This window comes from Capra hircus, chromosome 7 (assembly GCF_001704415.2).
Source record: "Capra hircus breed San Clemente chromosome 7, ASM170441v1, whole genome shotgun sequence".
NCBI classification, from domain to species: Eukaryota; Metazoa; Chordata; class Mammalia; order Artiodactyla; family Bovidae; genus Capra; species Capra hircus.
Window position 1 is genome coordinate 48,062,601 of NC_030814.1, and position 70,099 is coordinate 48,132,699.

General features: G+C 50.5%; 2 protein-coding genes across 5 annotated transcripts; one reads left to right on the plus strand and one right to left on the minus strand.

Annotated features, from left to right (window-relative positions):
• On the plus strand, nt 4,414–49,188 carry TNIP1 (TNFAIP3 interacting protein 1). 4 transcript variants are annotated; one of them, XM_018050136.1, is made up of 18 exons: nt 4,414–4,583; nt 20,138–20,309; nt 21,511–21,645; nt 23,054–23,139; nt 24,719–24,799; nt 27,758–27,949; nt 31,319–31,413; nt 32,916–33,036; nt 36,815–36,904; nt 38,544–38,609; nt 38,771–38,902; nt 41,183–41,311; nt 43,674–43,802; nt 45,071–45,196; nt 45,693–45,758; nt 46,409–46,600; nt 47,392–47,482; nt 48,691–49,188. In XM_018050136.1, exons 2-18 carry the CDS (start codon nt 20,174–20,176, stop codon nt 48,723–48,725), a joined length of 1,902 nt encoding a protein of 633 aa, XP_017905625.1. In that variant the 5' UTR covers nt 4,414–4,583; nt 20,138–20,173; the 3' UTR covers nt 48,726–49,188. The 4 variants fall into 4 exon arrangements, with proteins under 4 accessions (XP_017905625.1, XP_017905628.1, XP_017905626.1 ...); XM_018050139.1 differs by having other exon boundaries at nt 47,396–47,482; XM_018050137.1 differs by having other exon boundaries at nt 20,142–20,309.
• GPX3 (glutathione peroxidase 3) lies at nt 49,734–57,922 on the minus strand. Its single transcript, XM_005683183.3, has 5 exons — nt 57,754–57,922; nt 53,059–53,212; nt 51,736–51,853; nt 51,196–51,295; nt 49,734–50,773 (listed from the first exon to the last, which is right to left on the minus strand). Exons 1-5 carry the CDS (start codon nt 57,838–57,840, stop codon nt 50,552–50,554), a joined length of 681 nt encoding a protein of 226 aa, XP_005683240.2. The 5' UTR covers nt 57,841–57,922; the 3' UTR covers nt 49,734–50,551.

Below are 70,099 nucleotides of genomic sequence, written 5' to 3' on the forward strand. Positions count from 1 at the left end.
GTGCCCAGAAAACATAGAGTAAGAGGCAGGCCCAGGGATGCAGTGGAAACAGTTGGAACGAAAAAGAGAAAAGAAAAATAGGAAAGACACTGGAGGAACAGTCAGGAGAAAAGCCTTCTAAGGCGTGATGTTTCCGAGAAACTTTTGTGCGGTCTATGGCAAGTTCTTCCACAGCTCTGGGCTCTGAGGTCCTCCCTGGAAGGAGAGGGACGATCCCTGCCCGCCCTGTGGACTGGGTCATGATTCTCATCGTCGCCTCTCACTGATGTCATGCGCAGTGGTGTTCCATGCTTTCTACTCCTGCACTGTTTTAACCTTCCAGTTATTGATGAGGACCCTGGGGGAGAGTCCTCACTAGGTGTAAGCGCCAGGTCTGTCTGAGCCCAGCACCCACCTTCTCACCCTTGCGTGACATGCCTCTTGAAAGTGGGGCAAACTGTGACTATGAAATAGTTTAACTCATCTTAAAGTGCTGAATGTATGTGAAAAGTTATGGCTTTCTTAGCACCGTTGTATCCATCCTCTCATGTGGTTGTTTGGGAAATAAATAGAATTAAAAACACCTTTTCAGGCTGAGGGTGGGAAGCAGGGGCCATAGCCTCTGCTCACTGATTTAGTCTTTACTCCCAAATATGATCACCTCCTATGACTACAGCTGACACCAAGCGCTTGGCGTGCATTTCTCCCTTACCGATGAAATCTCCCTCTCATATGCACACGCCCAACACCAAAAAGCACCTAGAGTCTATCACAGGGTTTTCCATTCCTGAGATTGTCCCCAGGCTATGGAGACGTGGGACTGGATCTAAGGAGGTACCCGGACCCAGGACTGATCTTTCCTTAGTTCATTGGTTGCTCATCACTGCTATCCAAGGCTCTGACTCACTAATTAACCTACAGGAGTGAGGCAGGTGCTGTTTGCTTTAGAAGCTCTGTTCCCATCACTGAAGTGTGGAAATAGCGTTGCTCTGGCAGCAGGCGACTTAAGTACTATTCCAAACTTGCTGTCAGACTTCTGACAAGTCCCTGGCCCATGCTGGCCCTCAAGCAGTGGTTTCATCCCTATAGAAAAGGGCCCTTTCTCAGGACCCTTTAAGGACTGGAATGTTGAGTTTTGTGCCCTGCAAGCTGGCAAGACTCTACAGCTTAATGCTCAAGAGTGTTAAGAGTTTCAGAGCCAGGATCTTCATGTTCCCGTGACTTGCGGCAGTGGAAGCCACCTAACACCTCAGAACCCCAGTTTCATCTGTGAAGTGGGGGTTATAATGGTTCTGACCTCAGAGGCTGGTTGGGAGATACATTATGTGAAAGTGCAGACCTAGCACACAGCAAATATTCCATTGATGTTACTGCCTCATGTCTTTAATACGCAGCCTTCACCCCTCTTTAGGCACTTGATTTAGAGCTTAACCACTCACAGGTTGATAGTTTTTGATGTATTTTATTTCTCTCAAATGTGGATTTAGGTGTGACTTTGGAGCAGCCTTGGTGGAGGTGATAGAAAGGGGCTGGTGGTAGAAAGGAGACTGGGTCACTGCATGCCTTGAAACAAAACAAAATGAAACCACACACAGGCCTTTTGATTCTCCTCCCAGGTGGGACTTTGCATAGGTGCCTGTCCTCACTCTGGAAGAGCAAGAGGTTCCCAGTGGCCTGAGTCACTTGGTTCTCAGTGTCAGACTCAGCTTCCCAGTTTGGCAAGTTCCTTTCAGGTCTGGAGGGAGCAGAGAGTGCTAATCTAGGGGGCCTGTCTCCCACCCCACTGAGCCCCCAGAGTTGAGGGTCCCATAGAGTTTGTGAATAGTGGGATGGAACCTAGGGAGGCCGCATTCCTGGGTTTAACACTAAAGTTCTACTCAATGCATGTGATTCACATCTATAAACCACTATCTTTCCTTGAATGCCTACTGTGTGCCAAGCTCTTGGCTTGACTTACATGATCTCATTTATCATGATCACCTAAGGGGTAGGTAATCATATCTCCACTTTTTAGAGAGGAACAGAGGCTTAGAGAGGCCACCCAGGAAATCAGTGTTTGAGTGGTTAGAAGCCCATTAGTTAGGTCCATAGCCTGTGATCATCATGAGTGTTGAGTTTCTGTAAGAAAAATTAGGGCACATAATGCAGTGGAAAGAGTATATATGACTTGGAGCCAAGGTCCTGGGTTCCAACCCTGGTTACATCACTCAATGTGATGGCCTTAAGTAAATCCTTACTACATCAGTCCCCAGCCTCTTTGCCATGAAGAACAGGATTCGTGGAAAACAGTTTTTTCATGGCCTGGGGTGGAAGGGATGGTTTTGGGAGGATTCAAGAGTGTTACATTTATTTCTATTATTATTACATCAGCTCCACCTCAGATCATTAGGCAATAGATTCTGAAGGTTTGGGACCCCTGCGTTTATTACATTGAAGACTCAGTTTACTGATCTGCCAAATAGGGGATTGTGATCAATAATCCTATGGCCTTTAACATGGTGGAATGTTTGAAAGTCAAACAGACTGTAAAGGATGAAAGGGGTGAGTGTAGTCATCACTTCGAAGAGATGACTCTTCTCACACATTGTAAATGTTAAGAAAAATTATCCAAAAGTAGGGGATCGGGCAAAAAGATGACTGTGTAACCTTTTTATGCCATTCTAGAGCACTGTCTAACAAGCCCACCTCTAGGAGTCATCCTGTACTTTGTGGAATGAAACAATTCACCTAATTCTCTAAGGTCAGACATTTAGAAAAACAGCTGAAGTAGTTTGGAAACAAGACGTAAATAATTGGAGACTCTTCATTTTTTAAAATAAATTTCAGTGTTCATGAGAAGACTTGGGTTGGGCATTTTAGGAAAAGGCAAATTGGGAATTACAGACAAGAGCAGAACAAAAGCTAGACTGGGGGATCCTAATGGGTGAGGGGATGCCTGAGAGCTGCAGCATGAATCAGTCCAAGGTTGTAATCTCCCGGTGCCCTTCCGAATTGGTTTCACTCAAGGGTGCTTTGTTTGGTGTTCACATCCCTCTCTCCCTCCCTCTCTTCAATTTATTTTTGCAATTAAGATGAACTAGAATTAACGTTGTTTTGAGAATTTGATAACCCCTTTGAAGTAACTAAAAGCATCATAGGATGTCACAAAGCCTGAGAGTACTTGGGTAGGGGGGGTGTGTGTGTGTTTTCACGTACAGTCACAGTTAATTTACAGGGCTTTCCTGTAAAATGAGGGCCTATATGGAATAGGTCCTCAGATCCTTTCCAAGGATGAGGGCCTGTCAATCACTAAATTTTCCATAGTTCCAGTGAAATGAATCTTTTAGAATAAGTTTTTCATAAAGCTATATTACCTCAATTTAAAGAGCTGTTCTTTATTCCTGTTATAAAGCTGTTCTTTATCCAAGCTATTCTTTATTACAAGGCCTTTCCACTTTTTTTTAAAATTTAATTTTACTTAAAAAAATTTTTTTTTGGCCAGTCAGTGTGTGAGATCTCAATTCCCCTACCAGGGATGGAACCTGTGCCCCCTGCAATAGAAGCTCTGAGTCTTAACCATTGGACTGCCAGGGAAGTCCAGGCCCTTCCACTTTTTGAAATTAAAATTTACCCTCTTTTAAATAAAATGATGGGCTTAAAAAAACAAGTGTTCCCAACCTTTACCATGTTACTGCTCCTGCCAGGTCTGGGGACTCTCACAACCTGTTTGCATGATCTGACCCAGGTATAGGTAGATGGTAGGAGGTGGGCTCCGGATTTGCCCACTTGGGTTTGAATTTTGGTTCAGCCACTTACTGAGGTCTTCTAATCTCCCCGTCCCTTGTATCTTAATTTATGGTTAAAAATAAAAGTGGAGGCTGGGGATAGAAAACCATCTCACTAGCGTGGATGAGCAAATTAAATAAAGCTTACCAAGTCTGGAGCAGTAAGGGCGCAAAAAACGTCAACTGTGACAATAAGATTCAAGGGTACTTTCAGCTCAGAATTTCCATGAGCTCTGTAAGTCTTGGGATCGCCCTGGACCGAAATCTAGGACCTGGAGCTCTAGCTTTGGCTCAGCTACAAATGCTTACTACCTTTTGGCAAATCCCCTCCCCGCGCTCTGGGCCGCGTGCCCCTCGGCCCAAGGAAGGGGTGGGTGGTCTCTGCGGCTCATCTCTGCTCTGAAATTCCGGCTTTCGGGGTAGCCCCTTTCTGGCGGCCCGGAGTTTCCGCAGCTGGGAGTGCCGCGAGGGGTGGCCCGGAGGCTACCTAGGGGCCGGCCTGCAGGACGGGACTCTCGCGGCCAATCTGCAGACTCTCTCCGGCCCCCTGACCTCCGGTGGCTGCTGTTTACTTCGCTGCGTCCCACCCCGGCGGCTGCTGGCCAGCCCAGACGGCGCCGCGTGATTGGGCAAGCGGCCTGTCAATCGCCGGGGACTTTCCCAGGGGTGGGGCGGCCCGGCCCCCAGCACTTCCTAGTCCCTGGCCAGGTCCCCCAGCCAGGAGCTGGGATCCTGCTGAGTGCTGTGAGGCCAGAGCCTGGCGCGGGCCTCTACCCTGTCCCTGGACTCGGGACTGGACGCAGAGAACGGGGCGCTGTCCCTCAGGGCCCCCACCCTCAGGTAAGCCGGTTGGGCGGAGAGGGAATGGAACGGAAGGGAGCCCGAGACTGGGCCGTTCCGAGTCCCGGCAGTGACCGGGCGTGGCGCGGGGAGGTCAGGCCCGGCCTGGTGGTCTGGCTTCTTGGCTCAAGGGCTAGCCTCGAGGCACGCGGCGCCTCCGAGGGTGGCGAGGTCCGGCTGAGTGGGGAATCCCTGACCCGCGCGGAGGGTGGTGGGCGCGCGTGCGCACTGAGTGGGCGAGCGAGTCTGGGACGAGCGTGCAGTCGATGTGCAAGGCGTGCAGACCGGCGGGGTGTGTGTGTGTGTGTGTGTGTGTGCGGGCGTGGATCTGTTTACAGTATGGGAGACCGGTTTTGGAGGCAGTGTGCACACGTAATGAAGAGGAAAATAGCTTATTGGGCGCTTTCCAAGTGCTGATCTTAACTGGTTACATGTTTTAAACTCATTTGTCATTGTCACCCTCAAAATGAATTTGATTATTATTATCCGTATTTTACAGTTTAGGAAACTGAGGCATTTGGAGATTGGGGTCATACAGTTAGAGAGTTGCACAATTAGGATTTGAACTCGGCGCGTTTGATTCCAGATTTCGTTGTGAACTTACTGTTTCTGTTGAAAATATTTTGCCCTCTGTTGGAGGCAACATTTGGGTGCATTTGCAGGGCAGCTGTAGTGAGTTTGGGGGAGGGATTTTTGGGTGTGGAGTTTCTACGTGTGTGAGTTTTCCACTGTAGAATATTTATCTGCAGGAGAGTGCGAGTTTGTGTGTACATGAAAGTGATTGTATTATACATTCATTAATTGTATGGGAATTTTGTGGGTGGGAATTTTGTGCGACTGGGTGAGACCGTTTTGGTTGGGGGGGGACTTTTGTGGGTGATGCAGAAGAATCAGCAATGTTTATCCCCACCCCTTTGCAGAATGACAGTACAGAGAAATCTGTGGATTCCTAATGCATCACTTTTATTTCACAGTATTGTCAAAATGTAATTTAATCAGCTCTTACTCATTTTCCAAACAATGTGGTATGGTAGAGGGGAATTCAGCACCTGATGAGAGATCCGGAAAGAGAACTGTCTCTCTCTTTTTTTTTCATTCCTGACAATGGATACTGCATTAGGAGGCTGGAATATTTATTAGCACAGGCTTATAGCAATCCTATGATGTATTAATATCCTTGTTTTACAGCAGAGAGAACTGAGGTAGTGAAAAACCAATAATGGTAATAGTTACAGCTTACGTTTATCAGCACTTATCACATGCCAGGCACAGTCCTTTATGTTTAGTATCTCCTTTAAACTTTCAACAACCCTAGGAGAGAGTCACTATTAGTAGCCTCAATTTTCAGATGAGGAAACGGAGTACCAAAAAGGTTAAGACTTGCCCAAGACTGGTAAGCCTTGAATCCTGAGCACTATTTCCTTTCCACTATCCTGGCTGTGTCCTGGAAAAATAATGTGATCAGGGTCTGGCACTTCACGGAAGCACCTGATCATGTCCCTCTGGAGACAGCAGCCCTGAGTGTCCTGTGTTCTACATACGTAGGTGAATCTGTTTTCCCCCACCTGTGGGCATCTGTGGGTATGGCATGGCACTCCTGCTGAGGGTTGCTGCCTGCCCCTATTCCCACACCAGGGCCTTTGGGGCCCCAGGAAGCCGTGGGGTCTGACTCATACCCTTACCCCCAAGTCCTGCCTGTGACTTGGGCCCGGATGTCCTGGGTTGGGTTGGCCGACCTGATTTGAACACCTCAGAATTGTAAGAGGTTGGCTATTGGCCTCCCTCTCTGGGTACTCCTGGGTACTGTTTTACTCTCACACTCACTGTGATTTAACCACAGCAGCCTGCTTTTTTCTCCGTGTTCAATATGGCAAGTTTATTCTTGCTTGAGGCCCTTGTGGATATTGCTTCTGCCTGGAACACCTTTCCCCAGCTCTTTCCACGCTGGTTCATCCTTATCTGTCAAGTCTCAGATCAAATGTCACCTCCTCAGAGGGGCCTTCCCTGACCTTTCTATGCAAAGTAACTCATTTTTTCACTTTCTGTCATATTACTATTGTATGTATTTTTAATACATTCATCATGCCTTGAAATGACCGTGCTTATTTGCAGATGAGAAAGTGTGTGTAGAGACACTGTGTATGTCTGGGAAACAGGAATTTTTAGTGTTTGCTTGTTTGTTGTCTTTCTCTTTTCCTGGAGTGGAAGCGTGAGAGCCACGACCTCTTTAGTCTTCACATGTGCATTCCTGTTATAGTCGGGGTAAGACTGCTGGGTTTGTTCAAACGATGAGTAGAGTAGAAGAAACTAGAATAATGGTGCATTTCACAGATAAGGAAACTGACACCTAGAGATGGGAACGCCCTTGTCCCAGAGAATTAGTGGCAGAGTTGGGGTGAGAGCCAGAAGTTGCGTCCCACGACATTATTTTCCCTCCTGATAGTCAGCAAACAGGTCCTGACAGTCCTCTGGCGTGGTGCTGTGTGGAGTGGCATGGTGCTCATGGTTCTCCGTCCTCCAGGAGCATGTGGTAGACTGGGCAGAAATGTGCCCTGAGTGCTAGCTGGAAGGCATAGTGTGCCAGCAGTTGCCTGGCACTGAGTCTCAGTGGGGTGTGATGCAATTTTGGGGGTGCCAGGTGGTCAGGGGGCTTCTGTAGGGAAGTGACTTCAAGGCCAGGCCCAGCCAAGATGAGGAGGTACAGAGCTAGGCCTGAGCTCCTTCTGGAACTTAGGAAACTGGGCAGAGGATTTGGGGTAAGGCTCTCCTGGGTTGGGGGAGCTGACCAGCTGGGCTAGGAAAAACCCTAAAGTCTTGACTGCCAGGCAGAGAAGTGTCAGTTTTTCCCTGCTCCGTCGGCAGCACTGGGAAGTGATCAGAGCAGCTGGTTGGTAAACCTGAGCATGCATCAGAATCCCCTGGGTGGCTTGTTAGACAGACTGCAGGGCTGCGTCCCCAGAGCAGCTCAGCCAGCTGGTGGCAGCGGTGCTGGGGCCGCCAGACCAGCTGCTCTTTGAGAACCTGTGGTGTGGCGTGCCTGATTTAGAGTTAGCACACCTGGACGGGGGCTGCGCCTGCTTCCTCATCTGTAAGATTCTGTGACGTAAGCGCTGCCTCCAGAGGGGCGCCATGAAGGAGACAGTGCCTGTCAAGCACTCAGTGCAGGGCTGGCATGGGGCTGCTGTGGTGTAAGTGACCCGTCGCTGCCAGCTGCTGAACACCATTCAGTCTTATTAACGATGCCGATCTTGAGGATGTTGAAGGGATTTCAGGAGGAGATGATGAGGAAGGTCAGATGTTCCAGGCTTCGGCATAACTTGCCCTTCTTCCTCTGCCACCTCTGGACCATTCTGTGTCCTCTGTGAATGGATGGTCCACTGTGGTATCTCAGACGCCCTTCCATCCCTGTTTGGAACAGTGGAAGTATATACGTGGGAGGGCCACAGAGGACATCTGACCCAAATTTCCTCAGCAGCACCCAGCACCCCACAGGTGATGAGCCAGCCTCCCCTGGACCCCAGCACAGCATCAGGGAGCGCTCTGTGGGCAGCCCTCCCAGTGCTGTTACAGGTGGCTCGCTGTGGTGGGCCCACCTCCTCTCTTGCCCCCTTGTTTACCCCTCTGCTCATGGCTCACTTGACCCCTTGGAGGGAGAGAGAGGGAGGAGTAGGAGGTATGGTAAAAAGAGTGGACAGCTGGCCAGCGGAGGATCTGGGTTTCCTCGCCTCTCTGTCTCCACCGTCCCCTGCAGCCGTGGGCGAGTCTCCCTCCCTTGGCCGGCTTTGGTGTCCCAGCTGGAGAATGCGGGTATTGCACTGACAGGTGTCTCAGGGCCGTAGCCCAGTGACTGGGCTGCCTTCTCTGCCCGGAGGTCTCTGAGTCTGCTGCTGGGCCAGGCCTTTCTGTGCTCCACCTCCTGGCTTCTTGCTGCTGGCCCCCGGCCTGCCCCTCCTTTATCCTGCTCCTCTTTGGAGAGTGTCAGCAGCTCCGTGAAGTTGCCAGAAGGAAGGCAGAGCCACCACGGCCTGGCTGCTGGCAGGAAGTTTTTATCTGTGCCCCCCCTGTGACCAGCCCAGGACAGTCAGTCACTCCTCTGATAGGAACGGATGACTGGGCTGAGGAGCGGTGGCTCTTTGTCCAAGGGCTGTCCCCAGGCAGGGCTGAACTCTTGTCTCCCCAGGGACCTCACCCCGAGGCTGTTCCTTGTGTCCTTGAGCACCTGCTGGTGGACAGGCCGGTGGCCCAGGCAAGGGTGTGTGTGGGGGCGATGGGGGTAGTGGGGGAGGGCTGGGGATGCTATGGGAGTCATGTCACCAAGGCGTCCTACTCAGCGGTCAGAGCTGGTATTTTTAGGGCTGGCGTGGGGGTGTCCCATGAGTCAGGGGCGCTTGGTTTGGTCTCCACCCACAGTGGAGGAGGCTTACACCACTCTCGGCTGGCCAGCAGACCATGATCTTGGTCAGCTTCATCTCTGTGGTCTGAGGAACCCTGGTCTTGCCACAGCCCCACTTCTGCCTCTGGGGTGTAGCCCCCCCAATCCCAGTCTCTGGGAAGAGGAACAGGGGTCTGAAGATGGCAGGATTAACTTTTAGAAAATGCAAAGGAATGTTTCAGACGCAGAGAGTAACATGCAGACACGGGAGAGCCACCATTCAGCTTAAGAAATAACATATTCTGTTCATTTGAAATTTCTCCCTGATCATCTCCTTCCCCACTCTTCCAGAAGTAACAAGGGTTCTAAATTTAGAGTTTATTCTCTTGTATTTCTCTACAGTTTTATGGATATTATAAATATATACATCCCTAAACAATATTTAATATTGTTTTATATGTTTTAAGATGTTACTTAAATGTTTCCAGCTGTGTTCTTCTGCAGCTTGCTTGTTTTGCTTTTTATTATGTTTGAGAGATTCATTTCTGTTTGGATCTCTAGCTCTGGCCTATTTGTTTTTCACAACTGTATAGTATTAATAGGGGCTTCGCTAGCACCTCAGTGGTGCAGAATCTGCCTGTCAGACAGGAGATGTGGATTTGATCCCTGGGTTGGGAAGATAGCCAGGAGAGGGAAATGGCGCCCCACTCCATCATTCTCGCCTGAACAGTCTCATGGACAGAGGAGCCTCGAAGACTAGAGTCCATGGGGTCACAAAGAGTCAGACACGACTTAGTGCCTGAAGAGCATAGTACTAACATTCGCTGGTATGAAATGGCCCCAGTGTCTTTATTCATTTTCTTCTTCGTTAGCTTACTTCCAGTCTTCACTGTTGAAACAGGGCATCTGTGGCTTTTATCTGGTTGGTGGTCCCTGGTAGCTGTTCTCTTCCCAGCCACTGCGGCCCCTGTTGGGTTAGTACTTCAAGGTCTACAGGGAGTTCTGTGGATCTGTCCTCGCAGCATTTCCTTGGGGAGAGGAAACCAGGAAAGTGAGGCCTGCTCAGGGTCACTTGGTGAGGGAGTGGAACCAGGATCTGAGCCCTAGTTTCCCAGAAACCCTCTTTTCACCGTATTTGGTATGAGGGGAATTCTCAAAAGTTGTCATCTTCCCCCATGGAGAAAAGTTACAGGGTTGGAGAAAGCCTTTGTTGGGCATTTTGGGCACAAGTACACAGGAAGACAGTTGAGTCTCCCTTCCCTTTAGGCCCAGGGTTGGCCTAGTGCCCTTTGACCCTATAGCTGATAGGCGAGGGGCTCCTCCTGGGTCAACAGTGCCAGCTGCTGGGTTGGGGGGTGGGTGGGGAAGCCAGGCTTCTAGGCATGGCGGTAGGTGCACCAGTGGATCCCAGGAGCTGTGAGGAGGCGAAGGCTCGCAGGCTGGAGTTGCTTGGGCTGCCTTCTCAGCCCTTCTTAGGGGGCTGTTGGCAGTGGTGAGTACAGGCTGGGGACTGATGATCAAGAGGGGGGCATTCTGCTTGGTCCTTGAGAACTGGGCCACCTTGAGCCCAGCTCTGCACCCGTCTGGACTCGGCTTCCTCTCCAGCAAAGCAAGTATAAGGCCCCGTGTGAGGGCCCACGGGTAGTGGATGGGAAGCTTCACCTTTGTTCCCACACCAAAGTCTGGTGCTTTTCTTCCACCTTTGTTGCCTCCGACCCAGCCTTGACCTTCCTGAAGGTAGATCCTTTCTGGAAGGTTCCAGGTTGAAACAATCTACAGTTACCAACTCTCCATTTGCCAAATTCCTTGACTAGAAAACTCGACCCTGGACTTTACCTCTTGATTTTTTTTTTTAAAACATTTTGTTTGCTGCTTTTTAAGTCTTTATATGATAACTAGTCATCTACATTTTTTTCTCTATTAATTTCACTTTGGTCAAATATTTCCCAGAATGAAATTAGAGTACAGGAATTTCCTGCATATATGTAAATTATTTATCATGAAACAATATACATCACAGACTGTTAGAATTGAGAAAGACCATAGAAATATTGATTTTACTAATGAATAAGTTCTTTGGTTCAGGTGATGAAGTCCCTTCTGATTTGTGAACTAGTCCCTATAACCTGTCTGTGCATAGGAGGCAGATTCATAATAAGGAGGCTCTCATCCCTGCCCTCTGCCAACCAGCCTCATTTGGTGCCAGAACAATAGCCCTTCCTTATTGTTCTGACTTTGTCAAGCAACTTAAAAACAAAGTGAACTCTCCCTTCAGAAGAGTTACAAAATAACATGTGCTCATTGGAGAAAAAAAACTCCAAAAACTCAAGGGATGCTAAAGGTATAAAGTAGAAAATGAAAGTTGTCTTTTTTCCTCCATCTTATCTTCTACCTGTTTTTTAAAATCAATTTTAAAAATAGAACAGGCTAGATTTCTCTTGTAAAGTTAAAAAATCTAAGTTTTAAAATAAAGGTTTCCTTTGATTCCAACCCCCTGGCCCAAGTCCTTCTCTAGAGCTGACTACTAGCCGCGATTTGGTGTGTATCTTTCCAGACCTTTTCTTATGCATATGTAAGATTTTATAGTATATGTATTTGTTTATGCACACTTACAGGGCTTCCCTTGGTGGCTGAAATGGTGAAGCTCTCTGGCTGCAATGCAGAAGACATGATTTTGATCTCTGGGTCGGGAAGATCCCCTGGAGAAGGGAATAGCTACACGCCCACTCCATTATTCTTGCCTGGGAAATCCCATAGACAGAGGAGCCTGGTGGGCTACAGTCCATGGGTTTGCAAAGAGTCAGACACAACTGAGCAACTAACACTAACACACACACACACACATACATGCATACACTCACACACATAGTTGTGTGTGTATGAATGTGAGTAACAGGATAAATAATATCTCATTATACATCAATGCTTTGCTTTTTTCCTTAACAGTATTTTATGGGCACCTTTCTGTCATTGCAAAGCAGTCTGCCCATTCTTTTCGATGTCCATGTACTATTCCATTGAATGAATGCACCGCAGTTTATTAAACTGCCCCCTCTTGATGAACATTCAGGACATTTTTGCTATTGGAAGCCATGTGTCAGTGTGCATCTTTGTCCAGTCTCTGTACAGTGAGACAGAGATTTCTAGCTTCTTAAATAGGTGGTCACTGAATGACTTACCTCTGGCCCTTTAAATAATTGAAACTTCCTCAAGCATACTTTTTTATAAGATAACTTTCATCTCAGCCATACAAACCTGATTTTTTTAAAATTACTTTTTATTGAAGTATAGTTGCTTTACCGAACCTGATTGTTGACATAATTGAGAAAAGACATTCTTTACCGTGGGTGACCCAGGTATAAGAAAAGCAAATGTCCACACAGCTACATCAGTAGAAACATAACACCTAAAAGGTGGGGATGAAAGTTCCTCTGTTTGGTCAGGCAAGCCACATCTGGAGTGTTGTCCATTTTCAAGGTCAGGTACAGATAGGGTGGGAGTGGAGGGGACGGGGTGGGGAGGGGTCCAGAAGCCTGTCCCTGTGAACAGTGCAGGGAACAAGGGCTAGTCTGCTTCTTGAGTGCTGCAGGTTCCGAATCTGCTCAGGGCTGAGATGGAGAAGAGGGGCATCTTGTTCCTTATTCTCAGGGACCCCAGAGGGCAGAGCAGGGGCAGTGGAACCAGAGCTGGGAGTAGCTTCACTGCAGTTAGTGCTGGCTGCCCGGGGGTGCTCCTTGGGGAGGAAGTTGGTCTGGGTCACTAAAGATGGTCAACCAGAGTCCCCTGGCTCCCCTGGGGACTGGATAAGCATGGGTCTGAATCTCCCCTGAGCTTCCTTTCAACCTGAGACTCTGAGCCCTGGTGACTACTGGCAGTCCAGGGCAGACTGACACCTGACCTCATGCAAGGTGAGTGACACATAGAGGCAGCAGCTGGGAACCTGGAGCGTTTCAGGCAGTGGAACAGGACTGGTGTCCTCCCCCTGAGCTTCAGCCTGTGCCTCTCCGCCAGCGCAGGCCAGTGGAAAGGGCACTGGTGTGGAGTCTGATAGAATGAGGCTGGGTTCTTCGTTCTGCCACCAACCAGCTGTGTTTCCTCAGGCAAGTGACTTGACTTGTCTGAGTCTGCCTCCTCGTCTGAAAAATAAGAGATGATGCCATCCAGCCAAGAGGATTGGTTTCCTTGCTGGAAAATAGGGATAAGAATGTTCATCTCTGTGTGGTAAGAGGAAAATGCGGGAATACTGTGCCTAATGACGCAGTGCAGTGCCTGGCTTATGGGAGCACAGGGCTGTCAGGGCCCATCCCAGCTTTAGTTAGATGCTCCTTGGTCCTCTTATGCAGAGTTTTCAGCCAACTAATGGCCCGGTCCTCCCCACTGTGCCTGGGCTGGTAGTGTAGAGCTTGGATCTTGGAGGCTAAGTAGGGCGAGTGGGGCTCTCTCTGTGGGTGAATCAGTGGTGTGGGGAGGAAGGACGTGGGAGATGCCAGCTGTGCTTGAGAGACGTGACACTCAGGCTGACCTGGAACCTGGATGCAGACCAGGGAGGAGGGCAGGACCCGGGGAAGGGCTGCAGACATCGTTTGGGGGTTTCCAGCTGCTCTTGGGAAGGCGACACACCCCTGAGAGCACTGCAGGAGGGTTCATGAGGCAGGACAGCAACTTGGGCGTTGGGAGGGATGGGAGCTAGGGTGTGCGTGCTCAGTCATGCCCTACTCTTTGCAACCCCATGGACTGTAACCCATCAGGCTCCTCTGTCCATGGGACTTTCCAGGCAAGAATACTGAAATGGGTTGCCGTTTCCTACTCCAGGGATCGAATCCCTGTCTCCTGCATCTCCTGCACTGACAGGTGGATTCTTTACCACAGAACCACCTGGGAAGGTTCTGAGCTGGGGAGAGTAGCCTTTTTAAGATCAGAAGATTTTAGAAATGGATGGCAATATATTGCAAGTTCTGGAATGTTAAAACTAGAAAAGGCCTTAAAAATTGTCTAGTCTGCCCCCTTATATTGTATTATTGCTATCATCAACAACCCCTCCTTTTAGAAAACAGGCCAGGTGATGGAAAATGTTTGCCATGGTGTATCTAGACTAGAGGGCTTCCCTGGTGGGTCAGTGGTAAAGAATCTGCCTGCCAATGCAGGAGACGTGGGTTCGATCCCTGGGTCGGGAAGATCCGTTGGAGGAGGAAATGACAACCCACTCCAGTATTCTTGCCTGGGAAATCCCATGGACAGAGGAGCCTGGCGGGCTATAGTCCATGGGGTCACAAAGAGTCAGACATGACTTAGTGACTACAACAGCCTCCGCTAGATCCCATGATTCCTGAGCCCCGCCCATTCCTCATATTACACTCTGTGCCTGTAGCCTCTTTCTTACTGCATTGTTTGGAAAGACTGATTACATTTTAGGCTTCTCACTAGTGAGATGCCGGCGTGGGCTCCTTGGGTACACACTGTCTAAGGTAGGTGCAGTGTCTCTGCTGACAGTCATCAGAGGACTCGGCCCGCTCTCTGATGGATGGAACTGAAGCCACAGTTTCCCTGATTGTGAAATGGGTGGAGTGGTCTGGAGGTCATTGTGAGGTATGGAAGTGGGAAGATTTTTGTTTTAGCTTGCGAGATGTTTCATAATGCCTCACTTCCCGTCAGCCCTTGGGGGACTTGCAGGATATTCCCATTTACTGTTGAGGAAATTGAGGCTCAGATGATTCCTGATCTTTCCTGAACGTGGCCTTGGTCCGAGGGCTTCTCATAGCTTCAGTTTCACCAGCTGTGGTGTTGTCCCAGTGTTCCTGCTTACAGTTATTTGCAATTCACAAGAACTAAGTGGATGCTACAACCCATCAGCTGGGCTGTTAGGGGCTGCCTCAGCCTTTTAGTAAGAACCTACTAAGTGCCAGGTACTTCGTGAGGTATTATAATTATTATCATTTAGGAAATCTTATTACAAAATGAATACATTTCTTTATTGAATCAAATAGTCAGGAAATAAGTGAGAACTCCCTTCCAATTGTACACATATTGTTTCATTTAGTTTCTTTAATCCGACATCCATGGTTTCTGTTATTTTTTTCTGTTTTGCGGATGAGGCTCGGAAAAGGTGAGGGGATGGTCAGTGTCACCCAGCTTGCAGGGGTGGGCCAAGCTGGGACCAGGGCAAAGCCCTGGGGCAACGTGTGAGAAGGGTTCCGGCTCAGGGTCTCATCGTGCGCTTGGGCTCCCCCTTCTTTGTTGCACCCAGCGTGTCCCATCTGCTTCCGTCTCTGATCCTGCCCTGTTGGGACCCTTTCTTCCTGATCCAGGGCTGGACTATCTTCTGTGTGTGTGCGGGGTCCCCTCCTCTTTCTTGCCCTGTGGCTGGCTCCCAAAGTTTGGGTCTCCATGGATCCTTAGGCCAGCATGAAGACATCACGCAGTTTGTCTCTAATCCAGGCTCCTCTCTCTGTGCCTATGAGGGAGTTGAGGTACACAGAATGGACTGCTTGCCCATGGCTGTCAGAGTGTGCAGTGGAGTAGATGCCAGGACTTATGACTTTCTGTCCTTGCCTTCTTTCTGGAGACCCTTCCCTTCGCCACACTGTCCCCCACACCCACCAGCTTCTGTGGCAGCCCCTGCCGTTCCCTGGGGAGGTTGCTTGTGGCCTCTGTGTCCTCCCAGTTCCCAGTGCCAGAGACCTATTTAGGCTGTCCTCCCTGGGCTAGCGAGAACTTCACTTCCCCCAGAGCCACAGGGTCTGGCTGGCCTCAGGATGCAGCCAGTGCCCAGTGGCATTAGATCAGGCTAAGCCCCCAAGTGGGCCTTAGTTTCCTCACCTGTAGGACAGATGTCAGCCCTGCCTCCTTCCCACGGCTCTTGTGACAATCCAGTGGAAAAAAATGCTTGAGGAATCGTAGCGATTTTGCAAATGTTACTAACTAAGCAAACTCATATCATTTGGGAACCCTGGGAGCCCCTACTCCTAGCAGCAGCACACAGCTAATTGAAAGACAGCCTCTAATGGGCAAAGTGTCTCAGTGCAGAGGCTTCATTTTGAATCTAGCCTTTTTCAACCTTCGTCTTGGGTGGAGGTTGCGATCTGGGCCCACGCCCCCCCACCTCTCCTCACCGCACCCCTCACCCCGACTCCTTCCCATCCTCCCATCCCTACCCTCCGACCCCCACCCACCCCTCCCTCCTCACCCCACCTCCATCCCCCCAGCTGCTGTCTCCTCCTTCTCCTCTTCTGGCTCCTTCAGTTTCAACAGCATCATCTCCATCTTCACACTCTGTGGTCACTGCCTGACTTGCCATCTGTCTGGGCCCAAACCAGGCCTTTCTGGTTCCAGTGAGTGCCCCCAGGTTTTTCAGGGTGGGCTGTGGGGACCCCCCTCAACCTGAAACCAGGATCTTGTTTTGGAAGAAGGTCTGAGGTGCCTGTATAGTGGGTTGGTGTCTCCTGCTGGTGGGTCACCTGATCTGTAGCTGCTAGACCCAGGCCCAGGTGGACACAGAGTCCATGCTGGACTTGGCAAGAACCCAGAGAGGGGGGTCTGCAGTGCAGTGAGTGAGTGCAGGAGCAGAAATGGAGATGGGGCAGTGGCAGACTGGAGGGAGAGCAGGGGCCCTTCTAGCTCCACCCTGACATTGTGTGTGACCTTGGTCTTCATGCTCCGGGGCCTGCCTGCTGCCCTCACACCCTGAGTGAGGGTCAAATGAGCTCATGTCCTGAGATGCCTAGGCGCTGAGCTCCAGTACTGCCCCAAGCGAGGCGTGGGGGTGGGGTCAGCGCCTCCTTTCCCCTGTCCACACCCATCCCTCTGTCTGTGATGGAGGGAAATGTACCATCAGCGTGGAAGACAGGATGATGACGCAGGCCCTCATTCCAGGAGCCTTGGGGCGCCTGGTAATGGACTTGGCCTCGTTGTCCTTGAAAATTCCTGTCCAGCTCTGTCATCCTGGGAATGAGTCCCCTCTCTAGGAAAGATCTCAGAACCACACAGACCAGGAGCAGAGTTCCCATCTGCCCAGAAGTCATCCTGAAACTGCCGCTGACCATCTGGGCATGAGGTCAGCGGGATCTGGAAATTCCCTGTTCCCCTCTTTGTGTTTCTTGCCTCCAGAAGTCCAAGCCGTCCTTTGGGTAGCTCTTCTGGTCTCCAGAGAGGACTTTCTCACAGTAAGCTATTTGGTCTGGGCTCCCTCTGCCCGCAGCCTGTACTCTCCCCCTGCCCCGAGCCCTGCCCACCCAGGCTGGAGTCGAGAGAATAGCCTGCCTGCCCCTCAGCTGCTTCCCCTGAGCCCCCTTCCCTGGAGGCTCCCCAGTGCTGAGGGAGAGCGTGCATGGTTTGGAGAATGGGAAGGTGGGGTTTCAATTCCTGGGTCCTGCATCCTGCTCTGTTGCTTGGTGTGACCTCTGGGCATCTCCAAGGGAGCTTAGTTGCGCCAGGCTCAATTCTAGAAGTGTATGGCTGTCCCGGTGTCTCTGGTCAGTGGATCACAGTTAGGCTCTCAGGATGTTTGCACATGGCTTCTCAGGAAGCAGGCGTAGGATCAAGGGCTCCTCTGGTCCTTTCCGTCTCTCTGCTCTAATTAAAGATTTCCTGGGGCTCTGTTTTGGACCACTCTGATGACACCTTGGTAGACCAGATGGACTCGGCACCTGCTCTCCTGGAGCTTCTAATCTATTTGGGCAAGCCAGATGTGGAGTAAAGATATTCCCAAATTATCACATGTTGTCAACTGTGAGTTCCATGTAGGGTGAGTATGGAGTGGTGAGCAGGAACCCAGACGCCTGCTGTCACTTATCACCAGAGGTGCTTAGGGTTCCTTTCAGGTCTCAGTCTTTCCGTCTGTGGACTCCATGCAGCTGTCAGTCACCTCTCGCTTTCCAAGTGCCAGGCCTGCACTGGCACCGCAGACGAGGAGAGCATGCTCGCCTCCAGGAGATTTTCAGTCAGATACATAAAGATTTACCCCAGTCATACATATCCCATTCTGGGTGTAAGGGCCTGCTGGAGAGGCACACAGGAGAAAGGGGAGTGCAGAGGTAGGAACCCCCCAATATCTACCAATGTTTGGAGCTCCTTACTCCATACCAGCCACTGCCCGGTGCCTCACCCACACTGCCTTCTGACTCAGTGAACACTTCAGAGCTTTCTTTGCTCTGCTGTGTAATGTTGATCTTTTGAGTTAAAAATAAGTCCCCCATAAGCTGGTGACTTCTGTGTTGGGTGTGTGGGCAGCTGTCCTGTGCCCCTGGGGCTCAGTGAGGGTATGGGTGGCTTGCAAGTGTGTGTTTCTCTTGGCAGTCTTTGGGGGACGGGGGTCTCACTCACCAGAACTTTTTCTTTCTGGCTTATGGCATCCCAGGGTAATGGGGACCCTGTGGCCAAAATCCTCGTTATCTCTTGTGCTATAGGGCAAGGGAAACAGCCCAGAGTGACTGGATAGATAGCTCCACGTTATCTTGCAAACAGGCTTGAACTTACCTGTTGCCCCTCTGGCCTGAGTCTTGTTGGAGCTGTGTGAGGATAGCGGGCGATCGACTCAGCTTTCCCAGGTGGACCTGGATCTGCATCTTGCCTCGCTTGCTGGCTGTGTAATCCTGGCTGAGTTTCCTAACCTCACTGAGCCTCCATTATAAAGTGAGGATAATACTATGTTTTTTCGGGCTGTTGTACAGCTTAACTGAGATAATGCAGCCAAACGATTTAATGCAGTGCTTGGCAAGTAGGTTAATGAATGAGCTATTATTATTAGTCTTTTTTTTTTGTACTCTTTTAGCAAAACACTTGTGGGTGCTCAAAGGATCTTTGAGGACTTGTGACTGGAATCATTTTCGCCCTGGCAGTGGTGATCTTGGGAGGGAGGTATCAGGGCTCCAAGTCTTTCTGGAGCCCCTGGTGGTGGAAACCTTTGGAGCTCTTCTGTGGTTGGTAAGCTCTTTGTAGGGCTGGAGGCTGAATCAGTTTTTCAGCCTCAGGGCCTTTGCCCTTACTGTTCTCTCTGCCTGAAATGATATTCCCCCAGATATCTGCATAGCTAGTTCCCTTACCTCCTCTTCAGGTGGGCCCTGAAGTTGAGCCCTCCTTCCCTGTGAGCCCTTTCCTGACACCATCATTTAAAATTAAGGCCCTACCTCATACTTCCTGCTTAATTTCTGTCCGTAGATATTTCCATTACCCCTAATACTGTGTTCATCTCTCTCATTGACTGTCTTCTTCCACCACTACGATGTAAGCTCCAAAAGGATTTTTCTTTTGGTCTGTTTTGTTTGCTGATAGTTACCTAGCACCTAGACTAGCATCCAGCACAGAACAGATGCTCAATCAATAACCGCTGAATGAACGAATGCAAGAAAGAAGCTTCTCTACTAAGTCACACAAGTTGGAATTCTGAAATCACTTTGCGGAGGGGTTTCAGATGAAATAAAGCCAGTGAAACTGAACAGAGTAATGCAGAGCACTTGCTGCGCAAGCAGATGGTGCTTTGATGGAAAGTACATCTGTTCATTAGAACTGGAAGGAGGAGGGTGACAGTGTCAATTCGTGTATTAAATATTAGTCAGGGGGCTTTCTTTTTCTTCTTTCTTTTAGAAAAGCTAGTGTACATATAAATGGAACTTCGGATTGGATGACTTGCTTATCCCTTTGGGCACAACATTTCACTTTAAAAATCACTGATTTAGTGTAAGACTTTCATTTCCCCTCCGCAGGGAGGGGAAGGGACTGCCCACGATCCCACAGTGAGTTAATAGTTAGACTGTTTATTCATTCGATAAGTGTTTGCTGGACATTCCCATCAGAGCTAATACCCTGCTGGGCACTGGGGATGCAATGATTCAGGGTCCCGCTTCTTCCGGACCCCATCAGTAGGACATGAAGCTCATGTGTTTTGACTCCCAGGCCAATGCTTTTTCTTATACTCCACATTGCACCTCACAGTTGACTGCTGTTCCAAATGAACTGGTGGTACAGTGAGGCTGCTAAAAGAAACTGATGGTGTTCTTAGGTCACACGAATAGAGGCAGAGGGTCCAGATCAAAGGAAGTGACTGTCCTGCCCTGCCGTACCCCGGGCAGACCAGCCTGTGGCGCTGTGTTCTCTTCTGGGCTCTGGGGACTGCCTTCCAGGGCTTTGATTGTCTAGGACGCTTCAGTGGCTCGGCCAGCCCCCTGACCTACTGCTGTTGTCCTTCCAGCCAGGCGGGTACCACGGCAGGGGCTGAGCCACCCTCATGGAAGGGAGAGGACCATACCGGATCTACGACCCTGGGGGCGGCGTGCCTCTGGGAGAGGCGTCCTCAGCTTTTGAGCGCCTAGTGGAGGAGAATTCCCGACTGAAGGAAAAAATGCAAGGGATAAAGATGTTAGGTAAAGCAGACCCTGCCCTCTCCCTGCAGAGCTCCTCCCTCAGCCTGCAGTGCTGACTGGCGCATGCTTCTGCCCAGGCCCCCTCTCTCCCTCCCGTCCCAGCATGGGCTCCTGCCTTACAGCTGTGTCTCTGTGCACTCCTCTAGCAAGGTGGCAGTCTTCCCAGCCCTGCGTCCCCAGCACCCCAGCACCCTGACGACCAGACTCAGAACACTGTGAGGGACTGAGAAGGAGGCGTGGGGTGGCGGAGAGGGAGCCGGCAGGCTCAGTTGGCAGACATGGGGAATAGCCATGTATAGGCCATCTACCAGAAGCACCAACAATGGGGAGAACTGGCATCACCAGGGCAACCACGGTCCAGTCCCCAAGTGTTAGAGCAGGGAGTCTGGCTTGGCTTGAAGCAGGGCAGGAGGAGACCCCTTGATTCCTGGCTCTCACCCAAGCTGTCACCACTGCCCAGGACCAGCCCGCTTCTCTCCACATGGCTGACCGGTCCCTGTCTGTCAGCACCCAGCTCAGATGCTGACTCTTCCTCCATGCGAGGTGTTCACTGATTTCCCCATGCAGAGGGGACCCTTTCCTCCAGATTCCTAAAGCTCTTCCTTCACCTCACTGCCCTCTTCTCTGGCCTTGGGCTTTGGGAGTTTAGTATAGCTCCCAATTCCCAAATGCTTTCTCCCTGCTTGGCAGATCTCTCCTAGGAATGGCAGATTGGCGAAGGAGGGGTGGTGTTTCCCTGTCTCCACTTACACAAGAAGGCAAACAAGGCCCAGAGGGGTGGCGGGTGGTTGATGTTATGGAAGGTCTCCTCTCTTCAGGGAGCCCCTGACTGCAGTCTGTAGGCCGTGGGTAGCCCCCCTTGGGACCATGATGGTGGGCCTGAAAGAGCTCCTGGCTTTGTGGAGTCCTCAGTCAGGTGTGGCAGGAATGGGGCAGGAAGAAGGTGCTGGAGGTCAGAAGTTTGTTCCAGATTCCCCTCTGCTCCTTTCCCCCTGGTTGCAGGGCCTCTTCCTTACCAGGCTGTTTCTGGCCGTGAGCTGGAATGATATGTGTCCCACTGAGCCCACGAGGTGATGCAGGGAGCGAAGCCCAGGACCTGGAGCACCAAACCCAGGCAGAAGCAGACATAGGGGATCAGGGTGGGAGAGCTGGCATGCTTAACTGAGTAATTCTGCTCCTCCTTCGCCCGTTGTCTCCCCAGGGGAACTTTTGGAAGAGTCCCAGATGGAAGCGTCCAGGCTACGGCAGAAGGCAGAGGAGCTGGTCAAGGACAGTGAGCCACTGCCACCACCGTCTCCCTCTTTGGCCTCCTTCAATAACCTGGCTGAGCTCGCAGGTACGAGGGGAGCCTGGGCGGTCCTCTGCCCATACCCTCACTCTCTAGGCCCTTAACCGAGGACTCCCTTCTGAGTCAGAAATCCACCTCTCCTTCCTTTATCTTTAGGCTGCAGGCTGTCCTCCCAATCATGTTCTGGCTATAGCATCCCCCAGAAGGTCAGATTTGGAAAGGACCTCAAAATAATCTTGTCCAAAAATGGCTGGTGACTCAGCAGTCCTGAGACCCTGGCAGACATTAGAAATGGATTGCAACAATCTGCTCCTTCCAGGATGTGGGCTCAGGATCTTTATCAATATAACTAACTCAGCGCATATTTGATGAGCAGTTACTATATGCCAGGCATCGTGCTCCAGGCAACACGTTCGGGTCACTAGAGTTGGCATCTGAGTCAGAAGCTTTCTGGTCTACCTTGCCCCGCTTCCATTTTACAGGTGGGGAGGCTGAGGCAGAGCTGGGTTTGCCTCTCGGCCTGCAGCAGCGCCTTTCAGATGTCAGGTCCACAGACCACCTATTAAGGGAAAGTGCCGACTGTGACTTAGGGTTAAAATCCTGTGTGTGATCACGTGCATTCCTCTGGCATGTCTCTACATCCAGGGCAAGGTCTGAAACTAGGGAAGAAAGGGACTCAGATGGTTCCTGCTGCAGCCCAACCTGCGGCCTCAGCCCAGGCCAGTATGCCAACCTTCCATTTGGCTGCTGGTGACATTTACTGAATGGACACATGGAGGAGATGATGATCTCAGAGTCTGCTGTGCTGCAGGCAGCGGGCATTGCCAGCTTCCACTTGTCCATTCAATAGTATTTTCTTTTTTAAAAAAATTATGAAAGTATGATAACACATTTACAGGAGACTAGGAAAATACAAAACAAGTTTACATATAATTCTACTATATTCAGTAGTATTTTCTGAGTCCTGGATGGATGCCAGGCTCACCTCAGGAAGGAACCATGCAGCTACCCTCAAGGGGCTCCCTGGGGCAAGAGCCCCAGGAATTCAGGGAGGGAGAGCTCAGTTCTGCAGTTGCCAGCAGGATCAATGGACCTTTCTGTGTCTGTTTTCTTACCTTTAAAATGGGGATACAAAGCTGTCTTAAGAATTGGCCGGGATAGTAAATATAAAAACACTTTGTTAATTATAAATTGTCATCCGTTGTCATTACTGAGGTAGGTCCAAAGTAGCAAGGAACAATGATCACCTTGGGATTTTCCCAGTGAGAGCAGGGAAGATGGTCTCTGCCCAGGTTCTGCCCTGTTGTTCCAGGGCCGTCATCCTGGGACCACCTCCCATTTCCCCAGACTCATGGAAGGAACTCTAAGAACTCTCCGTGCCAAGGCCATTCTTAAGGGGGTGGCATCTGGGCTTTTCCTCTTTCTGCTTCTCACACACATTTTCTCAATGCTCCAGGAAAAGACACAGCTGTCCCAGCAACCCCTGCTGACCCGGCACACCCAAGCAACAAGCCAGAGCCAGTCCCCAAACCTCCATCCAGTGTAAGTTGCATTTGGAGTCATGACAGAAAGTTGCCTAGATCTCAAGTTCCCACTGGCAGAATAGGAAGAGGGATGTTTGGGGTCAGGAAACTTCTGACTTGCTGGGTGATATTGGCCAGTTGATTTCTCTGGGGCCTTGGTTTCCTCATTTGCAAATGAAGGTCAGAGTTCATTCTGACCAGGAAAACCCTGATATGCACAAGGAGTTCTTCCCATCTGCCAGGTTGTGTAATGTTAAGCATGTATCGACTGCACAGTGCTTGGAAAGTAGGCAGATGTGACAGGCAGCTCACCTTCTCAACAGGGACTCCAAAACTGTCTTCTGCAGATTTGCCTTGAGAAGGTCGACTTGGTATCCTAGGACTGGAAGGGACTCAGGGTGGTCATATCATTTAGAGTCTCCATCCCACAGATGAGATTCAAAGAGAGAAGAATGTTTTCTGAGGTCATATAGGACAGCTGAGAAAGAGTAGAGGGGAAAGGGAAACTTTCTGGGGCAGTGCCAAGGCCTAGAAAGTTGGAGGCCAGGGGGCTCAGCAGAAGCTAAGCACAGAGATCCCTCGATCCCTGCCCTTTCCTGGGACAAGGGAAGGCTGAATTAACCTTTGTTCAACCAGGTTCAGCAGCAATCCCAGAGCCAGTTGTTGGTCCAGCGGCCCATCGATTGGTTGCACAACCAGTATCTGCTCCTTGGAGTGACTGGGAGACGTGGCAAAGTCTGGAGTTCTGGTTCACCCTAGATTTGCATGTGTCCTGAAAAAGTCTCTCTAAGTTTGCCAGTTTCTCACTGAGACTTACCCCAGATCAATCCACTCGCCTGGGATCTCTGGGACTGGGTTGGCAAGGCAGGTACAGGACCGCTGTGGCCGCAGCCACACTGACTGCTGCCTGTGTTTCCCAGATGACCAGTCGGAGACTCCCGGGTCTGGGACATGGCTCAGGTGCCATCATAGGGATGTTGGATTTGTGGTCCTTGAAATGCAGTCCTACTTTTACATTTATTAGTGAGAGGCCCTCAGTTTCCTCCTCTGTCCAATGGGCATATAACCTTCTGACCACTCACACAGGTTGCTTGGAGAAAAAATGGAGTTCATGAAAATATTTTATTTTTATTCTTTTTTTGGCTGTGCTGCACAGCGTGTGGGATGTTAGTTCCCAAGAACCTGTGCCCCCTGCACAGAGTCCTGACCACTGGACCCCCAGGGAAGTCCTCATGAAAACACTTTGTAAGTGCAAGGCCATTAAAAAAAATAAGATCCTAAAATGCTAAGTACCTTGAAGGTCAGCTAGCCCAGTATCCCTGTTTCACAGATGAGGAAACTGGCCACGGAGGATGTGACCTCGAGTCACACAGTGGGCTGCCCAGCAGACTTGTTGGGATTTATTCCTGCTTCGTGGTTTGTGAGCTCAGCCTGGGCTGGCTCCTCCCACATGGAGGGGCTGCCCAGAGGACTTGGACGTAAGAAGGGATTTTTGTCCCTCCATTCTCTGCCCCCTCCATACTCTCAGCTATAGGGTCCATAGAGGAGGGGCGAGGGGTTTTCTCCCAGGCATCCCCTGACTCCCTTTTTCTGCACAGAACGCCTCCTCTGAATTTGAAGTGGTCCCCGCCGAGGGACCTTCTTCACCGGAGAGCAGCGGCCACACCAGAAATACGATGGTGAGTGGACGGCCGGTCCCTGGGCACATCCCGCATCTCCTCTCTGTTTCAGTCACCTGGCCCCTGGTGAGAGGCATAGGACACGCTCACATCCCCTGGGCACCTCGGAGTCACTTGGGATAGGCTCGAGGGGCCAGCGCTGGGGGGTGTTTCTCGCTCACATATGCAAATCCGTGACTGGTGACTTCCCCGTGGGCCACACGAGTACCAGCCATTGTGAAAGTCCAGGCACATCGCCAGCTCTGCTGCCTCCGCCAAGCGCTCAGCACCTCTGCACACTATGACTCAGCCTTTGGGCCTGTGGGCTTGTAGCCCGAGTAGAGTAGAAAGGGTCAGAGGAACCCAGAGCAGCTTGAGGCAAGGGATTGGCATTTTGTGCAGGCTCTTGGGTCCCCCCCGGGCTCCCCTTTGGGGCATGTAGGTAGGAGGTTAAACCTTGCCCTCACACACACACAAGCATACACAGTCCACCAGCTCTGAGGTGTCTGCCTGGTCCCCACTTTACCCTCCTTTGCTGCCTTCATTCCAACTATGTCGCCCTGCTCTCTCTTAAAATGGCAGACTTACTGGAGAACCATTGAGGAAGGCATGGTACATTCTTCAGAAATCTTCCACTTCTTACCCTCTGCTCCTTCTCCCTCCCTTCTCTCTTGGAGATTTTTTTTATTGTTATACAGGCAGCAGGTCATCTAACCCTTCACTGATGTCTTGTTTTCTACTGCCTTATTTGGGGCACGAATGTTGCTCTTTAAAGTGAAAGGCTTTGGGAAGTGAGAACTGGGGAGTGGAGGGAAGTGAGGCAGAAACTGCTGGTTCCCATTACAAACCTTGGAGGACAATGTGACTCTTTAAGCTATGAGCAGTTGATTAAAATGTTAAAATTTCAAGTTAAATGCCGAAAAATACATTAACATATAAAAATTAAAAATATTGAATCAGCAAGGCAAGATACAAAAAGGTTGCTCTTTGGTTCACTGATCATCTCTCGTGTGTGTCAGTCCCCGGGGTGAGGTCTCCATCAGGCTGCCACACAGCTTACACTAGCGAGGCTTTGGGGACACAGGGCAGCTCTGGGTATCGGGAAGGTTCTGTGTTTCATCCCCTGGGAATGTCAGCCCCTGGTCCTGTTGTGTCCCTGAGGGTTCTAAGAAGCTGGCCAAGGAGGCACGATTCCCCCGCACCCTACCCCACCCCCTACTGCCTGCTCTGAAAGCATTTCACTCTATGACCCTGAACTTCATCTCGTCAGTAGGTTAATCCTTCGCCCCACCGAGAGCTTAGTCTGTGCTGAGCAAAGACAAGACAGCCTCCCTGTCCTCTGGGAGCTTGCAGGCTAGTTGGAGAGGTCTGAGAGATGACACAGGTCACCAGCTGTAAAAAGAGTACCATTGGCCGCCTCAGACCCTGTGTGGAAAGAGGCAGTGCGGGAATGAAGGCAGAATTGAAGCAGCAGCAGCCCCTGTTAGAATGAGGTGCTGACAGTATTAGGGAGCCATTCACTGGACACCGTGCTGTGGCCCTCAGGGCATTTCCGCTGCTGCAGAGTTCAGACGAGGGAAGTCGCCGCAGATGGAGCATCGGGAAGCCCAAGGTCTGGCCCTGGCTCTGCCACTGACTCATGGGGCAACTTTGGGCAGCCTTCTTCTCCCCACACTTTGGTTTCTAGACCCGAACCTTGAGGCTTCATGTAGCTCTGATGTCCTGTGACTCGCATCAGTGTGATGGAGGGCTTGCTAGAGCCACTCACAGGCGGGCAGGGCCAGGAAGGATGAACAGAGGGGACACCAGGGGAATGAAGGCTGAGGAGATGTGGGGCCTAGGGGCTCAGGCAGGGGAAGGTGGGCACTCAGGTGCCTGGCTGGGGAGCTGGGGCTTAAGGCAGTCAGCTGTCAGGTACCCTTGCGGATCCTTGGACATGGTGTTGGCATAGCTAAGGCACTGTCTGTATTCTAGACAGAGGAGAGAGAGAGAGTGACAGGTTCCGAGACTGGACTGTCTTGCCCATGGTTTGCTTTCTATCTTAATTCTCTACTAGACTGGGTATCTTTGAACTATATAGAGCTATGATTCTTTCTTTTTTAAATTAATTAATTATTTTTGGCTGTGCTGGGTCTTCATGGCTACGCACAGGCTTTCTCTAGTTGTGGTTAGCAGGAACTAAGCGCTGGTTGTGGTGCACAGACTTCTTACTGCTGTAGCTTCTTGTTGCAGTGCATGGCTCCCAGCACGCAGTCTTCAGTAGATGCGGCTCATGGGTTCTAGAGCGCGGGCTCAGTAGCCATGGAACATGGATTTAGTTGCCCTGCAGCATGTGGGATCTTCCCAGACCAGGGGCCAAACCTGAGTCCTCTGAATTGGCAGACGGACTCTTAACCACTGGACCACCAGGGAAGTTCTAGAACTATGCTTCTTAGTGTGTTTTGAGTCTCGGGTCCTTTGAGAAGTTGGTGAATGCTTGGACCATTCCCCAGAAGACACTGGTACAGACATGACGGACAGCCGCGATGTCTGCTGGCCGAGCCTTGCTGAGTGGCAGCAGCAGTGCTGTGGACAGAGTAATATTGTTCCCTGGGCTTGCCGCTTTCATTTGTCAGTCAGTTCACCTGCAGGGAACCTTCTGGGGTGGAAGGGAAGAAAGGGGGTGTGTGCGTGCAGGAGATGAGGATTCTGAGGCCCACATAAACACGTGACTGACCCAGAGGCCCTCGGCGGGGCCCAGAGTGTGGGAGGAAGGCGGCTCCATTACTGGTGAGACAGCCAGTGGCCCGGGAGTCCTGGGGCCTGCCCTGTGAGTCAGCCCCAGACAGGGAACCTGGGTAACTGGAGAATTTCCCCAGGCTGAGCTGGGATCAGAGGGGGAAACTGAGTCATGAGGAATGGGGAAGCAGGGGGAGAAAGGCTGGAGAGCCCTGCTCAGACCGTGGTGAAGAGCGGCCTGCCCCCACCCTCCGCCCCCAGGAGCTGGGCCCCCTGCCCCAGGAGGACAGCACCCTGATGCTGCACCTGCAGCGCCTGGAGACCACCCTGAGCGTGTGCGCCGAGGAGCCCGACCACAGCCAGCTCTTCACGCACCTGGGCCGCATGGCCCTCGAGTTCAACCGGCTGGCCTCCAAGGTGCACAAGAACGAGCAGCGTACCTCCATCCTACAGGTGAGGCCGGGCCCGGGGCGGGTGGCCTGGGATTGGCCGTGTGGTTCCCCTTCGGCTTCCTCCAGCTCTTCTGGGGCATCTAGGGGACCACAGGGACTTCCGAGGGCGTGGTTGGGGACAGGTCTCAGGCTTCTTGTTCAAGGTGGTGAGCGGGGTAAGGAACTTGTGTGAGGGGACGAGGAAGGAAATTGGGAAATGGTGGGGTGGGTGATGCAAGTTTCATGGTTGGGGTGACTGTGGAGGCTGTGGATGTGGCAGGGTGGCAGCATCCTTGCCTTTGTTCTTCACATACAGGTGTGGACAGGGAGGGGACAGGCCCCTTGTATGTTATCCCCCTGCCCCCTGAAGCAGGAGCATCATTATCCCCACTTCACAGGGGGCGCTGCAGCCCTTGAGAGGTTATTTTTTTTTTTTTTTTGCCTAAGGTCCCCCAGTTAGTAGATGGTGCAGCTAGAATTTGGACCTCTGTGTCTTATTCCAAAGTCCATGCTCTTAACTACCGTCCCAGCCTGCCTCCCCAGTGGAGGAGGCTTCCCCTTCATAACCCTCCCTGTGCTGTGAGAATGAAGTTAGGTTTCCTTCCTAGGCCAGGCATACAGCAGAATGATTGTCACACACACAGACACACACATATATTCTTTTTCAGATTATTTTTGGCCATGCTGTGCGGCATGCAGGATCTTAGTTCCCCGACCAGTTATCGAACGCATGCCCCTGCGTTGGAAGCACAGAGTCTTACTCACTAGGCCTCCAGGAAGTCCCATCCCTTATTTTCCTATCAGGTTCCTATTTGTTTCCTTCTTAGCTCTTACCATAGTTTGTAATAATTTTATTAAGTGGTTTCTTTGTATTTGTTTTTTTCCTTACGCTCCCTGCTAGAATGTAGGCCTCGCAAAAGGGGCAAGTGCTTGTCTGATATGTCCACCACTGCCAGCGTCTGGCACTTCATAAGTGCGGAATGCGCATTTGGTAAATGAATGAATGAGTGAGCAAATGGACTCACACATGAGCTCTCTTAGCCACTCTGCTGGAAGATAGTGACCTTTGTGATGACCTCTCTCGATCTGCTTTTGGCCCAGGGAATTTGCCTCTTGCCCAGAAGGATAGCACGTGGAGCCTCGTCCTGACCTTCTCTTAGTGCCCAAAGCAGGACGTTCTGTTCCCTGGAGGCCCCACCCAGGGCCGTGGCATCCTGTGTATTTTCCCAGCCTGTGGGTGGAGGTAGATTAATCCGGTCCCTCCTCATTCTTTCACTGATTTGTTTCTTGGTTCCTTTAGCATTTCCAAGGCCAGGCATGGCATGAGGCCTCTGCTGGACATTGCAGTCAAGCATAATGGCTTTCTGCTCCTTCACATCTGATTGCCCTCGAGTTCCAGGCTGTCACAGGGGGCTGGATTTTGCTGTGGAAACAAGCAGCTCTGAAATCTCCCTGCATACTGTAAACATTTTCCCTCCTGTTCTGTGTGGCAGGGGCTTGTTTCTGCTTTGTGGCAGAAACAAGGCCCCCACTGTCTTGTGCCCTTTGGAGTATGAGGCAGCCAGAGGGAAAAAGAGACCAGAGAATTGTGCATGAGCCAGCCCAGAGGTGCCACTTGTCACTTCTACTCAGCTTTCATTGGCCATAACTGGTCATATGATTATGACAAGCCTGGGAAACAGGAGGGAGTGGGTGAGAGGTCCAGTGAATATCACTTACTGTTTCTGCCTCCAGCCCGACTCACAGAGTGCCACCTCCCCTCTCTGCTCTTTCATCACAGGGGAAAGGCACCATTTAGGGTCTGCCAGATGGTGTTTAGTCCCAGTGGTGATTCTTAAGAGCTATGCAACCTTATGCACTTTTTTTTTTATCTGTACTAGCCTACGTTTTGGAGAAAGAAATGGCAACCCACTCTAGTGTTCTCGCCTGGAGAATCCCATGCACAGAAGAGCCTGTCAGGCTTCAGTCCATGGGGTCGCAAGAGTCGGACATGACTTAGGGACTAAAGAGAGAGAACGAGCGCCTACATTTGGCTATACCTCTCAGCTTGCAGGATTTTAATTCCCCAACCAGGGATTGAGCCTTGGGCCATGGCAGTGGAAGCGCCGAGTCCTAACCACTGGGCCACCAGGGAATTGCCTGGCCAGCATTTAAAACTGAGCTGAATTGTGTAGCTTTGGGAAAGCTGTGAGGCTCCACTGAGGCGGTGAGTGGCAGAGCACCCCACTGTGTATGGGCTACAGGTGGGGTGCTCACTAGATATCTGTTGAAAGATTGAGTCGTTTAGTCCTGACCTAGTGCGTCACCGTTACTAGTTAGCCATTCCCTTCCTTCCATCTGTGAGGCCCTGAATCTGGCTCCCTGTCTTCCACGTCCCCCACCTCACGGCACTTCAAACACGCATCCTCAAAGGTTATCGAGGGCCTGGCAGCTGATGAGGCCCTTGTGTTCTCGCAGTTTTGTAGGTCCTCATAGCAGCCCTGTAAGGGAGGCAGAAGAGGTTCAGTTTTTCCACTTTGTAAGGGAAGGAAATGTGCCTCAAAAGTGAGGGAATCCTGAGCCACACTGGAAATTGGTGAGGTCTTGACCCAATACCCTGTCTTCCCACTTGCCAGCTGACAACCTCACAACCACCCCCGTTCCGATGCCTCATTCATTCTCCAAATCGCCTAAGCTCTAGGCCTCTTAGGACTCAGGTCTTCACGGTCCTTCATTAATTTGGCAGTTCAGTCATTCGGTTGTATGTTCCTTCAGCGGGATTAACTGTTGAGCTGTGCTGGACCCTGGGCTAGGTGGGGGTCCTGCAGGGGACGAGAGAGTGGCGAGGGGATCCCAGCCTTCTGGAAGCTTGTGGACTAGTAGGGATGGGGTGGGTGGACACAAAGAAGGTAATGACACTGATGATTCTGTAGCTGTAATTGTCACAGGTACCAGGAGGGTGAGAGCAGGGGATGTGGGCGAGGATAACGGAGGTGACCTGGCTTACCTGCATGTGGCAGTCAGGGAGGACTTCTCGGAGGAGGTTTGACATTTAGGCCAAGACCGGAAGCAGGAGTAGAAGCCGGCCAGGGGACAGCTGGTGTGGAAGAGCATTTTAGGCGGTGGGAACAGAGGAGGAGGGATGACCTTGGAGGACCAGAAGGCCTTGTGGCTGGCTCTTGGTCAGGCCTCCTTATGGCTGGCTCCTGAGGGAGCTGATGCCGAGAGGAGCTGGGTGGGACTTTGGCTTGACTCCTGCTGTCCCAGGAGGAATTGGGTGAGGCCATGCAATGGGGCTATCATGTTGGGACGTGGTGTGGTTATAGTGCCTCCCCCGACCTCAGCATCATTCTGCATTTGGGGTGCACGCCTTCCCTTACTTTGCCCCCATCTCCCTCTCTCTGCCTTGCAGACGCTCTGTGAGCAGCTTCGGAAAGAGAACGAGGCCCTGAAGTCCAAGCTGGATAAGGGCCTGGAACAGCGGGATCAGGCTGCTGAGAGGCTGCGGTAAGTCCAGGCTCCGCAGAGAAGGCGTGAGGAGCCGGCGGGGCAAGAGGCGGGCAGTGGTGTGTGGCGCTGATTTCTGGGTTGAGAGCGCCGAGCCCTGTGCCCAGCTCTGCTTTGGGTGTCAGGTCTCTTGGTCCTTCTCCTCAAGTATTTCCTCTCTGGTCCATTTAATACCGTGAGGAGTGTTTGTGTATAAAGTGCCTTCAGAGCTTCAGAAGGTCTGGATGAAAGTGCACTCCTTCCTTGGCAACCTGCCTGTTAACAACAGCTTGCTGGCTGTTGGAGATGGAGCTCTGGACTTTGCTGCCCTCTGCTGGTCACCATCCTGTCCTGTTGTTTCTTGAGAGCTGTCAGGGAACCTCTTCTGGGCTGGCTCCTGGTCCCAGACTTAGCTGTGCATCAGAATCGCCGAGGGTCAGGAAAAGCATTGCAAGTTTGCACTCTGCACCCTCTCTCCTGTGCTGAGATTCTGATTCAGTGGGTCTGGGGTGAGACCTAGGTGTGTGCATTTTCCAGTGGGCCCATAAGCACGTTTTGTGTAGTTACAGTATAAGAGGGTCCAGGATCACCCCAGAGAAACACTGGTCTTGACCATCAGAGCTCAGCCCTTTGAGATCACGTGGGCCAAACCCCTCACCCTGCAGAAGGAAACTGAGGCTATTTTCACATGGAACCCAGCTGGCAAACAGAATACGAAGAAATCCATGTTTCAGTTGTACGTGAATCCACATCACCATTTGTCTTGTATCTTTTATCACCTACTTTAGTATTTACTTAAGAATTTCATTTGCATCATGTTTTTACTGAAGATTATTATAAAGAAAACTTACACTAGAGTAACTGGAAAACAGCATTACTTGGAATAAATAGAAGATGCCTCCAACAATAAATAACAGCAAAAATGGAAAGATGATTAATTCTGGCGAATTGCCCACTGAAGGCTCTGAACCTTGAAGGCTGCTCTTTCTCAGTCAACATGGGACACTTGCCAGCACTAGAGAGGCGCTCAGGACCTGTGAGCACCAAACTGAGACTTATCCCGTGCAGGATGTCTGAGGATAATTGGAAAGGGTGGAACTTTCTCAGAGTGTGATCCAGGGTTATTTGTTTATTTGGCTGCACCATGCAGCATGGAGGATCTTAAGTTCTCTGACCAGGGATCAAGCCCGCACCCCGCAGTGGTAGCCTGGAGTCTTAAACCACTGGACCACCAAGACGTCCCAATCCAGGGTTATTTAATGCAGTGTGGATGTATCCTGAAGATCTTACGTATACAGACATCCCATAGTTGGGGATGGATTGTTGGTGAAGATCAGAGAATTCCAGAGAGGTCATGCAGAGTGGCGTGAGGATACCATTTGTAGTTCCACCTGAGGGCAGATCTCAGGGACTCCCCTTACTCCCCAGGACTCAGCTGCAATTCAGACGAGTAAGATGTCTGAGACCCCCGTCTTCTCCACCTGGGGCCGGCAGTATGACCTTTCTGTTTGCCTCCAACCCAGGGAGGAAAACCTGGAACTTAGGAAGTTGTTGATGAGCAGCAGTAAAGACGGTGCCTCCGGGCGGCCAGGCTCACCAAAGATGGAAGGCACGGGCAAGAAGGGGGCGGCAGCACTGCAGCAGGTATGTGGTCAGAAACTCCTTCCCCAGATCCTGATGGCCAGTGCCCAGCCTCCAGGGCAGTGAGCCAGTCCCACTGCTGGAAGGTTCTGGTTGTTAGACAGCATTTCCTTGGTTTGTTCTGACAGTCCACCTCCCTGGAGCTTCCACTTCTCAGCCCATATTCTGCTGCCAGCCACAGGGAGCGTCCCATTCCCTGGAACACACGCTTAGCCTGTGGGCTGTGACCGTGGTTCTGTGGGGTCCCCATAGCTTCTCCAGGCTGAATAGCTGCAGCTCCTTCAGTCATTGCTCATAAAGGCGGTGTCGAGTCATTTGTGCTGTCTGGGCATCTCCCCTGTCAGTCTCTCTTATAGGGTGGCTCCCAGACTCAGTTTAATGTCTCAGATGCTCCTAGTGGAATTAGGATGTTAGGTTGAGAGAGCCCCCGAGGGGACTGTGTTAAGCTCCTGTGGTTGTGCTCCGGGAGCCTCTGACATGTGGAGAGGGTGTGGGCTGACTCAGCAAGGCCTGCAAATGCCCTGGGCCCTCTCGCCTCCTCCCACTGCTGCTCCCAGTGCCGGCTCACATCCAGTTCCTGCATGGGAGCTGGCTGGCCCCTTGCCTGTTCTGTGTCCTCCTGCAGAGCTGAGAACCAGCTTTTTACTGACATATTTTTCTTCTCTAATGAGGTTTAATGGCTGCACAGCCATCAGTGTCTTTAACAATCCCCACACTTGTGTAATAGCAATAATTATCCTAATAACTTAATTCCTTATTACTATGTGACAAGGTAGAATTTACCCAGGATTTGCCAGTTCATTATTTGGTTTGGACTTCCTCTCTACATGTCAGGGAGGCAGGGCAGGGACCTGTGCTCCATGAGACTGCCATGGCTGTTTATGGCAGGAGGTTTGGAGAGGCCGTGTGACATCACACTGTCCAGATTCCTGTATCCACCTGCTGCTGTCAGGCAGACACGGGGTAACAGGCCGACATGCTGATGAATGGCCTTCTGATTCACAGCTCATGAAGCCCCTCTCCTCTTCTGTTTATGCCTCACATCAGGGCCTGCCTTGTCTGCCCTCTTGTGGAAGTGCCTTATGGATTCTCCTGATCTCTGGATTCACGGTGGTGTATGGGCAGCCCTCTTCACTTTTTCAAACCCTTGACAGCACTGGTGTCTAGAAAGGCCAGATGCTCTTACTGCCTTGCCAGGGAGGAAGGTCCCATAAGAGGCTTGCATTGCAGATGATGGTGAAGCCTGTGCCTTGCAGTTACATGTGGGTTAAATGCAGGCTCAACCCACCTCTTGTCCATGCTGCCACCTTGGACAGGTTACATGAACTTTCTGACCCGTTTCCTTCTCTGTGAGATGGAGATAATAACACCTCAGAGGATGATTGGAGAGTTCAGTGATGTGATGCCTGTGAAATAGATTTAGCACTTGGCAAATGGTAAACTGAACACTGACTGTCACTTTTAATGACAGATTTGGTCTCTCTTCTCTGTGGACAGGGGCTTCCCTGGTGGCTCAGCTAGTAAAGAATCCGCCTGCAATGCTGGAGACCTGGGTTTGATCCCTGGGTTGGGAAGATCCCCTGGAGAAGGGGACGCACACAGTATTCTGGCCTGGAGTCCAGTCCATGGGGTCACAAAGAGTCAGACATGACGGAGCGACTTTCATTCACACTCACTCATTCTCTGTGTAGCTTAAGGGTGCACCTCCAGGAGCAACCCCCTCTTCCTCCTTCCCCAGTAATATTAAGCACAGCTCCCCTCCAGGAGGCATCAGGCTTCTAGGGGCAGGCCCATTGCTCACTTTTCTTAATGGAGGTGGCATCCCTGGAGGACTCCCCTTGCCCTCTCCCCTTACTTCTGGGTTCTGTGGTGTACTTACAGACCTTAGCCTGCAGGGGTGCTTGAGCCTCACAAGCTTATGCAGGCCCAACCCTGTCAAGTCACAGGGGAGTGTGTGTGTGTGTGTGTGTGTGTGTGTGTGTGTGAGAGTGATGAGGCGAGTGGGAAGGCAAGGAACGGAGAGAATGTGGACAGTGACTCCAGGACAAATGCTGTCAGGCCTACAGGATGTCAGAGGTTGGGCCTGTCCTGTTTGATCTTGTATGAGAGTATGGACCTTGGCCTACATCATGCAGGGCCTTAGAGGTAGAACTGCTGTTCGGTTTCTTTTCTTTCCTGTTTTTTGCTGTTCAGTTTCTGAGTTGATGACATCCTCCTGTTCTTTCACCTCAATGCTTCATATTTAAAAAACATTTTCTTAAACGTTTTATTTTGGTATAACTGTAGATGTGCAGAAGAGTAGTGAATAGTGCAGAGAGTGCCCATCTGCCAGTCGCCTTGACGTCTTGCGTAACCGTGGTTCAATGATCAACACCAGGAAATGACCATTGCCACAATGCTATTAACTAAACTGCAGACTTGGTTCGGATTTCCCCTGTCTCTCATTCGTGCCTCTTTTCTGTGCCAGGATTAAATCCAGGGTCCCACATTGCATCTGGTTGTACCGTCTCTTTAGTCCCCTCTGCCTGTGTCAGCTCCAGTGATTCTTGAGGCTTTCAGCTGTTTTGTAGAATGTCCCTCAATTTGGGTTCCCCTGGTGTTTTCTTATAATTAGATTGATGTTGTTGATTTGGACAAGAAGACCACAGGAGTGACATCTTGTAACACGTCAAGGGAATGAGACGTCAGTGTGTCCATTTACACCCAATCTTGATCATTTGGCTAAGGGTCTGTCTGTCAGGTTTCTCCATAATAAAGGGACTAATTTTTCTTTTGTAATTAATATTTATTTTCGAGGATATACTTGAGACTGCAGATGTGCTGTTTCTCTTTATACTTACTTCAGCAAACACTGGCAGCTCTTGACTGCCATGATTATCACTACAGCCTTCTAATGGTGATTTTGGATTTCCCTTATTCCTTCTCTGTTTACTAATTGGAATTCTTCTTGTCCCTTCTCCCCCATTTATATTTTTATTCATCTGTTCCTATTAATATGGACTCAGGGATATTTTATCCTTTGGCTTATAACCCAGCACCGTCGTGGTTTATTTTCTTGTTCAAATTCTTCCTGCTTTGGTCATAGGAAGTTCTTTCAAGTTGCCTCCTATGCCCATTTGACATGCCTTTCTTCTTCTGATGATGATTGAACACTTCCTTACTTTCTGTAGTGTCACAAGTTGCTCCATACTCACCTTATATTTTCTCTGCCCCAGCCATGAAATTAACCACTTCTCCAAGGAGCCCTGTTTCTTTTTGTAGGAGAGTGCCATTTAGAAACCAAGATCTGTGCTCATTGTTACCTGAGTGACACCGCTTTAGGCCCTCTCAGAGGCCAGAGCAACGAAGTACATGTACTGATCACACATGCACACATGTCTTTATTTGTATATTTTTTAATAAAACATTTAAAAAATAAATACTTTATAAAGTATTTTAAAAAATAGTTAACTCTTGCCTTCAGAGGACTTTTGGCTGATGCGTGGAGGAAGGGAGGGCAGCTGGCAGTGCCATAGAGATAGAGCCTGAACAGGGAAAGGAGCGTCTATGGGGAGGGGGTGGGGTAAGAAGGGCCTCGGAGCCACTGAGGATCAGGGAAGCGGAATGATGGTCTGTGTGGACGTAAGAGGCTCAGTTATGGCTGGGACTGGTGGGTGAGAGGGTAGAGAGGCAGGAGACAGGGCCCTGGGTCTCGGGGGTGAGTAGCCTTGGAGGAGCCCTGAGTGGGCGAGAGAAGGGCTGTTTGAGGCTCTGCTGCAGGCGCCTCTGTGTTCCTCCGCAGGCTGGTGTGACGGCAAGTAAAACCCCAGAGGTGGGGCCCCTGGGTGCGGCTGAGAAGAAGGTGAGGATGCTGGAGCAGCAGCGCACAGAGGTAGGTGGCTGGAGGGGGTGCTGGGGGCCAGGGAGGATCCTTCCCCACTTCCGGGGCCTGCAGCACAAAGGTCCTTCCTGGCCCCTGTCTCTGACTGGCCTCTGTGATGAGCTGTCGTGGTGGCCACTGAACCATCTGCCAAGGATGAGGCACACTGCCTTGCCCTGGGCTCTTGTCTTCTGATCAGTCCCCCTGCCCATAGGAGTCACTCTGAGGACATGGCCTTCAGGGCGTGGCCCACCGTTGTTGAGGGGGGTTTAGTTTAGAAAGGCTCCCATGGTGAACCCTGAGTGGTGGCAAGAGGTGGTGATAGGAGGCAAGTGCAGCATCAGCAATGGGGAGCCTATCACCTGTCACCACACAGCTGGTTCAGGAAGGGTCTGTCACAGAAGGAGAGACCCCTCACCTGCTTGTAGCACTGCTCCCAATCAGCCGAGAGTCTCCAGAAATTGAGGCTCTTCCCTCGTGTCTCATGCGTATTCCATCCCTGATGTTTCTGGACCAGAGGTGGGAGCCTAATCTTCTCCACTGACTGAGCCGCTCCTCTCCACGCAGCTCAGGTTCTTGTCCAATCCCTGGGCCTCTCTGCCCTCCCTCATCCTCCAGCACATTTAAAAGTTAGGCTCCACTGGTCTTTTGTTTAGGTGCATATTCAGTTTTCTTTCTGTATTGCTGTAAGGTATATATATATTTTTATTACAAAGATAATATTAAAAAATACTCATTATGAAAAGATGGAGCGTCTCACCTCCTGGAAATGACCACAGTTTAGAACAGTTCTTTGCATATTCCTGAATTTTGTCTGTATACTTACTAATGTATGATGTTTGTAAAAACGATGTCAAAATACCACATTGCAGATTGCTTTTTTCCTTTCTTAAAATTGGCTATATCTTTGAGGGTATTTATTATATTTATATATAAAAGCATACTCTGTGATTCTTTAATTCTGAGTACTTTTTATCATATTTTAATGCTTTTGGAATTGGAAAGGATGCCCTTTCCACTGTTTTATTAATTTAACAATGTTGGATTGTTTTCCTTCACGGAAGAATTGTTGATATATCAAAATTATGGCAAGTAATTAGTGTCATCTCAGAACACAGGCGATGTATCAGGCTCCCAGCTTTCTGAGTAGCTGTGCAGTGCTCCAGTTTCTGTTTAATTCTATCATTTCCTTAACCTACTTCTGATGCTCAGGTTTGCCTCGATCCTTTTTTTTGCAATATAAACATTGTTGAGATGATCACTAATACACATATTTTTTACACACTTGTGCAAGTGCTTCTTTTGGCTACATCTTTCAGAGTGGAATTATTTGGTTAAAGAGAACTTGAAGTTAATACATAGTCCCGAATTGCCCTCTGCATGGGTGTGGGTCCCATAATTCTATACCAGAATTATGTACTGTTTCTGTGTCTTGGTGTTAGTCTTGCTTTCCTGGTGAGGGTAAAATGTGGCAGTTGATAAAGCTGACTCACTTTGAGGAAAGGTTGTGAGAAGCTCGGGATCAAGGCAGCGTGTGGACCCACCACCCACACATGCTGCACGATGCACCTATGAAGCTGGTGGTGGTGGCGTTGGCTCTCTTTGGTCCTCCTCTGCTTGTCTCCTGCTAACCCCAGTCTCTCCCCCGCAGCTGCTGGAAGTGAACAAGCAATGGGACCAGCATTTCCGGTCCATGAAACAACAGTACGAGCAGAAGGTATTGTGGGGGTGATGGGAACTCCAGGCCGCGCCCCTGCTTCTCCGCTAGGCTCTCAGGGCATCCTCGGCGCCGTGCGTGCTGCTTCTCTCGCTGCAGCGTTGGACGGTGGGTGTCCACCCTGGCCCTCACACGCTCCCTCTCTCTGCCTCTGCTCCCAGATCACGGAGCTGCGACAGAAGCTGGCAGACCTGCAGAAGCAGGTGACCGACCTGGAGGCCGAGCGGGAGCAGAAGCAGCGCGACTTTGACCGCAAGCTGCTCCTGGCCAAGTCCAAGATAGAAATGGAGGAGGCAAGTATGACTGTGGGTCTCGCAAACTCAGCTCCAGAGGCCTGCTCTCCTCTCCCCATCGCCAGGAGCTGGGGGTGGGAGTCGGGAGACCCGGTTCCCTCTCTGACTCCGGTACTCAAGGGCTGTGTGGCCTGAGGCAAAAGCGCTTTCCTGAGCTCTCCCTCAGTTTCCCACCTGAAAATCGAGATTGGACTAGGTATGTTTTTCATTTTTTTCTTTTTTCATACGGAGAGCTTTTTGTTAAAGTCTCATGGTCTAGGGAACTGTACAGGGAAGCACAAAATGTGAAAAGATTCCCCAGGCCTGCTCTAGTACACCTGATGGGGTGGGTACTGGGGAACCTGCCCAGTGGTGATGGTTGTTGTCGGGGAGGGCTCCAGCATTAGAGCTTCCTTTAGTCCTTCATCCGGTCACTGTTCAACAGCGGTGCACCAGGCACAGCGCTGGGTACATAGTCAGCAGTGAACGGCCAACCCCGCCCTGGGGGAAGAGACATAGAACACCTAATTACAGAAGTAAATGAGTAGATGTGTGTTAACACAACACAGCAGGTGCAGGGAGAGAACATGAAGGGAGATCAGGTCCATTCAGGGTGTGTGTGCAAGGGAGCAGGAACAGGTCCCCTGAAGAAGGAGCATCTGACCAGTGTGTGTGTGACTGACACCAGCCAAGGCCCTGATCATGGGGCATCTTCAGGAGGAAAGGCCATTGACCCCCAGGCTCCCTGGAGATTTTAAATCGCCATGTTTTCACCTTCATGAGAACTAGGCAGAGGCTGCTTTTGCCTGACTTAGAAATGGCCATTTCCAACATGGTTTGCATTTCAGAGTTCCCTCCTGTCAGCAGGGGCCTTCTCCGAGCAGTCAGCCTGCCCTGGTGACTGCCCCGTCCCTGGGGATGTGTGTTACGGAGGACACTGCCAGTCTTTTCTCATGAGAGCACAGTCACAGCTGGGGCAGGCAGCCTGGCCCTGGCTCCCGTCAGTGGGTGGGCTAGGTTCCTGGTATCTGACGCTCTTCTCAGTCAGCTGGGGGAAAGGTGGAATTTTCAGAACAAAGCTTCTGTGGCCCTGTGGATAGGGACACGGGGCCATAGAGGCCGTGCGGACCCAGAGCCTCTTACATGGGAGTCTGTAACAATTCCCACAAGATCCAGCCAAGGCTGCTCTCTGTCATCGCCGGCTGAAAGCATCTCACCAGCTAGTTTGTAGAATATTGACATGTTCACACAACAGTTACAGTTGGGAGTTTCCCCAGACCATCTCTCCTTACCACCCCACCCCCCAGTTCCAGGCCCTCCCCAGTGGTCATCACTGTTTCCATTTGGATGTATTTTTCCAGGCCTCCAGCACACATAAACACACAGAAATAGTTTCATGTGGGTATGCCTGGCCTTTGCACCATACTGCCCTCTTCTATTTTAAACCCTCCCCTTGGCTTGCAAGGGGACAAAGAGCACCAGAGTTAGGAGACCTGGATTCTTGTCTAGCTCTAGCTCACCGTGTAGTCTTGGATAAGTCACCTTGGGATAGTCCTATAAAGGGGCTAGGACTTGATGCTCTCTGAGGGCCTTTCCAGCTGTGACTGTGGTAAAGAACCTGGATTGTTCCATAGTATGTATGGAAGCAGGGCTTCCACCTTAAAGCCTTCCCTGGTTTCTTTTCGGCAGGAGTGTTCTTTCTTTAACCTCACAGAGCTTTATTTCTCTGTGGAGGACCCCTTTCCGCCTCATGCTGTGTTTATCTCTTTGAAGGTCTTTTCTCCGCTAGACTTAGAGACTGTAAGAGCTGAGAGGTCCTTTGGAGACTGTCAATCACATCACTTTCTGTGCATTGTAGAAGACCCCTGTGTGAGCCTGGTAGAAACTGTGGCTTTTCTCTCTATAAACTGCAGTCAAAATTTTGCACTCGGTGTGGGGGCTCACAGACCTCCTGCAGCCCACCTGTGACCCTGTTATGAACCCCTTATCCATGGTGGATAGATGAGCTTAGACCAGAGAAGGCTGTGTCAGTGCCCGAGGGCTCACCTCGCTGTTGGAGAAGGTGGTGATGGAACCCGGGGCCTTCCACTCAACTGGGCTGCCCTGTCCTTGAGGACAGGACCATGTGGACGTGACTGCTCTCACAGGGGTGCCTTGCACAGGGCATTGTGCATGAGCATCGTGGGGCTGTGGAGTGAGAGCAAGGGAGGGAGGTGCGGTCACCTGGGGATGAGGCGGGCGGTCAGGGGGTCCAGGCCTCCTGCAGAGGCTCCCTGCTCACCAGCCCTGTGTCCCCTGCAGACCGACAGGGAGCATCTGACAGCAGAGGCCAAGGAGCTGCGCCAGAAGGTCAAGTATCTGCAGGACCAGCTGAGCCCACTCACCCGGCAGCGGGAGTACCAGGAAAAGGAGATCCAGCGGCTCAACAAGGTGGGTGCAGCTAAGGTCTGGGGGTGGGCAGGGCTTCCCAGAGCCCTGCTGCAGAGCCCACCCCATGGCAGGTACCCTCAACCCTCAGCTCAGGAGGGGTGACTCCTGGGTCAGGGTAAGGGTGCTGAGGGCCTGGGTGCTGCCTCAGGGTTTCTACTGCCTCTGCCCTGCTCCCCGCATGCTGAATGCCTGGCTGGATGAGCTGGGCAGGCCCTGGGATGTGCTGTCTGCTCACGCAGTGCTACCCACTCATCGTTCAGGTTTAGCTCTAACACCGCTTCCCAGGAAGGCCTTCCTGAGTCTCCTTCGAGTTTCCCTGTTCTATAGCTAAAGCACCAGCAGCTTCTTTCAAACCCTTCTGGCATTTTCTTGTGATTACTTACTGACAGCCACCCTCCCATCCAATGTTGGAAGGTGTGCGTCTTCACCAGGGCACATACCCCCGGTGCCTGGCACCAAGCATGTGTTCAGGAAAAACTGAAGGGAGTGGATGAGCTCTGGCCTGAGTTCCTACCCTCAAGAAGGGGGATCCAGGGAGACATGGCCTGGGGCAGGGGTGGGGCTAGGGCTAGGGGAGCCCAGGTAAAGGGATCCCTCTGCTCTGAGCCAATGTGAGGGCCAGTGGGCTGGGCTAGGGGATGGTTCTAGTCCCAGTTATAGCCCCTATAACCTATCCGGGTCTCAGTTTTGCCACCTGAACCCTGGCTGGAATCATGCTAGCCCTGCCCACCTTCTAGTGCAGGGGTTAAAGGAGTGAGCTGATGGAGAGGCTTTGAAAGGAAACTTTCTTGAAGGCTCAGATTTTCTTCCTCTTCTGTCTGCCTGCTGTTTCTGCTCATAGCAGACTCTGTTGTGAGTTTGTATTCACTGGGTCCCAGCCCTGCTGGGGTGACTCTGCTTGGTTTTGGTGTTGGATAAGCATTGATGATGCCAAGTGTGGGGCTTTGGGACTTGTTCTTATTGAAAAGAATGATCTATCCCAAGCTAGGGGACTTGGGGCTCTAAATCCAGGCAGAACGTTCTATGGTTGTAGAGGTGACCCAGGCAGGATCACTGCCCTCCAGTTTTCTGCGCTGTAGCTGGGGACAGAAACTTGTAAGGATGACTAACGCAAGCCTCTTCCTGTCCCTGGACCTCAGTCTGCTCATCAGAAAAATGGGACAGATGGAGGGGGAGGTGCAGTCATAGCCTTCCTTTGAGCATTCTGAATTTACGCTTTAAATATATGTACATCAATTTGATTTTCTTTGCCTGTACCATGTCTTAGTTGCAGCATGCAGGATCTGTAATTGTGGCATATGAACTCTGAGTTGCAGCATGTAGGATCTAGTTTCCTGACTAGGGATCAAACCCAGGCCCCCTGCATTGGGAGCTTGGAGTCTTAGCTGCTGGACCAGGAAAGCCCCTTGAATTCACTCTCGGCTCTGCAGTCTCCTCTTGTTTCTGGGGCAGTCCAGGAGACAGGGAGGGGCCTGAGTCCGAGCTGGGCAAGGTTTCCCCAGGATCCAGGGAGGCACTGTGAGCAGTGCTGTCACAGGGCCAGCAGAGGCCCTGCCGCCCAGGTGGTGATGAGGATGGCCAGTCTTGAGGGGTGTTCCAAAGTTCTCAAGCAACATGTTAACAGGGTGCAAGGAGAAAACCAGTTAATGAATAACTTTCAAGAGAATGTGAGCACACAATTTATGCAAGGAAAAGTATTCTGTGAAGGTAGTAAAACAGAGCTTTTACAAAAAATCTCAAAATATTATTTGGTGATGTTTCAGCCCATTTTCAGGGTTGGAAAGGTAAAAATTAATTACATCAAAATGAAAATCCAGGCTAATCTAACTACAGAAGATCTGGGGATGGAAGGGTTGGCTTGGTGGGAATAGGTTATGGAAGCTGGAGAATCTCTGGGCAGGTCCAGGAGATTTAGCTTCTTCCTCCAAAGGACTTCGTATTCTTTCTAGGTCTGGGTGCTAAGAATTGAGCCACTTATCCTCAGGGAAAGGGAGATTTCTCCCTTCTACATGAAGACCACAGTTTAGGCTGCTGGTTAAGAGCACATACTGGCCTTGAATACCTGCTTTGCCACTTACTAGCTGTCTGACTTTGGACAAATCCCTTCAGGTCTCTGAACCTCAGTTTTCACATCCATGAAATGAGTGAAGGTCATAGTTTTTCTTCATAGGACTATGGAGAAGATTCAGTAAAATGATGTGCATATAGTGTTCATCTATAAGATGGCATTTATTAAATAGTGGTGGTTATTATTATTATCCTTATCATGATCGGGGTCTTTCAGTGGGCCTGACCCTTTCAATGGGACCTGACTTCCCAGGGCTTCTGCTGACAGGCCCATCTCCTTTCTTCCTGATTCTAGGCCCTGGAGGAAGCACTGAGCATTCAGGCCTCCCCGTCCTCTCCAACAGCATTCGGGAGCCCAGAAGGAGCTGGAGGCCTGCTAAGGAAACAGGAGCTGCTCACGCAGAACGAATTGCTGAAACAGCAGGTGAGTTTGAGGGGAACGGGTTAGGTAGGTGGTGCCCAGTGGGAGTTGGAGCAACCCTGAGGGCCTAGGACGGACCTTGTGTCATGCAAGCTGTAATCTGCAGTCCACTGTCTTCCCATCGGCCAGGACTCCTGTCTGGTGTAGGTTTATCCTTGCTGGCAGTATATCCCTATCTAGGTCATTCCTCTACCACTGTCATGTTTTACACATTTCTATGCCCCAGCTCTGCTATTATTTCCCTATATTTCGAAAGCAAAATTTTTTAAATTTATGTTTTAAAAATGAACTGCTACTGGAGTTTATTTGATTTACTATGTCCTGTTAATTTCTGTTGTACAGAAAAGTGAATCAGTTATACATATACATATACCCACTCTTTTTTAGGCTCATTTCCCATATAGGTCATTGTGTAGTATTACGTAGAGTTCCCTGTGCTGTATAGTAGATCCTTATTAGTTATCTATATGTTTAAATAAACTCAATAAATATATTTAAAAGGGAACTTTAGATTTCTCCTGCAAATGGGAAAACCGTTTATTATTTGTCATAATTAGAAAGTAACTATAAGCAATAAATACAGTAAAGGCAAAACTGTGTTGTTAAAGTCTAGCTAGATACTTCTGCCTGATCATGGCTTTGTGCTTGAGTCCTCTGTCCCTTTATTTAAGGCTTTGGTTCTCGCACATGCTTCTGTGCTCTTTGCTGCCGTGCTTCGGATCCTTCTAAATCGTCCCGAGCCTGGTCAGCTTCTCACTGATCTGCAGTGAGGATGTGAAACTGCAGACAGGGCCCCGCCCGCCCCTTCCCTGCCAGGGCACCAGCCCCCACCCCAGAGCCTCGGGCAGAGTTTTGTAGGCCCCCTGCTCTTGGCACCAGGAGGCCTGAACTCCAGTCCTCCACTCAGACTGTTTCTGTGGCCTCCACCTCTCTGTGGGTCTTGGCAGAATGGAAGAATGGAACTAGTTTTGATGGCTGTTGACCAGTTTTGTGTTTTTTAGCCATGGATCCTTTTTTCCAATAAAGCCCTAGGTTGAAGCCCAAAATATAAGATCAAGGGACCCAGAACTACTCTGTTTGTAGTTGGGGTTGGGGCCAGAGGTACACCTATTCCTCTCCCCATGGGCATTTTCAAGACAGGGTAAAACCAGCTCTGCTGTCTGACTCCTATCAGAGGCCCAGGATTCTGGGTCTGAGCAGGTCTGAGCCCCCACTCAGAGCTGTCCCTCCTCCCTCACCCCCTTCTCCCTTCCCCTCCACCTCCCCTTTAGGTGAAGATCTTTGAGGAGGACTTCCAGAGGGAGCGTAGCGACCGGGAGCGCATGAATGAAGAGAAGGAAGAGCTGAAGAAGCAGGTGGAGAAACTGCAAGCCCAGGTCACCCTGTCCCACGCCCAGGTGAGAAGAGCAGGACCCAGGAGCGGGCAGCTGGCTGTGCCCAGGGGGAGGGCGCATGGATTGGAGGGCCCTGGCGATTCTCCTTCCAGCTCTGCTGATACATTTCTGTGGCCCTCAGAGAGTCCTCTCCCTTCTCTACTTCTCCTAGCCCTGATTTTCCACAATCGGTTTTGATGCCTTTAAAGAGCATAAGTAGGAATTAGCTCTGAGCCATCCGCTCTTTCCCACACTGAAGCTAACAGGTATGAATGCAGTGAGGCTCCTGCAGCCGTCCTGACCTGTGTTCAGACTGCCCATGGCGAGCGGGCCTTACCCGCAGTCCCCGGCCTGGGCCGTGCTCTGCCCCCCAGGGCCCTTTCCCACCACTGGGCCAGGCAGGACAGCCCAGAGTGGCGGCCTCGTGCATTGGCCAGTCCACCCTGCTTAGGCCCTGGACCCAGGCCTGGCCAGGAAGTGCCTCTGCTGACAGGCTTCTCTCCCTCCCTCTCTCTCTCAGCTAAAAGCCTTCAAAGATGAGGAAAAGGCGAAAGATGCCCTGAGGCAGCAGAAGAGGAAAGCAAAGGTGAGGTGGCTTGAGGGAGGAGGCAGCCCCTACCGCATTTTACCTCCTCCAGGGAGCCGCAGTCTGATGCGGGAGGCACTGGTTGCTCAGGCGTCCAGCTAACTAGTGAGGCCCCAGGTGGCACAGTGGGGAAGAATCCGGCTGCCAATGCAGGAGACACAAGAGACTCGGGTTTGATCCCGGGTCGGGAAGATCCCCTGGAGAAGGAAATGGCAACCTGATCCAGTATTCTTGCCTGGAAAATTCCATGGACGGAGGAGCCTGGGCCACAGTCCACGGGGTCACAAAGAGTCGGACACGATTGAGTGACCGAGCACACACACGCCCAGCAGATGACAGAATGAATTATGAGCTCGACTACACGTCAGGCCCTCTGTCCCTTTATTCAAGGTGTGATGCTAAGTGCTTTACAGTCAAAACAAAAAGCGCAGCTGGAGCATTTAGAACAGTACATGGTAAAGAACCAGTGCCCAGGGCACACCAGCTGTCCTCATGGTTGGTATTCTGGGCCCGTGTGCAGCCTTCCATGGCCACATGCCAGCCTTCGGAGAACTGAGACTCTAAGAGGAGAATGGGAGATGGGATGAATGTCACTGGGGTGGCCCATGCAGCCTGTCACAGACCAGAGCCAGATGCCACCTTTCTTGCAGACCTCGGCAGACCGCTACCACCTGGAGCCCCACCCGGAACACCTCTGCGGGGCCTGCCCCTACGCCTACCCGCCCATGCCCCCCATTGGGCCGCACCCCGGCTTTGAGGACTGGTCCCAGATCCGCTACCCCCCACCCCCCACGGCCATGGAGCACCCGCCCCCACTTCCCAACTCACGCCTCTTCCGTCTGGTGAGTCCATGCCCCCTCCCTCACTCCAGGACACACACACAGGCCAGCCAGACACATGCCAAGGGCAAGGTCAACGGAGAGGGTCAGAAGCTGCATCCTTGGCCCCTTGGGAACAGACTGGTGTGCAGCCTACCATCCCCGGGGCAGGACCTTCCAGCTCAGGGCTGCTCAAGGGCCCTGGTATGGGACAGAAAAGGCTGGGTAAGGGAGCAGGGCCAGCAGGCGGGCTCTCTCCGGCCAGCCAGGCCAGGAGTTTGACCTTTTCCGTGACCTCCACATGTCACCAGGTATAAAGTCTTCACCATGCATTCTCTCCCTTTGCTTTTTCTTCTCTTTTCCTTCTCAGTTTCCTTTTTCTGTTTTCCTCCCTTTTTCTCCTTATCATTCTGTCTCCAGAGTTTCTGACCCCTTTCTCATTCTCTTCAGTGCCCCTGCCACAGCCCCTCAGGCATCTCTCAACCTGGTCAGTGCCAGCTGCCCCCCATCCCATCCGCTTCTCCCCCATCTTCTCCCCCATAACCATTCCTTACATGCATCTTTAAACCCTGGAGTGTACTGTGCGACTATAGCGCCTTGGATTCAAATCAAAGCTTGACCACTTGCCAAGCTGGATGACCCTTGACAAGTTACTCCACCCCATTTGAGCCTCAGTTTGCCAACCTGTAAAATGGGGTTGGTAACCTGGGTTGTTGTAAGGATTCAGTTATAGTTGATTAATATGAACTTAGTACTGTTCTGGCACAGTAGCTGCTACTATGGTTATTGATTACTAAACACCAGTTTTGTTGCAGCCAGAATACACCTGGCGGATGCCCTTTGGAGGGGTACGTAATCAGAGCTCCCAAGTGATGGACTTACCTACGGCCAGGCCTACAGAACCAGGTGAGTGTGACCCCTGGTAATGGGCCTTGGTTTATAAAAAGATAATTTTTTAATCTGCCAGGATTGTCCCAATTTGGGGGCAGTCTTGCTACCTTCTGATCTCAGTGGAGGAGAGGTGCAGGTTTCTCAAATAGTGTTGAGAAGAAAGGGGTGGTGACTGCATCATGAAGGAGTTGAAACCATTCCTTCCACTGATTATAGTTTAATGTTCTAAGTGCCATGCTCTGTGTAAGATGCTGGGGAGGAGGCCAAGACCAGTGCAAAGGTCTTGATGGGAGGGAGTGAAGAACTGTGGCTGACTTGAGGATTGACAGAAGTCTGGCTTGGCTGGAGCCAGGAACAAGATGGAGAAGAGAGGCAGACAAGGCAAGGTCAGGGAGGTTGGTAGGTCGCACCACAAGGGCCTTGTAAGCCCCAGCAGGACGGCTGGTCTTTATCCTAAGGATAGCCTGCAGGCCTTGGACATTTTAAAATGGTCTGTTTGCTGGTTGCGAAAGGACTCTGGGCCCTTAGTCTCTCCCTTGCTTTCTGTGAGGCTTTTATGGGGCCTTGCCTGTGGGGGCTTCTGGAAACAGAATTGCAACTAGTGGGAGCCATGGGGAGGCCAAGTCCGTCTCAGCACAAAGAGGAGTTTTCTAAAGGTTGCAGCTGTGCAGAAATGAATCCTGCCATGCCTGGTGGTCGAGGGCCCCTCTGCAATAGTGTGGACAGAGGCTGCAGGGCAACTCGGAGGGGGTGTGGTTTGGAGGATCTCGTGGTTGGGAGGAGGAGGCGTTGAGCTGGTCAGGCACTTTCTCATGTCTCCCCGTGGAGCCCTAGGGGTTCTGTGGAGCCATAGGAGTCTGCTTTGATGAGTGCAGAGGGTGGCCAAACGGGCAGGACTGTCCCTTCTCCCAGAACTACTCCATTTCTGGCATCTGGAACCAGACTGACTGGGTGCCAACACTTCCTAGACCTGGGACCTTGAGCAAGTTTTTAAAAACTCCCCTGTGCCCCATTTCTCTCCCCCATAAAGTGGTAATAATCTGCCTGCTTCCTAGGTTTGGGCAAGGATTCAATGACGTACCTAAGGTGCTTCGACCAGGGCCTGGCACTCATTAACACCCAGCAACCCTGGTTTTTTTCCTCACTCTTACTGTATTCACTTCCATAGGACTTTGAAAGCTACTGTACTACCTCATCTTTAAATCCTAAATTTGTTTATTTAGAGTCCACCAAAAATGACCGTGAAGGACCTCAGTGAAACCAGTCCCCTGCTCCACCTTCGTCTCACAGAGCCAGCTGACTTCAGATTACTGGCAAGCTAGAGGCCACAGGCTCTGTGTGGCCAGAGCTGCAGCCACTCCGGAGGCTGAGATGGATGGCCAGCTTGGGCCCTGGCCCCGACCTGGACGGTCTGCAGACTGGAGAGGCTCCATCCAGAAGGCGTCCATCTGGGCCTCTCCTTTGGAGTGACTGGGAAAAGCCTACTATTGTGCTCCTGAGTGGAGAGAGGTGCCGTCAGCCTGGACCTGCTGTCCTCTGTGGACACTGCTGGCGGATGCCGATCTCCAGTCGAGAGACCTCCATCGGCCGAGGGGCCCCAGCCTGGAGCCACCAGGCCCTCAGCTGGAGCCTTGTGGTGTGGAGGCCTGGACTGGGGTGGTTCTTGATCCCTGGACAGCTGTTTGCACAAATCTTGGACATAAATCCAAGCTAGAGATGAGCATTTTGTGACCGGATTTCTTTTATGCCCTGGCTAATGTGCTCCTCCTTGTCAACCAGCGTGCTTCTTTCCTGGCCCCTCTTCCCTCTGTGCCCTTTTCCTCCCAGATGCACCCCCCCATCCACCCCCATAAGAGCACCACCATTACTCCTGGCAGGCATCCCCTGGGATCCTGCTCAGAGCTTCTGTGAGGGTGGAGCATCCAGGAGCTGGGGGCCAGGCGGCCTGAGTTTACACTCCAGTCCTGCCCCTCACTTGTCAGGAGACATTGGGCAACGCCTGGCCCTTCTGTGAGCCTTAGTTTCCTCATCTGTCAAATGGAACACCTCATCTCCGTGCTAGCTGCCTTGGAGAGAACTGTGGGGTGACAGTAGATGTGAGCTGGTTTTATAGACTCCAAATGCTGAGTGAGGAAGCAGAGCGGGCCTAGGTGGAAACCAAAAAGCAAGGCCCTGGAGCCCTCCGTTCATTCCTTCCCGCCACCTCCAGCTTTCCTGCCCCCGCGCTGGGGCAGCCCCATGGAAGAAGCACGACAGTAGGCTCAGCTGCTGCAGAAAGGCCTTTACTAGGCAGACAGGGGTGAGCCTCATGCCAGCAGGTCAGGGTGAGGGGAGAGGACACACCCCCCGAGGGAGTGGGGTGGCATCCCTGGCCGGGGGCCTCAGCCTGAATGCACTAAAGGCTGGCCCCTCAGACAGGCTCAAGGGAGGTCCGCCCACGCAGGCTTCGGGCCCCTCCTTCATGGCGATGCCGCCCCCTGACACGGGGAGCGTGGCCCCTGCTCTCACGTCTGCCTTGGCGACTCTCAGGGAACGCTGTGGGGGTGGTGGGGTGGGGGACAGGGGAGGGCCCTCAGGAAGGAGCGAGGCTGTGTGGTGGAGAAGGAGGGGGTCAGGCAGCGCGGTGGACCCAGAAACTTCCGGGCACTTCTGGATGGTGTTTGGAGGCTGTGAGAGATGCCAGCCCGGTAGGGTGAGGTCCTGGTTAAAGCAGAACAATTGAATCTAGAGCTGGGTTTTCAGTTTGGACTCAGCTGAAAGTGGATGGTTATCACTGGAACAGAGAACTAGAAGGAAAGGGAAGTTCCTCTCTGGCATTCTTCACGGCACACAGCTGTTGCCACATATGCATTTGTGCAGGTTGACACGTGTGGCCCTGTACTCGTGTGTACACACGCCTGTAGGCATGTGTGCAAACGCCCATGTGCAGAGCAGTACAGACACAAACGTTCATCTCAGGCTGGGGCCTTGTGTAACAGTAAAGAGTCTAGCATGGGAGTGTGGCATAGTTGGAGAAATGGGTTCCTTCCTGAACAGAGCCCTCCCTAGCCCGTGTGGTGGACATGGAGGGGGGGTGGGCCTCAGTTACTTCCCCTTGGCCTCCAGGACTGCCCGCCGCCGCATGTAGGTCAGGATGTCCATCTTGACAGAGTTGACCGTGGTGCGGTGGTACCAGCGCATGATGGGGATGCCGTCTGGCCCCACCAGGAACTTCTCAAAGTTCCACCGGATGTCATGGACCTTCATGGGTTCCCAGAAAAGGCGGCCGGGTGAGCCTAGGAGCTCCGAGGTAGGAGGACAGGAGTTCTGGAGCAGAGACGAGAGAAGTATTAACTCTGCTTGGGGCCCTTCCCACTCTGTAATCCCTCCTCCTTCCCAGGACTTTTCGGGGGAAGGAGAATAGCCCGGCACTGAGAAAAGAGTACCAGGTTGGAAGTTAGAAAACTGAATCCCAGCACCAGCTTTGGTTTTAGCAGATTGTGAGACCCTAAGCCTGTCCCTTCTGGGGCCTATCTTAAAATGAGTTGATGAGCCCCTAGGGTCTACAAAGCCCTCTAGTTGGAATAATAATCAGATGCCAGGAAACTCCCCAAGAGCCCCGGAACAAAGGAGGGTGGCACAGGCCTTGTCTATGTGGCCTGGGGCCAGGAGCGGCTGCAGCCCCGTCCAGAGCCAGCATCAGCCAGGCAGAGAGGCTCGTCAGCAGTGTGGCTTGGCTGTGTACTCACCTTCAGGAATGTGTAGAACTTCTGCTCTTTCTCCCCGTTCACATCGCCTTTCTCAAACAGCTGGAAGTTGGGGGTGAAGCCCCCACCCGGTCGAACATACCTAAGGAATATTTTTGTGTGGGTCCCAGGGACATGGGCTCAGAAATAAGAGGAGGGGACAGAACTGGGGAAGGGGGGGTGGGAATCGGGATTTTATGCTATGATGGGCAGTGGGAGCCAGTGACTGTTAAATGGGCACAGGTATAATGTGGGTCAGCAGTCTTCCTTCAATTTGGTAACTGCTCAATAACCCCTGCCCTCAACCTGTCCTCCCCTTACCCCAACGTGGCTGACTGCCATCATCCCTGACCCTGTCTCTCCTGGTACCTCTTCCACTTGTTCCACTAAACAGAGTTCCTGCAAGGAGAGAGTAGTTCTTGGTGGCTGATAAATATCCCTCGTGAGTAGGGGCCAGCATAAAAGATGCCTGGAGCCTGGGCCGGGGCGCGGTGGGAGGGACGTGCTGGAGGAGCTTTCTCAGGACACTGAGTCAGTACTCACTTGAGGGTGGCTAGGATCTCCGAGTTCTCTCCTGGTTCTTGTTTTCCAAATTGGTTGCAGGGGAAGCCCAGAATGACCAGACCGAATGGTTCAAGCTCTTCCTGCAGTGCATTCAGTTCTGGAACAGGGAGAGAGCAGAGATGGGGATAGCCTGGTGAGGAGTCCCACCTCCCGTGTACCATCCACCTGCCTGCCCCATTGTATAGCTGAAATCACTGAGGCCTGATGGGAAGGGACTTGCCCAAGATAACCCATTGAGTGTGGCATTGCTGGCATTCAAGCCCCATCCTATGGAGTCCAACCTGGATGGGTTGGAGGTCTGGGGGAGAAGAGAGCAATGTGCTTTCTCAAATTAATAATCAGACACCCACTGCCTAAAGCTACCACCTGGGCCTGTAGGGTGGGGGCTCCTTCAGGACTGTCAGGAGTGAGTGTCTTGGAGTGAGAACCATCCATCTCTGGGCAGAAGGCAGATGACGTCCCTGGGGTGGGATGGAGCCCTCACACCCCGCCTATACTCTGGGTATTCAGGGGCCCAGGGGAGAGCCTGGCCCAGCTCTCACCCCGCTCAGTGCCTCCTGGCCTCTGGTGCAGCATCCATGGTCACCCACCTCTTGCCCAAACACACTCTGCTCTATTCCAAGGGCTACATGGAAGCATTCTAGATGGAGCGCTCACAACCCACTGGGCCATCCAGTTCACTGTCATTGTACTTCCAGGAATCTGCCCATGACTCTCAGGCAGAACATTCTAAGTTAGATTGCCCTTGCTTCCCTCCCACACCCCCAAAGCATTTTCTGGTGGGTGCTGTCAGATGCCTTTGGCTTGCCTGTCCCCTGGCTTTTGACTCTGACCCAGCTAAGGAGAAGTAGAGGGCACCAGGGATCATGAAACCTGGTTCTGTCATTAACACACAAACTCTGGGAACTCAGGCCAGGGGCCAAGAGAAGCACTGAGGCAGATGGGCTGAGGACAGGGGAGAATTTCTCAGCAAGAGGAACCTACTGTTCTTACTCCAATGAAAGGAAGTTCCAGGCACAAACCCAATCTCTTCCATCCTTCTTCTTTTAGGGCAATTGAGATACTCAGGGATGAAGGATAACTGAGAATCTTCTAGAACATATTTGTAGGGGATCAGACCTCAGGTTATATAATTATTTTCACAGAACCACGGAACACAGTAGGATTCAGGTACAGGGTTTAAAATGTCATCATGACCATCACCCCCATTCTCCTTGCACCAGAAAAGCTCCTGTGATTGGAATGTGCCCAACTAGCAGAAACAGCCCCAAACACAGCAGGGGAAGAGCGGGTGGCTCTTACCAACATACTGGCCCGTCAGGCCTCAGTAGCTGGCCACGTTGACGAAGAGGATGTATTTGCCAGCATACCGCTTAAAGGGGATGTACTCCTCCCCATCGATGGTGAGGGCCCCATACTCATAGATGGTGCCGCCCACACCAGCATGGCAGTCTGTCTGCAAGAGACCAGCACCAGGAAGCGGTTAGAGCCTGAAGGGAACTCAGACACCACCATTTTCAAGATACCAGGGAGTGGCGGAACACTTTCGCCCACGTGGTCTTGACTTGCCCAAGAATTCAAACTGGACTAGAACTGAAGTCTCCTAATTCATTGTACAAGATAATATTAAAAGCATTGAATAAGCTGGTGAGTGCTATGGAAACTTGGAGAAATAACTATGGTCATTACTTCTGCATCACTTGTCAGTTTAGACAGCCACCAGGCAGGCTGTGAGGGAGACTACCCCCGTGCCGGTGTAATTGGATGGGATGGTGGAGACTGGGAAGCTGTTAGAATAACGCAGGCAAGTGGTGATGAGAGCCAGAAGTAGATGGTCGTGAAGGAAGAGCTGAAATTTCCTCAGAAATGAGGAAATATCAGTGTGGAAAATGGTGATTCAGACGTTTCCAATCTGGAGAACTGGAAAGCTGAGGCTGTTGTTCAGAAATAGGGAAGTAGGATGGGGGCCAGGAATGGGGCCAGGCCTGCTGGGAGGATTAAATGGCATGGTCAGGATAAAGACCAGTGCCTGGCATAGATCCGATGTTCCCTGCGTTGAGCAGTGTGGCAATGACCTTAAGGCCTTCCTCTTTGCCCAGTTGCCTCTCTACAGTCCGCCTCCAGACTAGTAGAGTCAGTGAACAATGGGCTGTGAGTTGGGGAACCAGCTCTGCCTCTAACTCCCTGTGTGGTCTTGGACTTGCCCTTTTTCTTCTCTGGGCCTCAGTTTCCTCATTTATAAAGTGAGAACCTTGAACTGGACCAGCTGTTCTGAATCACGATGGCTTGACAGTATTGCTTTCGGTGGGAGAAGAGGGAACAGATGACTGCCAGCTGAATTTACATCCACCCCACCCCCCACCCTATCCTCATCTCATCTCTACCATTTTTTGATGCAGAATACAAAAATCTGGGTTTACTCTTGAGAGAGCATCACGGCATCACTACCACAATTAGCAGGTGGGCTGGCAGTCCTGGCCTGGACATCTGAGGAGAGGCGGGAAGACAATAAAACTGAATGCAAGCTAGCATTATAGACTAGAGACAGGTGGTTGGAGTTAAGAGAAGCAAATTCACGCACTCTGTTCTGGCCAGTCCTGGAAGACTGGCTGTTAAGGTGAGGTGCACCTGGGCCCAACCGAGTGAAGAAAGCCGTCTGGGCTGGTAGGGCGTAGCCCTGGGGGGGGTTTAAGAAAGCCACTCTGTCTTGGAGACTCTGTAGGCCTGCTGAGCTGGGGGAGCTGGACTCCTTCCACATGGCCATCCCCTGACTGCTGCAAGCGATCTTCTTGGCTCGGGTACGAATTCCCTGCTTCACGTGAGTCTAATATTCCATGCCCCGTGACTTCTGGTGGGTGCCAGAGGCAGGCCTGAGACCTAAGCTTGACATTCCTCCAGCCCCTGGGCCTCTTGGGCCCCAGCTGGGGTCAGCTCCAGCTCCAAACGCAAACAGCCAGGACACAACAAACACACCCTAGCCAGGCCTCCTGCCTGCCTCTCCACTCTGCCCTGGCCCAAAAACAAACTGTGAAATGGGGAGGAAAAAAAAAGCCAAGAGGTTGTCTAAATAAGAGAAGCTTGAAAACAGCGGGAGGTTCAGCTTTTAAGCCCATTTTCAGGGTGGGGTGGGGCAAGGGGAATCTCCCCTCATTAGAGTTGAGTCTTGCTGGCTGTGTGTCCCTGAGCAAGTCACTTTCAATCTGAGTTTCCATCTGTTGATGGGTGAGGGAAAAACCACCTGTCTCCCAAAATGGCTGTGGGAATTTGCTAGTAGATTAAAACCATCTTGAAAGCCTCTTGGAAAGAAACCCAGCCCCCGTCCCCTCATCAAGCGGTAGGGTAAAGGGTCCTGACGTTGCTGTGTTTCTGTGAAGAAGACTTGGGTGTTCCCCAGTCGGTATGAGGAAGCTGATGCACTGGGCAGAGTATTTCCAGGAAAAGGGACCTGTGACAAAGCCTCCTGCTTTCTACTGGGCCTGCAATGCTGGTGCTGTGGGTTCAGACTGAGAGGGGTCGGAGAGTAACAATGGTAGGGGAAAGAGTTACAGCCTGCTCTCAGTACTGAGCATGCGCCCCACCTCCTTATAGGCCCCGCCCCTCCTCTTGTGGGTCCCTGGAGTCCCAGAACCCTGCACCTTAACCAGGAGGTCAGAGGAGATGGAGGTGGGGGGTGGGGAGGTTACCTCAATCCTCCCACAATTGCATAAGACAGGAGAGTTCAGACGGCTTGAGAGTGGGAGGGGAGACCCTGCCAGGACCCCGGCTGGCTTGCATTGCTGGTCCTGTGTCTCTCTCCTCACTCATCTTACCACTCCCAACAGTGTGAAGGTATGAGAGGAGAGCTGGACTGGGGGCAGGAGACCTGAGTTCTAGGCCTGGCCGGGCCTCCCGTGCGACTACATGTGACTATCCTGTCCCTTCTCTGGGGCTCTGGCTCCTTGATTATAAGAAGGGGTCAGATTCAAGGCTGTCTAGAGGGCTCTTCAGCTCTGACTGTCAGCCGGTGGTTCCTTCATTCTATCTGCCTGATTTAGTCACCTAGAAACCAGCGGTTACTAGGAGCCCACACACGTCAGCAGCTGTTATTCTCTTTAGCCTCTGTGAAGTCCTTTTGTAGGGGAAGGACAGGGAGCCTGGGCAGCCTTAAGATGGACTGGAGAGGGGACAGCGAGGAAAGGCTTTGTTCCCCAGCCCCTCCCTTTGAAATGGGTGGAGGCAAATATTCCTCTGGGGCTGTTGCCTTTTGTCCATCCTTTCCTCCACTTGCCCCTGGGCCCCTGCCTTGGCCCTGGAGCTAGGGGTAAGATAAGTAGTGATTGAGTCCTAGAAATGGAGGCTATGAGATTTCAACCCTCTCAAGACCTGGGAGGAAAGATGGGGCAGGACCAGATTGTCATTGGCTAGCAAATCCTAACTGGTTGCATCTGATATGATCACACCCCACTCTAAGGCTTTTCTAGCCCATACCCATCCTGTTTTCTCTGAATCCATCTATTCCTCCCCAGAGTTCTACAGAGAACACATGACTATGATGAGCTATTCATAGGATCCATGTTCTTACCTCCACCTTCTTGAAACAGGGCCCCATCTTCCCGTCTCTGCTTCTCCCCAAACTGAGGTTATAGGACTGACTCCATGATGCTGCCCTACCCATGGCCTGCCCTCACTTCAGTACCATACCCTAATATCGAAACTCAGACCCATCCCTGCCCAGGAAAATACCTTCTGAATTGGAGATTATGAACAAGACTGGATACAAAGCCAGAGGCTAGGAGGAAGTGGCCCCATAACCATCCAGTCTCTAGGCTGACTCCCAGGAGAGGCAGACCGATTAGAATTTAGGCTGAGGACAGGACAAGATAGAAACAAGCAGAAGTAGCCTCTTAATGGGCTTCCTGAACAATAGATAGGATTATGGAAATAGAATTGTGGAGTCATAAGATCTTAGAATGGAAGATTTGAGAAACAACAGAAGCCCAAAGCTTCTTCATTTTATACAGGTGAGGGGTGTGTGTCGGTGTGTGTGTGTGTGTGTGTGTGTGTGTGTGTGTGTGTGTGTGTGTTGGTGTGTGTGTGTATTGGGAGGCTGGAAACAAAAATCTCTTTGGGTCTATGCCTGGCTCCTGACTCCCCACCCCAGGGAAGAGGAGAGGTCTAAGCATGTCAGGTCACCCCTGCTCCTGACCTCAGAATCCCCACTCTAGCTAAGGACCACACACTCTACTGAGGGTAGACTCAGGCTCAAGAGAATTCTGACTCTCCTATGGACCTGGCAGGCCAATAAGGGCTGTGGCTGGTGGGTACTGAGGTTGCCCCCAAATAGGAAACCCTTCAGAGAATGATGCGTGGATTTTTCAGCTTCTCCAAGCTTTGCAGCTTCTCCTCTGAAGTCATCAGCCTCTTTGTGCCCTGTGCTCTCACCTCCAGCGGATGGAGAAACTGAGGCCCGCAAAGGATGAGAGGTCTAGTCAGTGTCCTGGGCATTCTTTGCTGCCAGCCCAGAGCTCGTTCTGTCAGCCTCTTTTACCAGTGTCCCAGAATCCTACCTGCATTTATGCTTGGGCTATTTGGGCACCACATATTGCCTGCCATTCTCCCTGGGAACTCTGCAGCCACCCAGACCCCGAGTCTCCAGGCCATTTTCTGGGCCCCTACCCTCTTCAGGGTCTGCTGGAAGGGAAGGGTCTCAGAAACAGACGGTGGTTTGGATGTAGCAAGGCGGCCCGGAAGTAGTGGTGGGGTAGAAAGTGTGAACTCTGGAGAGACAAACCTTCCTCCCTCATTCATTCCGCCCACCAGGAGCACCCAGGTCTCCAGCGGATGAAACTGCGAAGAGTCTGACGACAGTCTGAGTGCGCCAAAGACGGAGGCAGCGGGAGTTAAGGGCGTCTCTCGCACCTAGGTGTCACCCTTCTAGAGGGAAGCCCTCACCGAGAGATGGTGACACCTGCGGGCTGTATTCTTTCCCCTGGCCCCCCACCCCCGAGGCTCACTCACCTTCGACTTCTCCTGTCCCTGGCTCGGGGGAATGAAGCCGGCCAGGAGCAGGGAGAGAAGGCAGGATGCCCGGAGGAGCCGGGCCATGATGGGCTGGGGACGCGTCTCGGCTCGCCGCAGACGCTGTCTGATCCTGGGCCACGGTCCGTCTGAGGTGTCGTCTGCTTTCATCCACCTTTCAAGCCCTCAGCAATGACCAATCCGCTGCCGGGCCGGAGTCTCTGTAGCCAATTGCAAGGCGCCTGGCATTTCAGGGGCGGGCATGACTTCCCCTCCGCTTCCCCCGCTGGGCGACAATGACATAAGCAAGTGTGGGCCGAGAGATGGGCGCCAGGTGCTTGTGAACCCTTGAGGCAGCCCCCTCTTCTTTCGACTCCAAAGTGCTGGAAGTGGCAAGCACCGTGTCCTCAGCCCAGCCAGAGAAGGGGCTTAAAAAGCACCGAAGAATTGATGGAACTTCCCCTGGTGTTCCGTTTCCGCCTGCCTCCAATCTGGTAGAAGGGATATTAAAGACTTAAAATGTCAGCAAGATCTGGAGTGAGACCTCCGGGAATATTTACTCTATGTAGGCTTAGTGCTTAAAAAGCAACGAGTTGACTGCTCTAGAATTTTTGAATGCAGCCCCGTTCCCTAGAAGAACATTGGGATTCCTCAGCTGGTTTGAGAGCAGAAAATACATTTACTCCCTGTATAGTCTTGAACATATTGCTTTCCCTCTCTGGGTCTCAGTTTCCTGAACTGCATGATGGGATTGGTTGATGCTGTCTAAGGCCCTTCTGGTTCTGGCTAGATGACTTGCTTCTAAAAATAAGTGACAGACCTAGACCAGGAGTCCCTTAAGAGTAGGGACCATAATCACCAGCTGGCACAGGAACTAGGACACATCAGGTGCTTAGTATTTGTGGTATTAGTCAGGCAACGGATTTGGGGATTTCCCTATAGTTCAAGGCTTCCTTGGTGGCTCAGTTGGTAAAGAATCAGCCTGCAATTGGAGACCCAGGTTCCATCCTGGGTTGGGAAGATCCCCTGGAGAAGGAAATGGCAACCCACTCCAGTATTTTGACCTGGAAAATTCCACGAACAGAGGAGCCTGGCAGACCACAGTGCATGGGGTCGCAAAGAGTCGGACATGACTGAGTGACTACAGTTTCTTTTTCAGTGGTTTAAACTCTGTATGTCCAGTGCAGGGGGCACAGGTTCAATCCCTGGTCAGAGAACTAAGATCTCACATGCAAAAAAAAAAAAAAAATCAATTTGTTTCTTTGCTTTGAGATGCTGATGACCAGGTCAGTGAGTTTGAGGTCCATGCATGATTCTATCCACAGACAGCAGTATGTGTTGCAGTCAGTGCTTCACAAATCAGACTAAAAGAGTCATCTGAGAAGCTTTTTGTACAGATAACTAGGTCCCCCTTCAGAATCACTGCATTACGATCTCTAGGGGCAAAGGCTGAGACTCCACCTTCAGCCATGTTCCAGAGCTGACTCTGAGGCAGGTGATTCTGTCTTCTGATGGACAAGTGCCTTGTGATACCATGCCTTTATCATGATTTAAGATGGTATGATCCCTGTGGGAATTTGGAAGGGCTGTCTTGATCTCACATTCTCTGTGACTCCTTCCTTATCTCAAACCACAGCCTATTGAAGTGAAAAGAGTCTTAAAGGCCTTTAACTTTAAATGAGTTAAAGCACGAAAGCATTTGAACAGTGTCTGACACAGAGTATGTAGTCAACAAATATTATTTATTCAATTGCCTCATTTTGCTGAAGCCTAGAGATGGGGAACAATTCATCCACAGCAAATTGGTGGCCGAGAGCGGACCAGAATCCAGGCCTAGAGTACATTCTTGGGCCCTCTGGACTTTGTTCTGTTGTATCTTGAAGGTCATATTTACCCAAAGATACAAACATCTATATACATAGTTTGTCAGAAATGCGGTATTCATTTGCATCAGTAGGCATCTAGGATTCCTCATAATATGTGCCTAGCACCTTGTCAACACCATGAAAGAGGGGACTTCCCTGGTGGTCCAGTGGTGAAGACTTCACCTTCTAATGTAGAAGGCATGGGTTCGATCCCTGGTCAGGGAGCTAAGATCCCATGTGCCTCGCAGCCACAAACCAGAACAGAACATAAACAACTGAAGCAGTACTGTAACAAGTTCAATAAAGACTTCAAAAATGGTCCACATCAAAACAAAAAATGTTAAACAAACAAACAAAAACCATGAAAGATGCCAGAGAGTTTTCTGGAAGTTACAATCCCCACCTTCAAAGTGAGTCCAGCAGAGCCAGGACTAGGGTGAGGCGAGTGCAGAGATGGCACCCGTGAGTGAGTGCCTACTTATATGGTGCACCGTGAGTGCCTGAATTGCCTTACCCTAATCCTAGCCCTTGTGTTCAATTTCTTTAGGGAAAACAAGGAGTCAGAGCCTTAGGCTTGCAGTAGGGCCACAGACAAATGACTTTCCTTCTGGTCCATCTGTTAAACAAGGGTCCTTGACAATCTCTCCGTGGTGGGCTCTGCAGCTCCAAGGGTCTAAGGAAAACCTGGGCTGAACCAGACTTGGGAGTACTGATCTCATGAACAGTGGGTGGGGGGTTAAGGAGGATAGCCTGCCATTGGATTGGGCCTTTGTGTTGTATACTCCTTTCAAAGGCAGTTCGAGCCTCAGTACAAAGATCATGAAGACAAGGATGAATATCATACTTGCTAACTTTTCCACCATCAGCCTTTTTAGCACATTTGGTTGATTTGTTCCCTGGAATCCTGTTTTGAAAGATGTTATTCTGCACCAGGCTGTTTCCCCTGGCCTTCAGGTTAAAGTCCAAATTCCTTAGTCCTGGGACAATATCCTCCAAATCTGGCCACGTCCTTGTCTCTCACCACACTCCTCTTGCTCTCTCTACCCAGCTGTACTGGACTATTCTCCAGTTGTTCCAACAGGCCATTCTCTCTCACCTCCAGCTATGTTGTTGCCTCTACCTGGAACTCTCTCTGTTCTCTTTTACTGGTTCTCTCCTACCATTTTCAGGTTTCAGTGCAGATGTCATTTCTTAAGGAAAGAGTTTCTTTCAGGCCCCCTTGATTTATTCTACCTCCTAGAGCATTTGACATTTTATACATTAACCTTTTGTTTACCATTTACTTTACCATTATTTCTTATTTGTCCCCTTTTCACACTAAATCATAAGGTCCACAAAGGTCTCATTCTCACCGCTTTGCAGAGGGCTTAATACACAGTAGATGCTCAGTAAATATTAAATAAATGAATGCCAAATAAACACTATTTGGCAAATTGAATAAGTAGAATTTTAGTCTAGCTCTGAGCCCACAAAACTGGTCTGATTCCAGCTGCTGGGAAGATTTGAGACACATGAGTTATGCTGAGTGAGCTTGTCAGAGGAGAGTAGATGATTTGCATTTGGGTTTCAGGAAAGGAAGGGTGGAGACAGATGTGCAGAGGAATCATAAGCCAGTTTTGTTTCCAGCCTGAGAAGCTGCTCTACTGAATCTCAGATAAGTGAGCACCAAGTCCCTCTTCATTTTCTCTTTTTTAGGCATATTCACTACCAACCTGCTTGGTGGGTGAAGAGGGGCTGTAGATGATTAAAAGGAGGTTTTGAAAAAAAAGTGCTGATGCTCTGTGTCTTAGAGGGAGATAGAACATGAGTTAATAAACAAGAAGGGCAGTGAAAGGGAAAACAATGGAAGCCAACCCTATCAGTGCTGAGTAATAACTGGACCCAGTGATGAGGTCAGCCAGCCCAATCCAGATGGGGAGGCAGCAGAAGGGAGGCCCAGGCCCCACCACTTTGTGCCAACTCCAATGGTGGCCCATTTTTATAATCAAGAAGGGATGGCAGAATCCAGGTAGGGCCCTGAAGCTGCTGGATTCCTAAATAATTGGCAGATGCAGTCTTTAGAGCTAGCCAGAGGACAGGAAAAGAGGTGGCTGGAGCCTCTGCTTTTGAAATCAGTGCTTTCCAAACTCTGGGCCTCAGTTTCTTTATCTATGGAATGAGGAGTTGAGCAAATTAATCTCAGAGGCCAACCTTTTGGATGATAAGAGTAACAGTCAGCATTCACCCAACATGCTTTGCATACTAGGCGCTCAGTTCAGTCGCTCAGTCGTGTCCAACTCTTTGCGACCCCATATTTTTGGAATTCCTGTAACTTCATGAGGTAACTAACATTATTCCCATTTTAGAGAAGAAACTAATAGATTAGTTAAATGACTTTGCTTAAGGCCATCCAGTTGGTAGGTGGTAAAACCAAGATTCTGACAAGATGTTGATCTCTGGAGTCCTTGTCATTAATCTCTAACTGTGTGCTATCCCACTTGTCAGCCATTAGCTGGGTGTGGCTAGTGAGCACTTGGAATGTGGCTAGTCCAAATGGAGATGTGCTATGAGCATAAAGTATACATTGGTTTTTGAAGACTTAGTAAGGAAAAAAAAGAATTAAAATATCTCAATAAAATTTTATATCATTACATGGTAACATTTAATATTTTTATATTTGGGTTAAAAAATTATATTGAAATTGATTTCACTTGTGTCTTTTGACTTTGTAAAATGTGACTGATAGAAAATTTTGAATTACACATGCAACTGATACTATATTTCTGTTGGATAGTGCTAGTTTTAAACTGTATATTCCTAAAAGATTGCTAGGATTATAGTTGTTTCTGTGAAATCTAGACTTACCCCCTGTCTGAGGTTCCCAAGACCACCTACCAGTTCAATGATTTGCTATCAGGACTCACAGAACTCAGCATACAATCATACTCACACTGATTTATTACAGCAAAAAATTACAGAATAAATCAGCAAAAGGAAAAGGTGCATGGGAAAAAGACTCAGGGAAACCAGGCACAAACTTCCGAGAGGCCTCTCCAGTTGAATCACACAAGATGCACTTAATTCTCTAGCAGCAGACTATGACAATACCTGTAAAGGGTCCTCTGAGGAACCCCATTAGACTCGGTGATCAGTTTTATGTATTTATTTTTGGTGGCGCTGGGTCTTGGTTGCTGTGCGCAGGCTTTCTCTAGTTGCGGTGAGCAGGGGCTTCTCATTGTGGTGGCTTTCTGGTTGCAGAGCATGGGCTCTAGGTGCCGAGCTTCAGTAGTTGCAGCTCGTGGGCTCTAGAGTGCGGGCTCAATAGTTGGGGCGTGTGGGCTCAGTTGCCCCTCATCATGGGCAATCCTCTGAGACTAGGGATTGAACCCATGTTCTCTGCATTAGCAGGCAGATACCCAACCACTGGGCCACCAGAGAAGCCCAAGGCTCAGTTTTTATTGTAGGCATCCTCCGCCTATCATGTACCAAAATGCCAGACTCCCAGAAGAAAAACAGGTGTTCAGCACGAGCCACATTGTTTATCCAAATAGTCTAGGCTTAAGTGGGCCACCGTTATCAGTTCTGGGAATTGTGGAAGTCCTTTGACATCAAAGTTCCGGAATGTCAACCCAGGGCCAATTGTGCAAACAGATCTTTCTAAGGATAGCAGTCTCAGGCGGGCTGTGTTAACTCTATTCCTCAGATCTCCCAATTAAACTTCAACAGGACCTGGCCTGACAAATACTAGGTTTATTGAGTTTATCTGAAATGGAGTTACTGACTCTCACTTTCTCTAAAACTCACTTCATTTGTGGGGAGAGTTATGGAAAAGAGTCCCTAAAAACCATCTTATTCAACCCTCTCATTTAAGAGGCTGAGGTTCTGAAAGGCAGAATGATTTGTCCAGTATCCCACAGTAAATAAAGAGTCACACCTGGGCTGGATACAGTCTGAAACTTTCAAAATGTCGCTTCCCTTCTCTGGGAAGTTCTTATATATTGGTGGAGCCTAACACATATAGCCTTTTCCCTGATTCTTAGTAGCAGGGAGCCCTACCTATGTTATCTCCTGGCCTCATCCCTCCTGCCCTCCGTCCTCTCTGTTATTGTTTGGCTGGGAGACTATTGCCTGGAAGAATAATGATCTTCATAAACAGTCACTAAACAGTGGACAACCCATATTCTGCTTCCTCTGGTTAACTGACCACACATAAAACCAATGAGGACTACTGGGGAATGAATAAACTCTAGCGTAGGACAAACTGGATGGGGTGGGTATCCCATCATCCCTCCTGCCTCTCTTTCCCCACCATGACCACAGCTAACAAATGGCTAGATCAGGTCCACAGCATCATCACCCTTTTCCCAACACAGAAGATCACGTCAAGGGGATACTTGAGAAAGTTTTGGACCAAGAGTCTGGACTCCTGATCCTACATTTATCCATGCCAGAGACTACTCACATCTCTCTGAGCCCTGACTCTCCCAACTCTGAAATGAGGAAGTTAGAATTTTGAGGTTTTCTCCATCCTAGTCAGTCGATGAGTATACAGTGTCTCATGAACTAACCCCAGGGAGGAGTCCCTAAGGACAAATGGAATGGTGGCCTGGAGAATCTGCCTAGTTGGAGTTGCATTACAGAGTGAGGGTAGACTGTAGGCCAGTCACGTTGTCTCCTCCTTTGCGGCACCCGCCATGGCCACCCTGAAGCAGTAATTTTGAGTTTTAGATGAGCCAGGACACTTAGTTCGGAGTCGGCCTATGAGTACCTCCATCCACATTCCCTCCATGATGCAGAGATCGGGTGTGATGTCTCTGGGGCACCAACCTTATCCGGATACACGCTACCACCACCTGGCTGGGTAACTTCTGATGAAGTACATTCACCCTTCTTGGACGTGACCTTCCCTAGCTGTTAAGTAAGGTCAATAATTTCTGTCCTGCCTGCCTGATCAGCCTTTTAGGAGTCTCTAGTAAAGCATTTTTGGAGCTGAAAGATGCTGGAATATGAACTCAAGAAAGGACTGAGGAATTGTTATATTTTTTCCCAATTAATTCTTTGTCTCCAAAGCCACACTTCATCGATGCCTTTTCATCGTATTGCTGAGCTTTTAAACATTCTAAGGGCTTCCCTGGTGGCTCAGTGGTAAAGAATCCTGCTGCCAATACAGAAGATCTGGCTTCAGTCTCTGGGTCAGAAAGATCCCCTGGCAAAGGAAATGGCAATCCACTCCAGTATTCTTGCCTGGGAAATCCCATGGACAGAGGAGCCTGGTAGCTATAGTCCACGGGGTCGCAAAAGAGTCAGACACGACTTAGCAACTAAACAACAATAACAAAATGTACTAAACGAAGTGTCAATTCAACAGATGTTTCTTAAGCATCTGCTATGTACTGTGCACTGTGCCAACTGATGAGGCTTCTATGATTCAGGGAGAGCAAAATAAGAGTCCTGCCCTCTAGGAGCTCAGTCTGGTGTGGAGAAAGCAGCAACCTGGCTGCAGAGGACGATGGATGCTCCTGAAGGAGAAAGTGCAGCGCAGAGAGAGGCACTGCTCCTGGATTCTGGGAGTAGGACCAGCTTCCCGCTGGAAGTAGCTCGTAAGCCGAGAAGGAGCAGGAGTTAGCTGGCTGAGAGACATGAGAGAGGCAGTGAAAAGAGAGTGTTTGACGCTAAAAGATCTACCCGATCAGGGGCTAGTTGGCCCCTTGACACGCAGGTTCTTCATGGCTGAAACAGAGAGCTCAAGATGAAAACAGACAAGAGGTAAAAGGCTAGAGAGGTAAACAGGGGCAGATGGAGATGGGCTTTCCCGCCTTGGACTTTATTTTGAGGACAGTAGACAGAAGAAAGCTCCCCGCTGCATCATGTTTTGCTATTCTTTTATCCCTTTTCACAATTTTAAATGCTCTCACTGGTTTATTTGTCTACCTACTTATGGTCGATCCCATTCTTCTTCCACCTAGAATGTAAACAGCATGATGTCAGAGACTATGTCTTATTCTCTACTATAACTTCAGCCCTAAGTACCAGGCACACACAGAGGGTATTTAATTAATAATTGTTTAAGAGTGAATGAATGAATGAGTGAATGCCTGAACGAGTGAGAAAAAGGAAAGGGGAGACATAGATTTGGGAGTGTCCCTTGTACTTTGCCTTTATTTAGGGAAAAGCCTCCCCTCCGCACCCTCCATAGGGGAGAGGTGCAGCTCAACAAGTTTTGTCTTTTCAGGAAGTGAAGTGCAGGTGAGGGTGAGAAAAGGGCTAGGGAGAAGGATCAGGGTGAGCTGACCCAGAAACAGAAGGCCTACCTGAGGTCTGGACACCAAGTTCCTTTTCCTTAAGGCTCTGTGATCCATGGGAAATAACCTGGCCTTCACATTGAACCCCAAAACATTTTAGGGCATCTGGGACAGAATCAGGTGTTGTCCTACTTCCCAAGCTTTGATCTCTCAACCTCATGAGACTATCAGACCAGAAGGGTCCTTGGGGATCACCTAGTTCCTTGGACTCCAAGTGTCTTAGGTCCTTAGACTCTACTAACAGACATCCCCACTGGCACCTACCCTGCTCTTGTGCTTCTTAATGTTAAATTGACAAATTCATGTCAGCTACTGTATAGACTTTATGTTTTTGAGAGGTAGAAGTTCTTTTTCAGGCTACTCCCTGGCTGCTGCTTCTCCTACTTTCCATCTGTTTGTGATCCTGCCCTGGATGAAGCTGGGAAAGTCAGGTCCTGATGCTTCACTCCATGTTCTAAGCCCTATTTTCTCACCTCTTCCAAAACCAGCTACTGCTTCTCCCCCAAGTCTAGACAGCAAGACCATACCCATCATGTTCAAGGATGTCAAGTCTGGTATGCAACAGAAACTTCCTAGAGAAGAGCTCTTTCTCCCGCAAATGTCCAAGAAATGTGGGAGACTCGTGGTTGAGTTTGAAGTGATCTGCCCTCAAAATTCTCCAGCATCAGGAGCTTTACTTGAGCAGGGCTTTCCTCTATAGCTACCTGTGTTCCCTCAGGACCAACCAGGGACCTTTCCAGAGCTCAAGAATTTCTGAATCATTCCACCAGTGATGGACTTATGATAGGGTAGGAGGGCTCAGGGAGGGCTTTTGTACTGCTGAATGTTTTCTGGAGAATATATTATAATCTTACAAAGTTGTAAAAAAAAAATTAGTGGGAACAGATAGCATCAAGGCAGGGCCCGTGAAAGAAAGGATCCACCTCTCCCACACAGGGTTTGGGCTCTCTTGTGGCTTGTGGATCAGGGGCTGAAAAGATGGCTGGTAGTCCAGGCTCATCCACTCCTGGATGCTTGGCCAGCTCTGTCAGACAAGTCAAAGATCTTGTTTTTGGGAGCTGTGGGTTCAAGCTCCCAGTTAGGCACTGGGAAGCACAGAAGAGTCTTGCTGACGTGGGCATCAGAGAAATAAATGCATATTCAAACCCCAGATCTGCCCTTTTCTAGCTATTTGAGAAAGACATCTTTCCTCATTTGTAAAATGGAGATTTTATGTGGATGAGAGAATACATGAGAAAACATTTGGTGCAGGGTGTGGGATCTATTCCCATGGTTATCATTATTATTAAAGATGCCAGGGATGACCCCAAGTATCCCAGTCATGCAGTGCATACCTGAACCAAGCATTCTTGAGGGCATGGAGGCTGGCGCTCTGACCCTCGGCATCTGGCCACCCCATTGCCCCCTCAAATCACCATCCACAATTCTACAGCTCAGCACTGCTCTGTGATCTCAGACCAGGCCCTGTAGTCTCTCTGGTCTTCTCTGCCCTTTCTGAACCTTCAGAAGCTGGACCACATGATCTCTAAGGGCTCCATCTGGCTTTGAAATTCTTCATCCAATTTCTTAGGGTCTCTCTGGGACAGTTAAGTACTTTGTGTACAAGCTCCTGAAATGTTCTTATCCAGAGGTCAACACGGAGGCGGACTGTGGGGTTCAGGACTTTGGAATACCCTGAGAGGGTGTCCTGCTCTTCCCATGCGCACACACCCCTGCTTTACTTCCCCATTTACACAGAATCGCTGAGCTAAGATTAACTGAGTGCCTGCTATGGGCTAGGCTCTGTTCTAAGTGTTTTAAACAGACTAACTTATTTAATCCTCATAACAACCCTATACAACACATATAATATAAATTCCATTTTAAAATCGAGGAAAGTGGGGGATAGAGAGGCTAGTAACCCAAGCCAGTAAGTGGTGGAGACAAGGGTCCAGCTCAGACAATCTGGCTCCAGGGCCTGATACTCTCCTCTTTTATCCCAACACTACACTGAGTCCAGAAAGTGAATGGGAAATTCAAAGTAACACAGCAGCTTACTCAATGTTCTCTGACCATTAAGCCACTGGAAGAATCATACCGAGGGCAATAAATAATAAGTTGAAGAGGAAAATATCTTGGCCTCCCCCTTTCTACATCCTCCTTCCACCCCCGAATCCTGTGGGCTATTTACTAAAAGTAGAGAAGCTACAAGGGTGTGGTCTTGTGGTAAGTGCCAAGGCTGGCCTGGCCAGACTGGCCCCACAGTGGTCAGCCCTCCTCAGGGCTAAGCTTGGCTGCCTCTCCCATCCACCCAGAAGCACAGTTAGAGGGGGTGGAAGTGCCTGGGGTGGAGGTGAGGGCAGGACCGAATCAGGAAAATATATTAGAAAGGGAAAAGGGCAGGGGCCAGGATTAGGTGAAAGGATGGGGCTCAGGGGGAAAAATACCCACTGTGTGTGCCAGACACAGGGCTAAGGACCTTCCCATACCTCTTGCATGGAAGGCCCTGTCATTACCCTCATATTATAAGGGAAGAAATTGGGACGCAGAGGGATGCATTGCCTGCCCCAAGTTATGGGTGCGTCTACAGTGAAAATGTATCCTCTCTCCATTACAGAAGCCAGGAAAGAGGAAGAGAAGGGGAGAAAGGAGGAGGGAGTGAGGTGTGGGGACCTTGGTGCTCTGCAAGGGCGATGAGCCCAGAGCTATTCTTGCATCTCGGAAGGCTCACTGGGAGAATGTTTATCAGAATCCTCCACATTGAGCCGGACTGTGACCTCCCAGCCTGTCTGTGCCTGCCCCGTGACTGCCTCTAGATATAAACAGCCTATTTATTAACCCCAGGAAACTGGCTCTTCTGCCACTTAGCCTTATCTCCTGGGATGGGCGGGCTTGGAGAGCAGAGGCTGCCTGGCCAAGAGCTTCCAGACTGGGAGGAGCGGCTGCTAGAAACCCTGATGATCAGTGAAGAGCCGTGCCAAAAGAAGCCACGGAGAACCCCCATTCGGTCTGTGTCCACTGCCTTGCAGACTCACTCAAGGCAGCATGATGGGTTAATAAGCCCCCAAAGCCTTTGACCCGATGATTGCCACTTTAAGGGAATTAAAGCTTGACTCATTATTTTCCTTAATGATTCCCATCATTAGATCACTGTGGTGACACCAAATGAAATCATGGCTATAAAGGCACTTGGTAAACTGAACTCCCTCCAACTCCCACTCCAGCACCTAAGAAGTTATCCCCTCATCCAGTCCCTTCCACTCCAGTCCCCCAAACTCTATACCCCCCATTCAACGTTTGTCTTAACACTCACCCACCACATGCTTACTACCACACACTAAGGAATGAAGGTTATAATTGTATATACCTACTAGATTGTTGGAGGAATTAAATGATATACTTCCTATGAAGTTTAGCACCTCTATATGTTCAATCAGCTTCATCTATCACCAGATGACACTTAGTTCCATAAAAGGCCTCCCACAGTGTTCGTATAAGTAACCAGGAGTGGGAATATTTTTGAATGGGAGACCAGAGATGAGGCAAGAATTGGCCAGAATCAGAAGGGGAGGAAGTGGATTTTACGGGCAGCTTGAAGGACTGGAATGACAACACCAAGAATGCTGGAATTTCTGGGAAAGGGAGGGCATGTACAAACACAAGAATTGGATGAAAAGTCATAGGATATTTACAACTCCGGAAAGAACAGAACAAACACCATCTCATTCCAAGGCTAGTGGTGGGACATGGTGACCTTTCTGGGACACAGGAGCTTGTGATTATAATTGTGAGGTGTTGAAAACTCTCTGAGCTCACAGGTCTCATCCTGCTGGTTGCCTCTGCAGAGTCAGTGAGAATCGTGATCCCCTCTCCACTTTGCACTTTCAGAAACTTCTCCCAGTGTTTCCAATAATATTGCCTTATCCAGAGCCTTGGACTATGTCCCTGTTTCTTCCATTCTCTCATATCCCCATTGAATCTATATATATTTTGTTTTTATAGTATGAGTATTTTTATTCATGTAATTATAATTGCTTTCTTCTTGTAAAATTAAAACTTGGCAACTAAGGCTGAAAATCCCACTTCACTCCTTTTGCTCTTCATTTTTGTCATGACTCTTCCCCTACAGCTTAATTAACAGTATGTTTATCCTTCCAGAATTTTCTCTGTGTGCACACACACCCTCACACACCATTTAAAATATATGTGACAACATTTTTT

What these genes read in the sequence shown, in the direction of transcription:
- TNIP1 (XM_018050136.1), top strand. Translation starts at nt 20,174, where the DNA reads ATGGAAGGGAGAGGACCATACCGGATCTACGACCCTGGGGGCGGCGTG. An exon ending in GCCACACCAGAAATACGATG is followed by an intron (nt 24,800 to 27,757) that starts GTGAGTGGACGG and finishes CTCCGCCCCCAG; the next exon opens with GAGCTGGGCCCCCTGCCCCA. An exon ending in ACGAATTGCTGAAACAGCAG is followed by an intron (nt 43,803 to 45,070) that starts GTGAGTTTGAGG and finishes CCTCCCCTTTAG; the next exon opens with GTGAAGATCTTTGAGGAGGA.